At 42.3% G+C, this 72,089-nt stretch overlaps 1 protein-coding gene and 1 long non-coding RNA gene across 2 annotated transcripts; one reads left to right on the top strand and one right to left on the bottom strand.

Moving 5' to 3' along the window:
• The first annotated feature begins 34,309 nt into the window (after positions 1 to 34,309).
• MMP13 (matrix metallopeptidase 13) lies at positions 34,310 to 45,734 on the top strand. Its single transcript, XM_023592029.2, has 10 exons — positions 34,310 to 34,436; positions 34,525 to 34,766; positions 35,398 to 35,546; positions 35,750 to 35,875; positions 37,857 to 38,018; positions 39,563 to 39,680; positions 40,731 to 40,864; positions 41,813 to 41,972; positions 43,653 to 43,756; positions 44,393 to 45,734. Exons 1-10 carry the CDS (start codon positions 34,317 to 34,319, stop codon positions 44,491 to 44,493), a joined length of 1,416 nt encoding a protein of 471 aa, XP_023447797.1. The 5' UTR covers positions 34,310 to 34,316; the 3' UTR covers positions 44,494 to 45,734.
• Positions 38,000 to 40,807, bottom strand: LOC131276247 (uncharacterized). Its single transcript, XR_009183745.2, has 3 exons — positions 40,632 to 40,807; positions 40,044 to 40,155; positions 38,000 to 39,896 (listed from the first exon to the last, which is right to left on the bottom strand). It is a non-coding gene; the product is annotated as an uncharacterized lncRNA (long non-coding RNA).
• Positions 45,735 to 72,089: the final 26,355 nt, after the last annotated feature.

Genomic DNA, 72,089 nt, shown 5'->3' with positions numbered 1-72,089 from the left:
ATAAACCACACATTGGAAATTCCTGGCAGCTTACTTGCTTAGGGTTCCCTTTGTCTCCAGTCCGGTACCCTTGCATGCTGTCTCTCTTCATCCCCTCATCCCCACACCCCTTTCCCAGATTACACCCCTACCTGTGCTTGTGCAGCACACACATGCACACACATACGCACAAAAGCACGTGCACACACAAACACAATCCACCTGTGTACTCAAGCATTTTATGAACTTAGAAAGGTCTGAGTGGTTACTGGAAGTTTCACAGGTAACACCTACAGTCTTCTACCTTTGGTTTCCCTTTATCTCTTTCCTATTTCCCCATTCCAACCTTGATTCTGGGATCAACAAGAAGTTTTCTCCCTTGTTTGGCAAAGAGGAGCACTCCCCACCCTCAGGTCACAAAGTAGGTTCCACTTGGACCCCACGAGGAATGTTGGTGAACAGCATTTTCTCCCTCTTTCTACATTGAGAAGAATAATGTTCTCCCAAGGTTATTGTTTTGCAGGTGGATTTACAAGAGAGAAGCATAAGATTTTGATCTAAAATATAATCAGTTCCCCCATTCTGAGTGCCTTATCTTTAAGTCAGTTTATTTGTAAAGTTCAATGGAAGATATGCTAGGGAAGACAGCAATGAGAAAGTTCCTATTCTGCTCTTGAGGAGTTTAGTCTTGAGGAAGAGGCGCATGCTTTCATAGATAATAACACTACAGAGTGGTATGCTCTACCTTAGCAGCATGCAAAGAGGAGGTGCACGTGAGCTACCTTGTAAGATCAGCCTTCCCAGAAGAAATGGTACCCAAGTTGTGTTTGAAAAATACAGAGGAGTTAGCCAGACATAGAAAGGTGGGAAGTATGTTCCAGGCAGAGGGAATAGCATGAGCAGAGGTAAGGAGGCATGAAATAGACCAGGAAGACATGGCTGGAAAATTTGAAATGGGTCATGCTTGCCATGAAAAGAGCTTGGGCAATGTCCTAGAGATAACGGAGAGGCAGTGAAGGATTCTAAATAAGGGAATGACTCAGCCAGAGTCTTTGATAGGAAGGATTGATTTGAGAGAGGCAGGACTGGAGGAAGGCAGGTCTGTAGATTAGTGCATTAGGGCAGACTGAGAAATGACGGGCCTTGGTAATAGACTGAATGCGAGGTGTTACCAGATGGCCCTGGATTCTAGGTTTCTAGGTTCTTGGCTTAGGTTGCATAAAAGAATTTAAGGACATGCCATAGGGTAGGCAAGGGATAAAGGGTTTATTAAGAAACAAGAAAAAGAGAAAAGTATGTGGTCCATGCCTCGGCATGGACTGTGGGTGAACGCACGGTGAGTTGTGTGGGTGGGGTCCTAGGTCATGGCTTTTAAAAGTCTATTCTCCTCTCCTTTCATAACACCTGGGCGGGATCTCATGGCCACATGGTTTGTTGGCCGTGTTGTCTGTTGGCCGTGTTATCTGCGGCCCTTGTTGTCTGCTGGCCTCGGCTACCTTCCCCCTTTCACTACCCTAACCTTCCTCACCTTCCCCCTCATCAGGTTTATACCCTTATTCTGAAGGGGACACTGAAAGACATTCTTTTGTAACTACTTCCTGTTGGCAAGGGGGAGTAAGCTCTACCTAATGAGGTATAAAAACCCTCTTGCTCCTCTTTCACTTGGGGGAAGATGAGTTCCGGCACCCTGGTTGAGAGTGGATGAAATCCCCACATAACTAATAAGACATTGATTCTGTAAGAAATAAACTTGATTAGAATTTTAAAGAAATATGGTAACACTGAGAGGATAAAGAAGATGGTGGTAAGCAGACCCCAAAAGGGGGTCAGCTGTGACATGCTGGTCCATGAGTGTGAGAAACGCCAGGTACCTTCAGATGCTGCATCCACCCGAAGTTGTTGGGAAACAGCTTTCTTCCTTAAATTCTTTTATGTTGTTGGTTACCTCTAGGAGACTGTGGTAGATCTGCTGGGTTTGGTATAAATTACTAACCCCACTTCCCATAGTGGTGGTTATGCTTAGGACAACTAGGAGAGGTATGAATAGAGGTACTGCCCTAGATACAAACTCACAAAGACAGTATAGGCAATAAAAAGACAAGCATATGGCAAGCAAAATAAAGACAGTACTTAAGAGAGCCATTCCTTTCTCTTACAGGCACATTCATAAACTACATAGAAAATGAGTAAAATTTTCCAGGCCTTTAATATGTTCAATATCCCTCTGTATATGATCTAGAATAGAAATCATCATAATCATTAGGTATTAAGGTACAGAACTTAATACTAGTTAATACACAAATTCCTCTTTGAACTGCAGTTAATAGATCTCAGCTCCAGGTTTGCAATGTCATACAAGTTTTCTCTCCATGGTAAGCCATAACGTCAATTGTGTTTAAGTTCCACTCACATCACTCTATTAATCATTATTGCACTTGGTATGGCCTTCAACAGCCAGCATGCTGCACACTGTTGATCCTAGAGAGAGACTAGGAAGGTAAGGGTCCAGCATTTCACTGGCCCGGTGCAGAGTACCCTTGGTGCTATGAAACAGAGCCAGTCCAGAGGAAACGTCCGTTGTACATCTGGTCATATCAAGCCATTGCTGGCTGCTGCAGGCGTCTGAAACTGCAATGTACTCTCTCCATCCACTTCAGGAGCATGTTCAGAGATGTAGTGTGGGAGGAAGGGCGCCCGGCTTGCCACAGTAGCAAACGGTGCGGCAAGAAGTGATACCGCCTCTGCCCACTGGGCCTAGATAAGGTGACCACGCCTGACTAGGCCTTTGCTGCTAACGGCTGGCCGGCGCTGCCCTCCCCCTTTCTATCTCCCGCCTAGCCCAACATCCGGCCAGCTCTCACTCCCCCTTTCCCCTCCCCTATTCCAAACCTCTCAGCCAACCCTCCCTCCATCACGCCCCTCCCTCTACCCAACCCTATATAGCTAAGTGTACTTCCATAATAAAAGCAGACCTGTTCTTGCGCTCAAGCGGTCTCCGTGGTTTTTTCCCCAACCGCACGTCCCCCACGCCTGGAGAACCGGTGCTCCCCTCGGGAGTACCCCCCGCCGGCGGTTCGGCAGGAGCGAGCCCCCCCCCCCCCCCCGACTCTTGGGCCTGAGCGAGGCTAAGCCCTCCAGCCCGACGGCAATGTAGCAGACACTTTTATTGTTTTAGGGGTCAGTGACAAACCTAGCCAGTAACTCAAATGGAGAGGCACCATGCAGGGTATTTGGGACTGGCTTGAATGCACAGGAGAGTTTGACAATACTGAAGTAAAACTCTTAATTTTCATACACTTTCTAAATACTTGCAATGCAATGCATAGCATATTAAATGAACTTAACTATTTTAGTACTTTGCTTTTTACTTTTATACCTTTACCATAACTACATTAATTAACAGGTATTTTACTTTAGCAGCACAAGGAAAACTACTTTCTCCATTATTTTATGAAAAGCTAAGATTCCCAATGGAATCAAGATTATCTTTCCTCACCACCTCTTTAATATGCAGATTGAGGTGGCCTCTGACAGGTTTCCTTGTTATAAAGTTACTTTTTGTTATTAATATCAATTTAAAATTTTAATTAATAATGGCTTCCTGAAATTAGCCATTTAAATGATTCCATTTAGAAGATGCTGCTAAGTATGGAGCTAAGGGTTCCAGAGAAGCCCTGCTCTGGGGGTTGCAACCCATTAGTTACTTCCTGGCAGGTGTGAGGCTTTTTCGCTGGAAGGATTGGAATGTTACAAGGGAGTAGGTATGGAGCTAGGAATAGTTAGGAACCTCCTAATCTTAACTGATGGCATATGAGGAGGTTCTTTTTTCTACAGGGGAGAGGTCTAGTGAACGGCCTAGATCATGATTCCCCATTCACTCCCCTCATTAGCCAAAACCAAGGTTAGAGAGGTCCAGAATGCAGGTAGGACCTAGTAAGTGGCTCCCATTAAGAAATCAACAATCTTACTTGCCATGTCAAGCCTCCTGGTTGACGATGCGCGCCTGGTTTCAGGCCCCTTCTCTCATCCCCTGGGGCAAGGCCAGCGGGTCCACATGGTGAGGCAGCTCGGGGCCAGCTTCCTGCTGACGTGGGGCCTGGATTCCAGTAAGCCTGAGGTGACCAGTGCCTTTCACGGCAGCACTGAAGAGGCGAGCTTGTCCCAGACCCTGTGCCTGCCCCTTCTTACCGGCCCCATTCGGCCGCATGGTCTTAATTGTTGAAAACTGAGAAGGCTGTTTCTTAAAGGGAGTCAGTGGAAGTGTGAAGGCCCAGGAAAAGTTTCTGCAGCTTTCTACAGAGACCGGAGGCAGACCGGACTTCCTAGGCAGAACTGTGCTTCTCTAGAGTTAGGCTCTACCAAGAAGATATTTTTATTGCCTCTACAAGCTTTCTTTGAAAAAAGGCTAGTTTTCCAGCTTCTGCGTTTGAGTAACTTCCCTGAGCTTATTTACTGTTGGCCAGTCGGGCAGTGCATTTCCTCGTCCCCTCTGAGGGGACGTGAGCACGTGTTCTCTGGCCCTCAGCTCTGCCTGTCCTCGCCTTTCTTACAATGGCTTGATTGGAATTCAGGGTCCCATGCAGAGACCACTCTCAGCCCTACCGCGGCCACGTGGTGTGGCAGGAAAAGGTCAGCCTTTTCCTTTGTAGACCTTCAGTAGGCAGGTTGTCCCAATTTCTGACAAGACACCCCAATGGGGAGTCTGCGGGAATGCTGGAAGAGTCTCCCATTATCCTCGGGAAGGAAAAAATGTATTTGTCAGTCTGGCTGGTGTCCCACTGCTAGATCTGACTGACCGATTGCTTACTGAGCCAGCATCCTGGAGGTCTGGAGCCCTGCTCACTGTCCCCACATTCTGGGGATCAGGAGCCTTATGTCTCGGGGTATCCCCAGAGCCTTAGATGTCTTGGAGGTTTCTGGACCCTAGGAAAGGCGCTGACTAGGAGCCTTTCTTTTGCCTACCTTGCGGATGGCGGTGAGTGAGCAAGCTCACCTCATAGCCACTCCCAGGAACTGAGTTCTGCACTTAAACCCGACATTAAGAGGCAGAGGCTATTTGCAGCTTACATGCAAACAACTTCAGGGGCCCCAGAAGTAACAGATTAAGAGAAACTTCAGGGCCTCCCAGAGGCTGAGTAAGGAATGAACCTCCCAGCATGGTCCAGGGTGAGAATCTCAGGGTCTGGCTAATAAAACAAAAGAGGGCACAGACAGGCTTTAATTAAAACAGTCTTTGGCAGGGGTCAGGGAGGGCCACCTGCCTCTCTGTCTCCTGGCTGGCTCACCAAATAATGTTACTTGGATGGCTCTGGATTCTGGGCTTCTAGGTTCTTGGCTTATGTCACATAAAAGAATTTAAGGACATGCCATAGCATAGGCAAGGAATAAAGAGTTTATTAAGAAACAAGAAGACAAGAAAAGTACACAGTCCATGCCGAGGCATATTGCATGGGCGGGGCCCTAGGTCAGGGCTTTTAAAAGTCTTTCCTCCTCCCCCTTCATAACGTCTAGACAGGGTCTCATGGCCATGTGGTTTGTTGGCCATACTGTCTGTCGGCCATGTTGGCTGCCGGCCTCAGCCGCCTTCGCCCTTTCACTATACTAACCTGCCTCGGAGGGGTGCAGTCCTGAGGTGATCTGGACATCCAAATAGAGAGGCATTAATTGCTCACTTCTCACTTCCTGTAGGTCTTTACCCAGATGTCAACTTCTCTGTGAGGATTTAGCATGCTACTCTCACCCCCATCCCTTCCCATGCTGCTTCTCTCTAGCACTTATCACCATTTAACATACTTACAATTTTTTAATTATCTACTTCTTGTTATCTGTCTTTTCCCACCAAAATGTGAACTCCTTAGGTTAAGAGTTTTGCCTATTATGTTTACTACTATGTTCCCAGCACCTGGAAGAATGCCTGTGCATTGTGGGTGTTCGTAAATATTTGAGAAATGAAAGGAAGAATGAATGAATGAATGAATGAATGAACAAATGTCAACAGGCTTAGACAGTTGATCTTATGAGCTGTACAAAGGTAGCTGTACAATGATCTTCAGATACTGATTTCCTTAGGAGTAGCCACTTCTTGTCACCTTTAGTCCACTCTATGTGCTTCTTCCTTCCTTCCTTCCCTCTCAAAAAATCTTCTCATCTTGCTTTCCTGTTTAGTTGCAGTGACTGTGGTCCTGATTCCTGGCAAAATCCAAACCTCTGAGTATCTAACCTATAATTTTCTAAGTGTGCAAACAGACACCCTGGTCAACTCTCAGCTACTTTATTTTTCCAAAGCTGAGCCATATTGGGGTTAAATAAACAAAAACGTATGCTGTTTGTTTGGAATTTGAGTAATTGGTCTGAATACTTTCCATCACATCCAGTGAGAGAGATGAGCCTTTTGAGTCAAAATGTGAAAACAATTTTTAAATCATGCACATCTTTTCTTCCATCTTTAAATGCGTCTTTAAAGCCAATTCCTGAGACACTGGGGTTTCAAGGAGAATAAGAGTTTATTGGTTATGCAAGCAATGGAGCACAGTGGTCTTCTGGCCCAAAACTGCCTCCTCGATTTGCAGAATTTCTAGTATTATATAACATCGGGATGCTAATCAGTAATGGGAGCCGAGTTGCACGGGTTCTTTCATTAGTAGACATTAAGGGCTGAACCAGGATGGGGGTAGGTACCGATAGGGGGAGTGTGAGTTACCAAGTGACAAACATTATCAGAGATCAAGGCACCTGGGAGAGGAGGATACTGAAAACAAAGGTCAGCTACAAGGTTTTTCATGTGGATAGAAACAGAGGACAGTGGAGTGGTCACCCTTTCAACAGACATGTCCATATACAAAGGTCAGATCTCTCTGGAGTAATCACTGTAATAGCAGGTGTGAGGGTAAGATCCGCGTGGAATAAAGGGTAGGTTGTTAGTCAGAAATGGCCACATGGAAAAGATGAAGTTAATCTAGCCAGTCTCAGTAACTTCAGATATTAACCCTTTGGGCTAATTTTAAAAACATCTCTATAATTTTTCAGGAATCATAATTATTTGTTAATTCTTAACCTTTGGTTATAATATGTTTTGTTGTTGTTGCTGTTTTTATCTTTACCTGTTCTTGTTTCTCTCACCTGTTTCAGAAGTGAAACTGCTTTTTACCAAAAGGAGTGCTTCTGCCTGTGCCTTTGAGTCCATTCCCCCGTGACCACCCTGTGATCTTCCTGATCCCTTGCCTGGACTCCTACACTCCGGTTTATTGGACTTACCCCACTCAGCTAACATGGAGGTGGAGAAGGTCAACCACCACACCAGGGAGCCAAGAGTGCCTACAACTGAAAGCAGGAGAATTGCATCCATCATCCATGTGGAATCTAAGCCCCCTCTTGATATAGATGTGGAAGGACACGGCCATTCTAGGGTCCACAGGATGGAGGAATAGAGAATGGATTAGAGTGGACTTACTGATATTCTATTCATGAACTATTGTGATTAGTAAATTGAGGAAAATGTGGCATTGGTGTGGAAAAAGTGGCCATGGAGGCTGCTGGGGGTGGGGAATGGGAGGAAGAGATGTGATGTGGGGGCATTTTCAGGGGTTGGAGTTGTCCTGGGTGGTGCTGCAGGGACAGTTACCAGACATTGTATGTCCTCCCATGGCCCACTGGGTGGACTGTGGGAGAGTGTGGGCTATGGTGTGGACCATTGACCATGAGGTGCAGCGGTGCTCAGAGATGTATTCACCAAGTGCAATGAATGTCTCATGATGATGGAGGAGGTTGTTGTTATGGGGGGAGGAGTGGGGTGAGGGGGGTGGGGGGTATATGGGGCCTCATATTTTTTGAATGTAACATTAAAAAAATAAAGACAAAAAAAACACCCTGCTTTTGAACGGGGGTCCTCCAGTTGCTGTTCCGTCTCCAGCCAGTGCTCACAAAGTCGCCAGAGGCAGATTTCTGAAGCACGACTCTAATCACAGAGCCCTCTGCCTCCATTTACTTAGGTAGAAATGGTCTGTTTACATATTGGTCTCCTTGATTATTCAAACACTTTATCTTTCCCCCATTTTCTTTTGAACAAAGTACAAAATCACTTAAATTTTACTCTAAGTCCTTCAAAAAAAGCTGCTTTTCCCCCCTCAGCTCCATCTTCTACCTCGTGCCCTCCAAATGACTCCGCATAGGAAACAGGGTGTTCTGGGATGTGAGAGACATTTTGACAAATCTGTTTTCAAAATGGTTATGTCATAATTCCAAGTGCTGGCTTTTTTAATCACCAAGTGAACTGCACAGTGGCTATCCCTGCCCCGTTCCTGACACTCGTACCCCTGACTGAGTCCTCCAGTCTTTACCCCATCCTGAGCCAGGATGAAGCACATTTGCATGTTTCTTGATAATTCTAAAGCTGAAAGGTGTTTGCTTTCTAAACCAAGCTAAAAACCCTCCCCGCGAGATTGGTCACATAAAACGACCCGCGCACACTGCCGGCTCACCTTTGTACCTGCCGTACAGTTGCCTGTGCCTTGCATCCACCCCCTCCCCGTGATGCCCCCCAATTAGACCTGTCCAAATCTACTCGTCTGTTAAACCCCAATTAAAAGCGACCTGCACTAAACATCCTACTGCTCCCTCTAGATAGCATGAATGCCTTCCTCTTTTGGGTCCCCAAAGGGTGTCGTTCACACCAGGTGTCACAGGGTGTATACACCCCGTTAGGAGCAAATGCCTCTTTTCCACTCCCGGTTTCCCTGGGGAAGGATTTCCCCCCAGCATTGCCAGCCCCTTGCCCCTCCCTTCTCGCTTCGTGGAGAAACCACCTGGCTGATGACAGCCTCAGGCCCATGTTCCTCAACGGAGTGGGGTTAATTTACCACTGGTCCTGAGATGGGGTATTTGGTCTCTTCTCTCATTCCCCCCACTTGGATGAGGGGGGAGGCAGGTAGTACAGGGAAAGAGGGATGGCGAGTCACAGCGGGGACCCCGCAGAGAGCATGGCCAGGCGACCCGCCCCAACCCCCTAACCGGAGGCCACCCCTAAGAACCAAGCCGGAAAGCCCCTGCTGAGACCCTGGGCCCCTCCAGGGTCAAGAGGAAGCCCCGATAACGCCACACAGAGCGCCCCGAAACCAGAAAGGCCTCGTCCTTGTGCCCTGAGAACTAACAGGTGGGGCTGGAAAGGCAACCAGTCAGAATAGCCGCAGCTGCGCCCCAACACTGGGAAAGGGGAGGGGGGCTTTAATCAGGGCCCCCCACCCCGCCCCAGGCTGCCCCCTTGCCTGGAGGGGGCCCGTGTCCAGGTCTCGGGTGTACACTTTACTCTTGTTTCTCGGTAAACTCTTTTTCACTGGCTTAATTAAACCTGCTTGTTCTTAAATTCTTTTATGAGACGAAGCCAAGAACCTAGAGGATGCAGCCTCTTCCCGCAACAGGGGAGGCAATGACCTCCGAGGGGCTGCCCCAGGGTCCAGTCGGGGAGGCAGGGGAGAAACCTGCAGTCCACATTTGGCCTCACATGGAGCCTTGTCCTTCGCCCTGGCTTCATTAGTAATAAAGTGGGTATGGTATTTCTGACTTTTTAAAAATTGTATTTCTCAGTTTGTTCAGAATTCTGACAGGGAAGGAAGAGGCTATTTTTCTGGGTCCTTCAACCTTGCCCTCTCTACATTATTTATAACCTTTTAGGGCTGAGACATGTCACATTCCTCTTTGGGTCCCTTACACCTAGCACAGAGCCTAGTGCCTGGCAGCGCTCAACAGGGTTTCCTGGACTGAATTAAGCATATGTGACTCTCCTAAAGTAGAGAAAAGAGGGATTGTCCCGCTCAACATAAAGGACACCAGCAATCCCTCGTACAATTTCTGGTATGCTCTTAGCATTAATCAGCATTAATAAGCCAAAGAGAGTTACTCTGAAGCAGTCTCTGGGCGAAGCGGTGAATGCCGGGAGGCCCGGCTGACAGCTGATCTGTGGAGGTCTCTGGACCAGAGAATTAGACCAGATCTCACACAGTCCTGAAGGTCCCAGGTTTTGCCAACTTGGGAGAACGTAAGAGGCCTCATTAACCTTAGTTTTTGTGTTTTTTAAAAAGACTTATTTATTTATTTCTCTCCACCCCCCACCCCTCCACCCCGCCCCGGTTGTCTGCTCTCTCTGTCCATTCGCTGTGTGTTCTTCTGTGACCGCTTGTATCCTTATCAGCAGCACTGGGGATCTGTGTTTCTTTTTGTTGCGTCATCTTGTTGTGTCAGCTCTCCGTGTGTGCGGCACCATTCTTGGGCAGGCTGAACTTTCTTTCACGCTGGGCGGCTCTTCTTAAGGGGCACACTCCTTGCGCGTGGGCCAGCTCCACACAGGTCAAGGAGGTCCGGGGTTTGAACTGCGGACCTCCCATGTGGTAGATGGACGCCCTATCCATTGGGCCAAGTCCGCTTCCCTAACCTTAGTTTTTGAATCTTACCAGTACCTGATTCCCACCTGTCTAGGGATCCAGCCTGCTCACGTTATTTTGTGTCTTTTCCATGTGGCTGAGTATCACATGCAATTTGAGATAAGTCTACTTTTATTTTTTGTCACATTTATTTATTCATTTCTCCCCACCGCCTTGTTGTTTGCACTTGCTGTGTCTGTCTGTCTTCCTTGTTTCTTTAAAAGGCACAGGGGGGAAGCGGACTTGGCCCAATGGATAGGGCGTCCGCCTACCACATGGGAGGTCTGCGGTTCAAACCCCGGGCCTCCTTGACCCGTGTGCAGCTGGCCCATGCGCAGTGCTGATGTGCGCAAGGAGTACCGTGCCACGCAGGGGTGTCCCCGCGTAGGGGAGCCCCACGCGCAGGGGGTGCGCCCCATAAGAGAGCTGCCCAGAGCGAAAGAAAGTGCAGCCTGCCCAAGAGTGGTGCTGCACACCAAAAGAGGTGACACAGCAAGATATGCAACAAAAAGAAACATAGATTCCTAGTGCTGCTGTTAAGAATAGAAGCGGTCACAGAAGAACACACAGCGAATGGACACAGAGAGCAGACAACTGGGGGGGAGGGGGTGGGGAAGGGGAGAGAAATAAATAAAAAATAAATCTTAAAAAAAAATAAATAAAAGGCACAGGGAACTGAACCTGGGACCTCTGATATGGGAGGGAGGTGCCCACTTGCTTGAGTCACCTCCGTTCCATGCTTTGTTATGTCTCTCACTGTGTTTTTCTTCTTGTATCTCTTGCTGCACCATCTTGCTCATCGGCTCACCATGCCTGCCCATCATGCCAGCTCGCTGTCCAGCTTGTCCTCTTCAGGAGGCACCGGGAACCTCCACTCCCTGTTTTGTTGTATCTCTCACTGTGCTTTCCTTCTTGTGTCTCTTGTACCGTCAGCTTGCCACACCTGCCTGTTGCACCAGCTTGCTGTCTTCTTTAGAAGGCACTGGGAACTGAATCATGGACCTGCCAATCGCTTGAGCCACATCTGCTGCCCTCCTCTGTGTTCTTTTGGATTAGCCATCTCGACAGAATCTTAGCCACTTTCTCTGCTGCCGTCACCTTGCTTGCAATGCCTCAGCAGTGCTGAGGACGCTGATACCGGCCACTCCCCGAATCACTAATCCTCCCGTGGCTGGCGCAGTCCTGGGCTTCGTGCTGTCACCAGGGAGAGCACAGGGTGAAGGGCCAAGGCCAGAAGCCTATCTGCTCCTGGGAGAGCGGTCACACCTGCTGAAGGGGAAGGAAGGAGATGGCCAACTTGATGGCAATGTCTAGTGCTTGTGTGGCAGAGACAATCAAATACAGTCATTCTTCTAGCAAGTTGTTTTTCAGGGTATTATTAGAGGTCCTTATGCATATTTATGCTGATGGGTGTTTATTCCAACGTCATTTATGTCAGTCGCTGCCAGAGTGCAGTTTTGAGCAAATGCTAGAGGCAGAGGCCAGGCTGCAGTGATAAGAGGCCAGCAGGAAACGCAGGAAGAGAAATCAGGCAGAGAAATGCAACAGCATCTTGAGGAGAACAGCAAAGGTCCCTGGTCGTGAGGTCATGAGCAGAAGGGACACCCTGTGACTGAGGGGTGGCACGAGACCAGGGCAGAGGGAGGCGGGGCAGGGTTAGGTGGGGCTGCTGTGTGGGGGCGGGTTGGGTTTATTTCAGGTGAGATGGGAAATAACTGGAGGCTGTTAGCTGGGGATTGAGATGCTTTGACTTCTTGTTTTAAAAAACATTACTTGGGCTATTGTTCGAAGAAAAATTTTTAAGGGAGGGAAAAATGAAATCAGTGGAAAGCAGGTAGCAGGTTATAACAAAAGACTGAATAGCCAACAATCAACTTGGGTTTTACAACTTTTCCCCCCTTCCAATTATACTAAAACATTGCAGGAAACACGGATCTAGGTTTCCCCAGATTTACGTTTTTCCTTTCGAAGAGAATTCCTGAGCGAGAATAAATGAATAAAATATTTGCTTGTTTGCTTTCTTTTAAAAGTGGTCCATACAATTCTTAACTTTGAGAAACGTTCTTGGTAGTGCTTTGAATAGTGTTTTCCAAAAGGCTGTTAGCAATTTACCCTAGCGCCGTTAGTACAAGAGTCTGGTTTACCACATTCCAGCCGGCGTTATGTTTGCAAATAGCATGTCAGTTAAAAATTTGAATTTTTAAAATTATTTTTCAGCCACGTTTCCTCCTCAAAAAAGTTTTTCTTTTTGTCTTTTACTTATCCGTTGAGGTCTTACGCTTCTGTTATCATTTTACATATGCTCTCTAAAATAAGCATATCATCCCCTTTTCTGTTCTGTTTGCTGTTCATATTTTTCCTCAGTTTGTCTTTTTTGAATATGTATAATTATTTTGCACTTTTATTTATTCAAACCTGCTTATCCTTTTCCATTATGATTTCTTCTTTTGCTGCTAGGTTTAGAGATTCTTCCTTTTCAAGAGGTCTGACTAAATCTTCAATCGTATCTTTTTCTGGCTTTTCTGTGTTTTGATCCATCAGAAATTTCTTTTTAATGGTTCAAGATTCTTTATAAGATTCCTACAGGCAGATGAGACACTCTACTTTCTTGTTCTTACCAGAACAATATAATTTTGAGCACAGTTTCTGAAAATTGAGCAACATGCAACCACCTCTAAAAGAAAAACATTATCTTGGATTCTTAATGAGGACTTCAATTATTTTTATTGTTTCTTACATTTGTTCAGATTAACACTAGGTACACACTCTGTAAACCTACAGCTCTTTTACAGCTATAAAAGCAAAGCAAATTTACAAAAGAAATACATTCAAAAGTATAAACCCAACAAATTTTAAATGACTTAACATTAGATTACTGTGACAATCAGTGAAATTTTACTGCGACTAGATCACGGTGCCCCCTTCAGTGGGTGGGTGTGATGTAATTCTCCCGCTGCAGACCCTCCCTTCATCAGCCCTCAGCACATCAGCTAGTTTTTAGTTGGCATGTTCAGGTCTCCTCTGTTCTTTTCTCATCAATTGTCAATGATTTGTAAATGCAATTGCAAACATGGGCCTGAAATCATACCATAGTTCTTGGTTATAATGTGGTCATTCAAATAGTCCAGGGTAGGCTTTTGCTTTTCAGTGATAATTAAAATGAAATCGCAAAATGAAACATTCTCGTGGGAACTTCACAACCCCCTGAGGATATACACGCAGACTCCCAGCGGGCAGAGCCCTCAGGTGGCCCAGGGCAGTTCTCTGGCGGGCGGGGCTTGCCCTGGAAATGCCTCTCCTCAACCTTTCCCTTTAAGGTAATGAACTGGATAGTTGACACATATTTTCCTGGTGACCTCACGCTGGTTTCCTCTTCTGTTTTATGGTTGACTTCTTAATGTCTTCTCTCCATCTCAGAGAACCCTGAAGATGCTGAGATTGCTTGCCCAAAGCCAGCTTCCTAGCCACCACGGTCACTAAAAATGTACAAATGTGAGCTGTGAATAGGGTTTAATACAATGTTCTCATGACCTAGTGCAAAAGCATTTTTTTCCCCAATAACTTAAGTTCAGCCAAGGATGTGAGCTGAAAACAAACCAGTCAAAGACCAACAGGAAAGGATAGATTTGCATAAGCATTTACTGAAAAAAAGAATCCCCAACCATGTAAATCTAGACTGCTGTGGTCTTTCTTCCCAAAACACCCAGAGAAGGAACCGGAAAGCCAGCAAACCACTTCTCACGCTCTATAATTTGGAAGAGGAGAGAACTAGATTGCACAGTGTTTGGACACCTTTGCTCAACTGTATTATAAGCACATTTTTTTTTTTTCCTTTGAATTTCTGGGAAAACTAGCATTCCTCCAAAATAAATGCAAGATTTTGCCTGAACGTGGGCCAAAAAACAACTTGGAGAATTTACTCAAGGTTTCTTGTAGAAATCATACCACCGTCTTAGAAATACTTTAAATTAAATTCACCAATGTTCCCTAACGGGATGAGCAGACATCATCCATCCTGATTTTTTTAATACATTTTTAAAATTTTTAAAAAATACTTTAGATTACATAAATGTTACATAAAAAGTATAGGGTATTTCCATATGCTCCACTGCCTCCCCCTCCCACACTTTCCCACATCAGCAACACCCTTCATGAGTGTGGCACATTTGTTACAATTGATGAACACCTATTGGAGCACTGCCACTAACTGTGGATTAGAGTTTACATTATAGTTTACACTCTGTCACACACAATTTTGTAAATTATGACAAAATATATAATGGCTTGTATCCATCATTGCAACATTATTCAGGACAATTCCAATGTCGCCAAAATGCCCACATATTACACCTGCCTGTTTTTCCCTCTCCCTACCCTCAGAACCTCCAGTGGCCGCTACCTCCACATCAGTGATAAAAGCTCTTCCATTGCTAGAATAACAGCAAGTCTATAGTAGAATAATAGTAGGTCTACTCTAGTCCATCGTTCATTCCCCAGTCCTGAGGATTCTGGGATGGTGATGTCCACTCTGCCTCTAATGGAGAGGGGGCTTAGATCCCATGGGGCAGGTGGGTGGGACTCTCTTGCTAGCAGATGCAGACTCTCTCTGTTCCTTTGGATGGACGTTGTCCATCATCATCTCCTTGTTAGTTGTCCTGCGTGAGTCCAATGAGCTGGAGAGCAGACGCTGCAACTCTGCTGAGATTCAGGGCCCAACTAACCCATAAACTACACACTTTTATTTTGAGGTACCAGGGCTGGGGATTGAACCCAGGACTTTGTATGTGGAAAGCCGATGCGCAACCACTGAGCCACATCAGCTCCCCCTGTATTGACTTATTCCTTTGTGCAGTGCTTCATGCTGGGATACCCTGAGAAAAGAGAAGACAGCAACCTTGTGAACCCTCAGCTGGTCTCTTCCCAAGGTAACTTTGAAGTCAAGATAGTTCAGTTAATCAAATAGCCTCAGTAATGGGAGATGAGAGAGTATGGGCACAGGGAAAGAAATCTAAACTTGAATCCTGGAAGGTCTTCTTATATTTTCTTAGTATATTATACATAAATATACATTATTATCATATACATTATTATCATAAATGACTATTATAAATAAAATCTTATTGCATTTTCATAGTTCTTGTTTTTATATATATAACTTGAGGAAATTGATGGCTATCTTATAGGATTATTGTAAAATTAACTGAAATTATATAACATGCTGTCTGAGACACATACATTATATACTGCATATACATACAGGCAATTATTAGGTTGAACCTTTTAAGCCATCAATGTTAATCATGTTTGACCTTCAAAAAATGGCAATTTCTTATGGTTTGATCTGATATGTATATAAGGAATTATGGGCAGTGGCAAAAGAGTAAGAAGCACCCCTTCTTTGGTCTAAAGAAATCACATGTATATACTTTAAGGTATGCCAGAGGATACCTGATAAAAAATGACATACAATCTTTACCTGGGAAAAGAGGAAATGAAAGGGCACAATAATACCTCTTTGTCTGTCCCTAGCACATGTTCAAGAAAGGGCAGAACACAAGCACTGAGCTCGCCACTCAGCCCATTCTGTTGTATGATGCACTGCTAATATGAACGCTGAAAAAAAAAAGAATATGCCCAACTTTTCAAAGCAAGTCAAAAAATACCTTGATATCGTCTTGATATTTATTTTGAGTTTTCTTTCCTTAATTAGCTCTGGGGTGTTGTCTAAAGTTGATGCCAGGATGTGAGTCATAATATTTTGCTCATTAGCCTTTATTTGTTCTCATAATGGAATGGACTAGCCCCGAGACATGCAAGATTACAGATGTTTTTCAGCTTTTCAGACTTGCAGTGAGCAATGTTCTATCAATTTGCCACCCCCACGTTCAGTCTCCTGGAAATGACTTGCCAAACCCAGGTTTCATCTCCTGATTAATGGCTTGGATATTGACTCTTCAGCTAGGTGACTTTCCCACCCAGCGGCTGGGCGGTTCCATGTGGCTTTGTCCAGTGAGGAGACAAAGGTGACCACTAACAGGAACTGGGTCAGAATGGCCAGGAGTGGTTTGTTTATTGACCCACCATCACTAGAATGAGGTCAGGAGATCGGTTCAGTGGCTATATTGGATTCCTATCCTTTGGATTTAAAACAAAACAAAACAAAAAATATAGAAAACTCAAGAAAGGTAACTTCATGGTGGCTGGGGTGGGAATGGACTGTCAGAGAGGTGAACTCGGGGTGGTTTACACCTCTCTTCCATCAGCTTCCTGAGTTCTGGAATTATGAGTTCAGGGAAACCCAGCAAGTACACAAATTTCATCATGTTTCCTACCAGAGGAGCATAGACCCAAAGCATTGCTCAATGTCTCTATGGTAAGAATTATAAGTTGTGGTATATGTAAAAGAAGAAAAGCCATAAATGGGGCAGAATTGTGCCATTCTCAGTTGGTAGCATCTCTGTGGCTTCCAGTAACCTAAAGAAAAATATTATTTTAAACCAATTCCCCAATGCAATGCATTTTCTTCAAAACAGAAACAGTGAAATATTTAACTCAGTAAAAATATTCTAGATCTTGTAAGGGGATTTTGATGAACCTTTAATTATTTTTGCTTGTTTCCATCTCATGTTTTTCTCCTGGCTGGTTTGTTGTTGATTGTTTTTATAGAGAGAGCCCTCCATCTTTTGACATGGATTTTTTTCTGCCCAAGCTTTGAGAAACTCTGCCCCAGTAACTATTTAGGATGGGTTGGCCCCTGTATTACCTGTGTGCCAACTTCTCTGAATTTCAGTTTCCTCATGTATAAGAAGAGGGTGATAATAGCAACAACATCTACATCTAGTTAAATAGTATTACTGAACTAAATAAGATTATTTAATCCAGTAACTAAATGGATGTTGGCTATCACTACCATCACTCTTCTCATTTAACTTCTTGAATCAGTGGGTACAATGCAGCACAGTTGTACAGGGACAGATTAGCCAACAGAAAAGCTCTTAATAGAAAAGTGACTGATTTAAGTGATATTCTTTGGGGAATTGTTGCTTTGACTCTGCCTTTCCCTCTTTGTCTACCCTGTAGTATTTTTTATATTTGAACAAGAGGTTTAGCCAATCTTGGTGGAAACTGTGAAGGAGCCACAATATTCTAAGGCAGTTAATGCTTCCCTAAGTATATCCCAGGCCCATAGCCCCATGTTCAGAAGTGACTCCTTGCACATTGGTTACCTTACTTTATATTGGCCGATCTAGCTTCACCCTGGCCACCTAACAGGTCCCTTGAGTTATCTAGCTAAAGATTTACTAGTGGCCAAAGAGATGAGCTTTCTGGAAAACTTCATATAGAAGGAGCAAGTCTATAGTGGAGAGTATCTTACTGAAGCAATCAGATTCTCTTGCATATCTAATGGGGAGGGAGAGAGAGAGAGAGAGAGAGAGAGAAATGAATGTGGTAGAGAGAGAAAACGACACTATAGAGTAAAACCTAGAACTAAGAAGGTAATAAGCAGGCAGAATCCTGGGAGGAGAACCCAGGAATCAGGAGCTGGCACAGGCGGAAGAGAGGTAAGCAGGGGCAGAGACACCCATGAGGAGAAAAGAGGTGTGAGCACTGCCGTGCCCAGGCTAGGGCCTGGCTCAGGGGTGGGGGGGAAGGCAGTATCACCGGAAAGACTTGGGGCAGCTAGAATTCCCATTGAATTAGAAAAGAAGTTTCAGTTCTCCAGGAGGTCGGGCTAGATGACTGTAAATATGTTTACAGGCCCTGGGGACTCCATGGATCCCTTCAAGTCTACCCAGATAGTGACCACTAAGTCAATTTTTGGGTAACACTGGCCCCCATAGGTGACTGTGATGGTTCGAAGCTGTAAGCACCCCAGAAAAACATGGTCTTAAATTTATCCATTCCTGTGGTCTTAAACCCACTGTAAGTAGGGCCTTTAGATGAAGCTACTTCAGCTAAGGTGCAACCCATTTTAATCAGGTTCGGTTTTAAACCTACTACTGCAGTCCTTTATAAAAGAAGGAAATTCCTACAGAGAGAAAAAACCGTAGGAGCAAGAAACTAAAAACAAAACCCAAAAGAGAAGGGGGAGACCAGCAGCTGCTGCTATGTGCTTTGCCACATGACAGAGGGCCCAACGATCGCTGGCAGCAGGTCTTTGGGAAGAAACCAGTGCCTTGATGAAGCCTTGATTTGGACATTTTCCTGGCCTCACATATTTCCTGTGAGCGAATAAATTTCCATTTTTTAACCCAACACTTTTCATGGTGTTTGCTTTGAGCAGCCTCGGAAGTTAAAACAGTGACTCATACCCCAAGTTGGGACTTCGTCCACCCCGCTTTTTTTTTTTGGGTAGTAGATGGCCTGCCAACACTTGTAGGTCTCTATATGCTAGCATCCCAGCAGCACTTGTAGTTAACCATGGGTTTCACACCTTCAGACTTCTTTCAGGTTGCACTTTATTGCCTATGCAACCAAGGTTCAAGGCCAGTGAAGAGAAAGGCCAAAGAGAAGACTCCTTGAATGTGTCAAATAAGAAAGAATATGATTTTCAATGGAAAAACAGCTCATCTCTGCATCTGCCACATAACCTATTTCCTTTATTTAGCCAGAAGGCTCTTTGCCCTGTTCTCTGCCAGTCCAAGTCCCTCACCAAACCAAAATGGCTTGCCTCCAGGAAGTGTTTCCCAGTTGACAGACCTCCAGCTGATCTACCATGGGTCTTGATTATTTCTGTTGACTTAGATTAGAGTGTGGTGAAAGAAATGCTGCTTTCTGAAAAGGATTCTGGACATTTATATTTTCTCTTGTGTTGCATCTAAAAGATCATATCTTCTATTCCTTGCATGGTGCCTATAACTTTAAGTACAATGCTTCATGCATACTTATACTCAACAAATATTGACTAACCTTTATAGTAATAAATAACAAAAGCAATAACTGACATTGATAATACTAATCATTGAGAACCCATTTCTTTACTTATATTATCTCTAATCCTCATTGATATGAAAGGGGGAAATCTTTCAATCCCAGTTTACGGGTCAGGAAACTCAGAGAAGTTAGATAATTTTGCTGTCACACAACTTTTAAGTGGCACCATCAAGATTAAACTCAGCCTCATCTAACTCCAAAAGAAATTCTCCTTTCCATTGTACATTGATTGTTAAAATTTTCATGTACCATGTTAAACTGAGGAAACTAGACAGTGTATCTCTATTATACTACTGTTGTTTATAGCTTGAAATATGAGTTTTTACAATTATCCACTTTGTTTTAAAAATATTTTGCATTTTTGAACTAAGATTTATCTTCCTTAATTGACTTGAGGAAACAAAGAGCCATTTTTAAAACTTATCTCCAGTGCTCTTTTTTTGTGGTTGTGGAAAATCCAGTGATGATTCATAGGTACAAAATCATTTTCAAAGGTTTTACCAGAGGAACGCAGCACCCTCCTCCCTCTCCCAAGGGCACGGTTCATAAATTCTCCATATCATTTATATTTTCATTTGATATAAGCCTCAAATATTATCAAGAATTGAAGTCAGAGAACATGACTCACATTACTTAGTAACTACTTGCTCCTCAAAATTGTATCAATTGACAAAGAATTGTAAATAGCTTCTTTCAATAGTATATGCCAATGTTGAAAGTATAATAATAATATTTATATTATTAATGTTTTATTTAAATAAGGCTACTTAATTTTAAAGGGAATTTAGGTCTACATAATCTTTCTGTTTAATCTATCAGCCAAGAAATTTCTGAGTACTGACTCCATAAATTAAAAAATACTAATTAAAAAAGTAAATAATTTCAAATAATATGTAACCCACAGAAAGATGATTATGAATTACAAGGAGTTTAGATTCACAGAGAACTCTCTTAAGACAAAACAAATCTCTGAAGTCTCCTAATTAAATTCTGATCAGGATGTGACTTGTATCATATCTTGTTGTGCTTACATTTCTGAGACTTAAATTTGTGTACGCTAAAGAAAGCAACTGCATTTAAATTGCAGAGCAAAGAGCAGATCAATACTCCTTATAGCAGATAGTCTAGGTTACACCATCTGGGATGGGAGGGTAGTTACAAAACTTAGTTAGGGTTCTACCATTTACCTTCTAATCGTCTCTCTACTGCTCTAGCGTCCTGTACCCTAAATCTTTCTCAGATAATGGCAATTCAACATAGACCAGGCCTAGTCACCAGAAAATGCCAGGTTGGTGCTCCAAGGTTGATTTGGACAGAGAAGCACAACTGCTGGGGAGAGGGGATGATCATATCTAACAATGTGTGCATTCTCTTCCACTGAGAGACACCTATTTGAGAAATATAACCAAGACCAGAAGTTTTCTTAGTTACTTTGGAGACAAAGCAAAAGGCCTTGTGTGATCTTAAGGAAGGTTCCTCAAATTTCTGAAATGACAATACTGGTCTTCAATAATTATTTCATGAAATTCATAGAATTCTATGTTTATTACTGTATTTTGTTATTTTCAGTTTTTTCAACATACCTAAAGTAGGTAGAATTTATAAATTAAGAAAATCATTGAAACTAAATGCTTAATACATTTCGAACACAAACTTCATAAACATACTTTAGAATATCAAATTTATAAACATTTATAAAATACGTATAATCATTCTAATATAAATTATCAGATTAAATCATTAAAATAAGGTATTCTTAAGTAGGAAAGAAAACACTACAGAAAGTAAAGAAAATGTAATTTCTCCTGAAAATTAAAAATGAAATAGCATTGTTAGCATGTAAAATGTGTAATTTTGCTATCTGGAAGGATTGCTTTTGCAGATTGTATATTCACGTGTTAGGGAGTTTGGAGTCATGCTCAGTATCCTGGACTGTCCCAGACAGGAGGATGAGACTCTGTCCCCAGCACCAGTTCTATTCATGTGGTTTTAAGGAAGTTTCTCAATGTCTTTGAAACTGCTTTCCATCTGTAATAAAAAGAGATTGAGCTCGATGATCTCAGAGGTCCTTTTCAGGCCTAAAAGTCTATCTAATCCCCAAATCGTATTCTTGTGCACACCAAACCAATCCTTATCTCTGTTACTTGAAGTCCTGAGTTAGTAAATCTTTTCTAGGTGGCTTAAGTTATCTTGGGGGGGGGGGGGCGGGAAATATATATATATATATATGGAGAGAGAGAGAGAGAGAACAAACCCATGACCTTGTGCATGGGAAGCAGTCGCTCAATGACTGATCTCATCTCCTTCCCAGTGAGAATTGGTTATTTTGTTTGTTTATTCTTAGGAGTTACTGGGGATCAAACCTGGGACCTCATATGTGGCAAGCAGGTGTCCAACCACTTGGACTACCTCCGCTCCCCAAAAATAAATTTTTTAAAATTAGAAAATATGATAGTAAGCTAATGCTTCATTTTTTCCCTTGTATAATAATTTTCAATGAGAATTTATTTTTAAGGAGAAGCTAGAAACAGTTGTTGTCTCTTAATAGTGGTAGTCTGGTACAACAAATCATTTTCCTGCAAATTTGGAAAGTTCACAAATAAATAACAAATATTGGTCCATTGAGTAGAGCTGATGCTTTCTCAAGTGAGATTCTAAATTACCAATTTAAGTAAAGGGAAGAATTATTATATTAAATAGTTCCACTAAGAAATCTATAGACAATTGCTTCAAGTCTCTTCTTTATTTGTAGTCATTCATTTTATTTATTTGTTCAACTAGTCTACACATTTTGATTGAGTGCTTAATGTGCGCTAGGCTTGAGTCTAAACTCTGGAGATATAAAGATGAATAAGAAAAATTTTTGCTTTCAGTATATCAGAAAGGTGTTTCTCTACTAGCAAATGTGTTTTAAAGTAAAACCTCATTGATTTAAAGGCTACTAATACAGACTTTCAAATATTTTACATGGTTTCCATAAATCTTACTCAGCAAAATGTTGGCAAAATGTTTCTGTGCTAAAATTTAGTTTTACTGAAAGACAATCAAATTGGAGGGAGTGGCTAATTCATTCTGAGACTTTATGAACTTACTGATTGCTTGGTGTGCTCCGAGGTGATGCTGTCCTTGATAATAATGAACACTGGACAAATGATTCCAGGGGTAAAGGGGAATCGCCCTATCTCAGGAGGGAGCCGTTAGAATTGGCGTAATCACGAAAGTGGAAAAGTGGTCGTGTTGCAGACGCGAGAGGTCCAATCACTGCGTATGGAGAGGCCAGGACTCAGTAATAATTTTGGGAAGAAAAAAAAAACAACGAATTTATTTATGATGGGCTGGGCTCAGGAGCTTCTTTATCCAAAACCCAAGCCCCGAATAGAATTTCTGGGTCCTTTTTATACAGAGGATATAAGAGTAGGGAGTTAAACGGTGCTTATATGCAAAAGGACTTTTTCTTAGTCTCTTTAAATGTTCTATCTGAGTGTTAGAGAGGTTATTTCCTTCAGGTAAACTTGAATTAACACATATCCCCCACATTCCAGGTAAGCTTTTAACACATTTGGTTTGCATCCTTCCTGAATATTTAAAGTTTGTGGAGCCAACATTGCTTAATTGTTTTTCCAGGACCAGAGTCGAAGGGCAGGGCTGCAGCGTGCGCCGTCAGAGACACACAGCTTAGATTACCTAGGAAGGGATGCACAGCCCCCCACCAGTAGCTACATCAGTCGAAGGGACAGAAATCCCCATTCGGGAGAAAATTGCTTTGTGAACTTTATGTACACAGTGGTCAAAGCATTGGGTTTCCCACCTCATATCCCCAAATGGCAATTAAGGCAACAAAACAGGATCAACCAAAATGCATTTTGAGTTCTCAGGGGTTAAACTAACACCACAGGGATTGTGTGGTAACACAGTAGGGTTTGGCTTGACCCAGTTTTCTTCCCACAGGGACTGAGGAAAGTGTAACCTAGTTTACCAGTCGTTGAACATTTAAACTGCAGTGCAGTGAAAGTAATTCAGAGGGATTCAAAAGCAAAATGTACTGTCTTATATTCAGATCTACAACAATGATCTTTATTTCACGTTTTGCTGCTTTCTATTATATTCCTACACTTCACTGACATTTTGACTAAATATTATCCTGAGTTTGGGCAATGTAGGTATTAGATATCTAGCTACGACCTCTATACTTTTTGTTATTAGAAAAAGAATCTGTCACGTTGACCCTGAGCTGGCATAGAAAATATATCCCTCATGATAACCCTGTCAGCGTTAGAAAGGCTTGCTGGGGAAGCGGACTTGGCCCAGTGGTTAGGGCATCCGTCTACCACATGGGAGGTCTGCAGTTCAAACCCTGGGCCTCCTTGACCCGCGTGGAGCTGGCCCATGCACAGTGCTGATGCGCGCAGGGAGTGCCCTGCCATGCAGGGGTGTCCCCCATGTAGGGGAGCCCCACGCGCAAGGAGTGTGCCCCGCAAGGAGAGCGGCCTAGCGCGAAAGAAAGTGCAGCCTGCCCAGGAATGGCGCCACCCACATGGAGAGCTGACACAGCAAGATGACACAACAAAAAGAAACACAGTCTCGGTGCCACTGATAAGGACAGAAGTGGTCACAGAAGAACTCACAACGAATGGACACAGAGAGCAGACAACTGGAGGAGGAGGGGAAAGGGGAGAGAAATAAATTAAAAATTAAAAAATTAAAAAAAAAAGAAAAAAAAAAGAAAGGCTTGCTGTAGAAACTTCCCTAATTTGGGCAAATGTTGTGGAGTAGGCCAATGTGTGTGTGTGTGTGTGTGTATCAAAGACAGACTAATACTGATGTGAAGTTTTGCCAAAAGGCTTTGTCGGAAAAAAGGACTATAAATGGCCTGTTTATAATTTTATGTAAAGGTTGCTAGATTCTTTAAAACTGCCTGAAGCCTCTGATTTTAATTTCCCTCATGTGTGTCTCTTGCTTTAGACGCAGCATTGTTTTCATAATGCCCAAATAAATACTGGAACAATTGCATTATTATCGGTTCAGAATTTCATCTTTGTAGCTTCCATACATTAAACATTTACTATTTGCCACATGCTTCAGATAATAGTATAAGCAATAATAATAGCTAATTCTATTACATCTGTTGAGCTTTTACAATGTGCCAGGCACTTTATACCATCTAATTGAAAGGGTCCATCCCCACAGACGAGCTCAATCATTCTATTGCATTATTGACTTGATAGTCTTAGCATTTGTCACTATCCAAAATCACCTTTTCTCGAAGTCTGATTTCTCCTCCTGCCGGAATGTGCGCGGTTTGTCGGTCCTGCTCACCCCTCATCCGTTGGGCCTCGACCAGTGTCTGTAACAACAGTGACCCGTCGCTGGGTGCTTTCTATGCAGACTAGTTACTGTGAACTAATGAAATACACCAGGGGCTCACTACAGGCCAGGCACTGTGCAAAGTGCCCTTCAGTGGTTGTCACTTAGGCCTCAGAAGCTTTGAGGTTAGGTACGCGGACTGACCCCTTTCGTATATTTGCGATTTGTTACCTTCTCACTCTGCTCGAGCCCCCCCCCCCTCACTGTCTGCTTCCTGGAGTCTAAGCGCAGGGCCTGGCCTAGCAGCTCCCGCTCGCTGCCCTGCGATCCTGCTCCACCACGTGGCTGCGCGCCCACCGCCCCTCCCCGCGCCGCACTCCCCTTAGCTCTTTCCTCAAGCGCCACTTTCCTGGGGAGGCTTTCCCTGTTTCCCTGGCCACCTTATACACATCGCAACCTCAACCTGCCCTCCCCACAGCTGCGCCCTAGCTCACTTCCCTGCTCTATTTTACTCCTTGGGAAAACCGTGTGCATTTCTCAGATTACTATTTATATCTCACTACTAGAATGATAGCTCCATGAGCACCAGGATTTTTTTCCCTTATCTACTTTAAATAATTTCAAACTTACGGAACAATTACAAAGATAATACAAACCCATGCAGAGAACGCCAACATACACCCCGGGGACCCAGATCCACCAATTTTAACATTCTGCCACTCTTGCTGTATCAACCTATTTACCTATCCATCTATCCATCATCCACCATCCATCTATCTGTTTATCCACCTATCCACCATCCACCTATCTCTATTTTCTAAACATTTGAGAGTAGGTTGTATACATCATGCTCCTTGAACAAATAACTCTTCCATGACCGTTTCTTAAAAACAAGGGTATTTGCTTATGTAACTGCCTTTAGAACAGTTATCAAGTTCAAAAACCTTAACATTGATATAAAACTCCATTTGGGGAGCAGATGTGGCGCAAGTGGTTGAGTGCCTGCCTCCCACATGGGAGGCCCCAAGTGGCTCCTAAAAACAAAACAAAACCAAACAAACAACAAGCAAACAAACAAAAAACCAACTCAGGGGAGCCCATGTGGCTCAGTGGTTGAGAGCCAGCTTCCCGCATATGAGGTCCTGGGTTCAATCCCCAGTCCCCAATACTTCAAAACAAAACAAAACAAATGATAGCAACAAAACACAACTCCATTTCCCCCCCCATATATTCCAATAATGTGCTTTTGGTCATTTTCACCTCTGTTATTATATCCAGTCCAGGATCATGTATTGCATTTAATTATCATTGTCTCATTAGTTGCTCTTTTTCCTTAAATTGTGAAAACATTTATGCAACACAAACTTTCTCACCTCAACCACTTCCTAGCATACCCTTCAGTGGCATTAACCACATTCACAATGTTGTGCAACTTTCACCACTATCCATTACCAGAATTTCCCCATCACCCTGAAAAGAAAGCCTGCCCCGGTTAGGCATTGGCTCCCCCGCCGAGGACCAGGATTTCGACGTGTTTTACTCTCTGTGGTATCCCTAGTGCCTGGAACAGTTACAGGCATTCGCTTGGCTCTTAATACATATTCACTGGGTGAATGAATGAATGCCACTCTAACCGTAAGGGAACCCAGGTCTATATTATTCATTGACTGTTAACCAGGCCCCATTGTCAAGCCTAAACCCCAACAGGCCCCTCCCCTTACTACTGTCAACATTCTTTTCCTATGGCATTTTTATGCGCATTTCAAGAGACTGTAGAGAATTAAATTTATTTCTCCCTGTGGCAGGGCTTTGGGGTGGTGTCTCATCTTGGACTGATATGATCTAATGATGTGATCTTGCTTTGTTAAAATTAGATTTTTCTGGCATGAGTCTCCAGTTCCCCGAAGAAAAGTCCTCGCTTATCCATTCCTCTCAGTCTGATCTTCCCATCCAGACTGCACGGCTTACCAAGACCCCCTGAATGAGCCCCCATTCTTGTTCAGAGGCGACCGGTCCCAGTGACCCCTGTCAGAAAGCAAGGGTCCTCGGCCGCCGTCGCAGGCCTGTTCCCATGGGTCAGTGCCCGGCGCAGGGTCCCTGACTGCGGAGAGGGTCTTCAGCCCAGACGCCGCCTCCAGGTCAGCTGCCCTGGCTGGAGTTGCATCATGAGACGCAGGGCGCTTCCGGCCTGGGGGCTTGGCATCCTTCAGGGATTACACATTCTCAAGAAGAGCAAGGCCTCCTTTACTGTGTGTCACGGTTGACGGGGCTCTAGGGAAGTTGAGACAGACAAGGTTATAGTTCAGAAACAATGGGGAGGGGGGCGGGGGAGACAGTGCTCCAGAGGAGAGCCACAACCCAGCGGTGGTAGGTGGAATAAAAGAGGAGCTCGTCCTGCCCCACGCTAGAGCCTCCGCTCTTCAGGAGAAGGGATTTTTGTCTGCCTTGGTTACGGCTTTATCCCCAGAAACAAGAGCAGTACCCAATGCCGAATTAATGAGTCAATGAAGGAATGGGGAGTGAATGTAACAGCCTTGTTTGTAACATTTAGTACAATTTAGTGAATGGCATAATTAATAACAATTTATGGAGCTATAGAATGAGTTTTTTTTTTCAAATTAGAGAAGTTGTAGGCTTACAGAAAAACCATGCATAAAATAAAGAAATTCCCATGTACCACCCTGCATTGGTATGGTATACTTGTTCCAACTCATGAAAAACATTTCTGTCATTGTACTATTAGCTATAGTTCATGGTTTACAATAGGATTCACTGTGTTGTACAGGCCTATGATTTTTTATTCTGAAAACATATGTACAACCTAAAATTTCCTCTTTTAACCACATTTAAGTTTATTTTGGTGCTGTTAATTACATTCACAAGGTTGTGCTACAGTCACCACCATCCATTACCAAACCTTTTCCATCAACCCAAATAGTAATTCTGTACAATTTAAGCCTTCACTCCCTGTTCCCTACTCGCCCCGGCCCCTGGCGCCCTGTATCTAGTTTCTGCCTCTGTGCTTGCTTATTCTAATTATTTGTGTCAGTGAGATCATACAATATTTGGCCTTCTGTGGGTGGTTTAGTTCACTCAGCATGATGTCTTCCAGGTTCGTCTATGCTGACGGAGGCATCAGGGCGTCATTCCTTTCCGTAGTTGAAGAGGAATGCATGCTGCTGATGCAGTCATCAGCTGATGGACACCTGGCTTGCTTCCAGCTTTTGGCAATTGTGCGTGATGCCATGAACATTGGTATGCAAATATCTGTTTGAGTCCCGACTTCCAGTTCTATTGGGTATGTGCATCCTATGCTAATTCTATACTTAAATTTCTGAGGAATTGTCAAACTGTCTTCAACAGTAGATACATCGTCTTACATTCCCGCCAGCAGTGAATGAGTGTGCCTATTTCTCGACATCCTCTCCAACTCTTGTTGTTTTCTTTTTTTTAAATAGTAGCCATTCTAGGGCGTGTGAAATGGTATCTCATGGTTTTAACTTGCATTACCCTAGTGGCTAATGATGTTGACCATCTTTTCATGTGTTTTTGTTGTTTTTTTGACCATTTGAATATCTTCTTTGGGGAAAATTCTATTTGAGTCTTTTGCCCATTTTGTTATTGAGTTGTAGGATTTCTTATAACATTCTGGACATTTTAACCTTATCAGGTGTGTGAGTTCCAAATATTTTCTCCTATTGCATAGGCTGTTTTTTTACTTTCATGAAAGAGCCTTTTGGTGCACAAAAGTTTTAAATTTTGATACTTTCTTTTGTTGCTCATGCTTTTAGCATAAAATCTAATAAACCATTGTTTAGCATAAGGTACTGAAGATGCTTCCCTGTGTTTTCTTTTAGGAGTTTTATGTTTCTGGTTCTTATTCTTAGGTTTATTGATGTATTTTGAGTTGGTTTTTGTAATATTGTGAGAAAAGGATCCACCATTGTTCTTTTGCATATGGACAGTTTTCCTAGCACCATTTATTGAAAAGACTGTTCTTTCCCAAATGAGTGGTCTTTACTCCCTTGTCAAAAATCATTTGGCTATAAATATGAGGGTTGATTATGAGCTCTCAATTCAATTCCATTGGTCACCAAGTTTGTCCTTGTGCTTTTATCATGTTCTTTTGATTACTGTGGCTTTGTAATAAGTTGTAAAACTGGAACACTTGAGTCCCCCATTTCATTCTTTTTTCTCAAGATGGCTTTGGCTATTTGGGGCTCCTTACTCTTCCATACAAATTTGATGATCAGCTTTTTGATTTCTGCAAAGAAGGCTATTGGAATTTTGATTAGTATAACATTGAATCTGTAAATTGTTTTGGATGGAATTGGCATCTTAACAATATTTAGTCTTCCAATCCATGAACATGGAATGTCTTATTTATTTAGGTCTTTGATTTCTTTTAGCAATGTTTTGTAGTTTTCTGTGTATAAGTCCTTTACGTCTTTGGTTAAGTTTATTCCTAGATATTTGAGTTCTTTAGTTGTTATTGTAAATGAATATTGTTTTCTTGATTTCTTCTTCCAATTGCTCTTTACTAGCATAGTAGAAATATTACTGATTTTTATTTATTTATCTTGTACCCTGCCACGTTTCATTTATTAGTTCTGGTAGGTTTCTTGTGGACTTTTCAGGTTTTCTGTATGTAGGACCAAGTCATTTGTAAATAGGGAAAGTTTCACATCTTCCTTGCCAATTTGGAAACCTTTCATTTTTTTCTTTTGCCTAATTGCTCTACCTAGAACTTGTAGTATAATGTTGAATAACAGTGGTGATAGTGGGCATCCTTGTCTTGTTCCTAATCTTGGGAAGTTTTTGGTCTTTCACCATTGAATATAATGTTAGTGGTGGGTTTCTCATATATGCCCTTTATCACATGATGATGTTTCTTTCTGTTCCTAGTTTTCTAAGTGTCATTCTCAGGAAGGGTGCCAGATTTTATCAAATGCCTTTTCTGCATCAATTGAGATGATTATGTATTTTTTTCCTTCATTCTGTTAATATGGTGTGTTATGTTCATTAATTTCCTTGTGTTGAAACAACCTTGCATATCAGGGATAAATCCCACTTGATCATGTTGTATAATTCTTTTTATATGATGTTGGATTTGGTTTGCTGGTATTTTATTGAGAATTTTTGCATCTATATTCATAAGGGATATTGGTCTGTAATTTTCTTTTCTTGTATCTTTTTTTTTTCTTGTCGAGTAATGAGCATTTATTTAAAAGGCTTACTTGGGGCCCTCATCCTCAGTGGCAGGAGGATGAGATGGATCCGAGCCTAGCCATGGCTTCTTGTTGTATAATATCTTTATCTGGCTTTGGTTTGAGGGTCATGTTGGCCTCATAGAATGAGTCAGGGAGTTCTCCCTCCTTGTTTTAGTTTCCTTGGCTGCTCAAGCAAATACCATGCAATGGCTTGGTTTAAACAATGGTAATTTATTAGCTCATGGTTTTGAGGTTAAGAGGAAGTCCAAATCAAGGTGTCCTCAAGGTAGCACTTTCTTCTGGAAGGCTGGAATTGTGGGGCTGTCTGCCAGTGAATTGTAGGGCTGCCTGCCAGCGATCTTTGATCCTTGGCTCCTCCGTCATGTGGCACTGCCCAGGTGGCCTCTCCTGGTCTCTCTCTTCTTTTCCCGGTGCCCTTGAATTTTAGCTTCTTGCTTCCATGCCTTTTTCCTCTCTGTCTGAATTTCATTCTGCTTATAAAGGACTCCAGCAATAGGATTAAGGCCTGCCCTGACCGCATGGGGCCATACCTTCAGCACTGAAATGAATCCCTCTGGGCTGTGTACCAGACTGTGGATTATGCCACGATTTATTTTAAATAGGCGAGGTGGGGCATTCTTACGCTTTAGTCCACTGTGTAAACATGATTAAGTGATTAAACTGAAGTTTAGTTCTCCTTTTTCTTAAGAGCATGTAAGGACAGTTTCATAGAGGTATAGACAAAGAAAGAGAAGCTACAACAACCGCCATTACAGAGTGTTTACAAAATCATTGTTTTGTTCAATCGTACAAATTATAATCACGGATGTTTTAGAACAATAAAGGTAATACTGAGGGTCCTTGACAACATTAATAATGAAGATTCCTCGCATAAAAGGATTTAAGGACATGCCATAGGGTAGGCAAGCAAGTAAAGAGTTTATTGAGAATGGAGAAAAAGCAAGAGTACATGCTCTAGATTTGAGTCTGGGAGTGCTGCAGGGTGAAACCGTGTGTGGGCCCCCCAGGGCAGGCCTTTTCAAGGCCTCTCCTCCTCCCACACTGAGGAGGGGTCTCAGCTATTTGCTGTCCTGATTGGTTAGCTCTCAGGGGGCCAGTGGGGGTGCCTTTCTGTTCGGAGTTATCGGGGCTTCTTTAGAGTCCAGGAGTTTCAAACTAGACTCAGTGGTCAGGGTCTCAGCCAGTGGCCAGGGTCTTGGTGGGCTTTTCAGGTATAAGGGCTACGGCTCAAACAGCGGCCTCCGGTCAGGGGTTTCCAGTCAGGCTCTCAGCTGTGATGCTCGTGGCTCGTTCCACCAGCCGCCTTCCCTCAATTCCTGTGCTAACCTGCCTCAACTCTACATGAAGCCCAAATCCAGATTTAAAGGTTCTTTGATTTCCAGAATTTTAATTATTCCAGCCCAACTCGAAGGGTCCACTGTTTGTGCCACGTCTAACCTGGGACCTCCCCGTCCTTTTCTAAACGGCTCTTCACGAGCGTGTTGCTTCTCACTTGGGTGATGTTGTGAACTTAGGAACTGACGATGACACGTGTTTTCAAAAGCCCCGTATTGCCTATGTCTGAATCAGCAGGAGACACACATTCCTAATTCAGTCCCAACAGTTCTGTTGGCTCATTCTACAGGTTTTCATTTTTCCCATGATTCAATAGACTTGTCAGAATCATTTAAAACCACCTCAGCCCCATTGTGTTAAAGGTGACATCTGAAACCACAAACCATCTTACCAGTGGAAACCAGAAGGCCAGGTTTTCATTTTCACAGTTAACAGCCTGAGACAAGGACTTGTGTTGACAAGCAGTTTGCCAGCACATTAGGATGTCGGGCACGCCCTGGTCACCGTGATCAGCCGAGAGATCAGCAGTCGGATTATTTGCTTAAGGAACCAATGTCTGTTTTACTCTTCCATGGAATTTTTATTTATCCTTACTAAGAAAATTACAGACTATGTAGGCACATGTTCTGAATGACTATTCTGTTTTTTCCTTTCGCACTGTCTATGTCCTTAAATGGAATGAGAAACAAATAAAATACTAGGGCTCTTTGATAAGCATGGCTTTTAAAGTTGAAAAAAGCAGTGGTATTTATTTTCATTTCTCATTAAAGTATTTTTAATTGTCCTAAGGAAGAGGTTCACGTCTCATCCTTTTTTCTGTCCCCAGAGCAACTAGCACCATGTCCTGCATGGTTGATACTCAACCATATTCTTTGATTTGATCATTTAAAAGACCACTTCTAAAATGGTAACTTTTCTATAACTATATGAAAATCTATAAGTACAGTTAGCCTATTTGACTCTTGCCCCTCCTCGTTCAAACACTGAGTAAAGTGATATTTATTTTTAAGCTTCTTCAAGGACTTCTTGTTTATTATCTGAGATTTTAAAAGATGATCAAGGGGAGCGGATATAGTTCAATGGTTGAGCACCTGCCTCCCATGTATGAGTTCCCAGATCAATCCCTGGTACCTCCTGAAAATAAATAAATAAATAAAAGATAATCAAGATTTATTTGTAAAAAAGAAATGCATTTCCAGAGAGATTGAGAAGTGAAGAATTTTCTTGCTTGTATATTTGTTTTTGTTTATTGTTATTATTGAGATAATGAAAATGCTCTAATAATGATTGTAGTGATGCATGCACAACTACATGATTATACCAAATACCACTGGTTGTTCACTTTGGATGAATTGTATGCTTTATGAATATGTATCAATAAAAGTGACTGTAGAAGAAAAAATGCTTCTCAATGAACTAATTTCCTATAAACATACGTAGTTGAATCAAACTTCTGGATAATTTTTCACTTAATTTCAAAATTAAATATTATCTGTGGAAGAGGCTTACATAAATTATTGCTCTGCATTGTTGATTGAGCCTAAACGTAATCTTGAATTCATGGTAAATGATATGTATTATGGGCATAGTTGTTACTTTGGATAAAAGTATAATAAATTTCTCTCAAATGACTGCTTACATTTCATAGTCTTTTCTGTTTTGTTTTGTTTTGTTTTTGGTACTCAGTAATCTATATTATAACATCTTACCCACATGTTGGGATACCCCCTCTCCTTCCATCCTAAATCTCTATTAAACTCCTCTTTATCTTGATATGTTCCTGATCCCCCCCAAAAAAATCAAACAGGCTAATTGTACTTAATTTTCTTTCAGACTCTTAATCACTTCCATCATTTGTATTGTACGTCATTTTTTTATAAAAAGTCCAATACACCTGAAGATCGTGGCCTATAATATTGCTCTACCCATTTATAGCTGCAGGGAGCCAAAGACAACATTCTGATTTCATGGCATTAGAGGTATGAAGTTCTAAAAGGAATAATAGAGTAGAAACCCCTTGGACTATTTTCCTGAGTTCTTGGACCAAGGGTACTTCTATTGTTCGAACATAAAAATAAAAATTGAGAAACTTGGAATTGGAATGTGTCTACCTAGAATCCTTGTTTTCCTGGGCATTCCCAGAGGTGTGAGACCAAGCAGCTCTGTTTTTGAGAAACTCTCTGAGGATGGCGTGGGATAGTGGCCATGTTGGATGGTGGGTAAGAATATGGAATGTTGAGTCAACGGGCCTACGTTCAAGTCGTGGTTCTGCTATTTTTTAAAAATATATGACCTTAAGTTTTATGTTCTCTATGAATATTCATCTATAAAATGGAAAAGGTCTTATAAAAGTATCTCCTTTAGGGCTGTAGTAAGGATTAACTGAAGAAATGCCTTTTAAGCCCAGCATATATTGGCTTCTCTGAATGTGTTAGCCATTGGAGATTTTGGATTCCTATAGAATTCTTCTACTTCATCCCGAACCCACAGGGAATTTGCGCAGGACTTCCTATTAGTTCAAAGGTCAAAACAGTTCTGTTTACTTCCGACCTAGGAACTCAATCCTGTGGATGTGCTGTAGTGCCTCAGAGCCACCAAGCTTGGTTCTAGTCCAATTCCATGGCCCTCAGACAGACACACTATTTCCTTCTATGGTTGCTTTAGACAGAAAGCATCCAGTTAATAAACATCCTGGAAGTTTTTAGCAGAACTAGGTTTCTCTTTATGGGAGCAAGTACTCCATACTGATGTTCTTATTACTGGAAGAAATAAAAGTAGCTTTTTCCCTACAGGGGGAAAAAATGTGCCAAGTGAAGCGAAAATTTTCTTATTCTCTGCTGCTTCCCACAGGATCCATAAATATGCTGAGGCCACTTATTTTGCCAGATTGGGTTTTTTTTGAAACTGATGAAACTGGCGATGCCCTCATTTTATGTTTCCCACAAGGTCTACCACAAACCAACACTCCTTGGGAGAAAAAAAAAGTCACCACGTAAGCATGTTTACCTCCAGCCGAGTAGGAAGTTGAAGCGTATCCATAGTGATGACTCACTATCGAGGCCTATAAAAGCCGAGCTATTGGTCCAGGGAGAGGCAGCAGCCCCCGGGCACAACCATCGAGATGCATCCCGGTGTCCTGGCCGCCCTGCTCTCCCTGAGCTGGACTCGGTGCTGGTCCCTGCCCCTGCCCAATGAGGACGATTCGGACAACTTGTCTGAGGAAGACCTCCAGTTTGCAGAGGTACAAGGTCTTGCGGATCCCAATGATGTGGCACATTCCCTAAATGCCCTTCTCGTTTAAAAGCAGGTGATTTTGGTGTCTTTTCTAGCGCTACTTGAAATCCTATTACAATCCTCTGAATCCCGCTGGAATCCTTAAGAAAGCCGCAGCGAGCTCCATGGGTGACAGGCTCCGACAGATGCAGTCTTTTTTCGGCTTGAAGGTGACTGGCAAGCTTGACGATGACACCTTAGATGTCATGAGAAAACCAAGATGCGGGGTCCCTGACGTCGGGGAATACAATGTTTTCCCTCGGACTCTCAAATGGTCTAAACTGGATTTAACCTACAGGTAAAGCACAGGCTTCTTTACTGTGTACTAGTTTTTAAAATAGTATTGTCTCTAATTCATAGTTTAACTATCTAATATGTAAGGAGACCTTAGCTATTTAACTGGTAGTTAAGTCCAGGCTTAACTGTAATACTGTTGAGGAGAATGTCTCATCACATCTTTTGTTGTTAAGTTAACCCAGCAGTAATTTTCATTGGGACTCTCAAAGTTTTTCTTTTAGAAATGAAATCAGTGTAGACGAGCAGGCTTGAGAAACTTTGCAAATGTAGTACATTAGGAGTGTCTATTCAACGGTGTTAATGTTGGAGAGTCTCACTCCAGGAACTTTAGAAAGCTCTTTCATGTATTTGGCTATACCAATGTTAGGTTACACAATAAGTTCTATTAAACATCTGAATATTTTAAATTTAAGATACCAAATGGTCAGATATTTGGAGATAACAAACGTTTGATTAAACTGGTCATTTATCTGTATGGCATCATAAATAGTCGATTCTTCGAAACAGTGGATCTCTAGTACAACTTTTAAAAAAGACACTGCATTTTGAGTTTTAAAAAAACACAGTATTCCAAGAATGGAATATAACTTTCACCTTCGAAAAATTTAATTGAAACTCTTTCTACTAAACAGGATTGTGAATTATACCCCAGATTTGACTCATTCTGAAGTTGAGAAGGCATTCAAAAAAGCCTTCAAAGTTTGGTCAGATGTGACACCTCTGAATTTTACTAGACTTCACAATGGCACTGCTGATATCATGATTTCTTTTGGAACTAAAGGTAATAAAGCAGAAGCAGTTTTGAAGCATTTATCCATTAATCTCTCTATCTCTCTATCCACATTTGATCCTCAATTGGTCTCATTTTTTTATTCCTTCTTTCAATCACTCATTACTTTTTGCAGCATTCAATAAATCCACCAGGCACCTGCGCTAGGCACTGGCAGGTATAATTTAATTCCTAACTCTTGCTTTTGTTTGTAGAGCATGGCGACTTCTACCCATTTGATGGACCCTCTGGTCTGCTGGCTCATGCTTTCCCTCCTGGGCCAAATTATGGAGGAGATGCCCATTTTGATGATGATGAAACTTGGACAAGTAGTTCCAAAGGTAAAATTTCTTATAAAGCTTTAAAAAGGTAGTAATCCAACTCATGGATTGTTAGATTAGGTTAGCCAGTGAACCCTCTGCTAAGAAATTAAGAATGAATACAAATGAATTGTTCTTGGTTATAATTTCTTTAAAAATTAAGTTTATATCTTATAACTTATTTGTGTCTTTAAGTGGCATTTCTATAAACCAATGTGAAATTTATCAATGTCACTTGAGGACTACTTAACTAATTTCAAGGTAAAACCAAAATGTCTCATCTGTCAACCAAGGTGATGTTTCTATGGATTATCTTCTGGCATGTTGAAGGAATACTAATTATTACAAATCTGTATTTAAAGCTATTAAGATAGGATCTGTAGGCCATAGATGAGTAGGGTGTGAGGGGGCTGAAATAGTTTTTTCCTTGGTAGAAATAATAATGACATAAATTATGTCAACTTCTGACCTCTAGTATGTGAGTTAAATATTTCAGACTTGTCTCTATTATTCATTTTATAAATGGCAGTCTAAGAAATCTAGATGGTGTCTGACTCCAAGCAGTATGAAACAGACCCGATGAAGGTTGTATTTATAAGAGCAGAATGAGATCGAGTATTTAATGAACACAATTAGTAGTTGAATCTTCAAGGCTCAAAAGAATTAGGAATGTTGATTTAGGAAGAAGATCCAAATAGGTTGCTAAAATAGAACTTAACTTTGGAGCTATAATGAGACCTTAGGTGTGATAGTTACAGGTAGTCTTCATAGACAGTTGATTTTTATAATTAATTTAAATAAAAAGAATTATTTTTCCAAAGAGCAAAACTGAATAAATGATCAATGCCTCAAGTCTTGAGTTGATTCTGTCTATAGAGGGAGAGGTGAGAAGCTTACATATTTATGTTCTGAATGCTTCACAGTAAGGATGGTTTTAGGAAGAAGGTATAGCATCTGATATCGTAAGATGGAGTCACAGTAAGCCTCAGTTTTAGATTCCTGCATAAATTTTGGGTTTGAAATATTTAGTTTAAATGAATGAAAACACCCACAAATAAATTTGTATTATTTTTTTTTCAGCTGAAGGCCAAGAAGAGGGTCCATTGTTAGACATTTCAAAATTGAATTATTTTTCACTCAGATCATGTTAGCATTGCCCTCATTATCTGTACAAGTTAGTAAATTGGTTATACATTTTTTTAATACACCAGCTATGAGCACAAAAGTTATGCAAGGCAAAATTGAAGCCACTGGTTATAGCTTTGGTGTGTTGTAAGCAGAATAACAATTGCTATTGTCTTATTCTTTTAATCTTTTATTGTATTTTTTTCTAAGTTAAAATACCCTTATAAGGGGGTTCAAAACTTGGCAGAAAGAATGACTAGAGGAAACAAGGAAAATGCAGTAATACAGTGGTCTTCAGTAATAGAGCAAAGTTGACCAGTCATGTCCAGAGTTTCTGTTTCTCTGGAACCAGAGTCTAGAGCTGTTCTGGATGAACTGTGTTCCCAAGTGGATTCCCATGGGCCTTATTTGGTGCCTCCTCCTTCCTTGGCATCATCCCTGGGGAGGCTGCCTCCTGCTTGGCTGATGCTCTAGGCAGCATCCTAGCAATTGTACCCCCTCTGTGGCTTTCCCACTCCTTGTTTAGGGGCATCACTGTCCACTCTCCTCACCTGACCCGGAGACAAAAAACAAATCAGGATTATTGTCTTCACAGTAAATCCTTGCGGGTTATTAAGTATTTAAGAGCACTCTGCTGATATTCTAATTGTGTAGGCAGCTGCAACCAAAGAGAACACTAAATTTACCAGGATTTAAATCACGGCTTTGAATCTTCCCTTCAAGCAACTAAACGTTAATTAAAAAAAAAAAAAGAGCAAGGTAGTCAAGAAAGAGAAAGAGTGACGTCCCAAAGTGATAATGATAAAGAAAACAATATTTTTCAGGAACCGGTCAGTGGAAGACGCTGTTTTCTCATTGGTTCTCTGTTTCCTCCCAGGCTACAACTTGTTTCTCGTAGCTGCCCATGAGTTTGGCCACTCCTTGGGCCTCGACCACTCCCGGGACCCCGGAGCGCTCATGTTTCCCATCTACACCTACACTGGCAAGAGCCACTTCATGCTTCCCGATGATGACGTGCAAGGGATCCAGTTCCTCTATGGTAATTCCTAATCTGTTCTTTCAAAAGCATCAAAGATGCATCTGCTGACTTTCTAAGTTATGCATGAATTTGCTATTGTCAACACTGCTGTCCTGGTTTGCCCCTAAAAGCTGGGACAACACCCATTTTTTTTCTTTCCAAGTCAATCTACTCAAGTAGAAAATATTCTGTTCTCCAAGGTTTTTGCAGAATATAATTTCTTGCATTTGTCTATTATACATTGTAAGGTACATATGATGCCCTCAAAACACTTCTGAGAAAGGAAAATATTTTATTCCTCATCTAAATGATGAAGAAACCAATCCTTAGAGAGTTTTAAGAGTGTTCATATAGTCACACAGCTGAGGTAAAAGGGAGAGATTAACCAGCTTTTATAAATTCTGGCTATCTTCCAACCACTCCAATTGGACACAGTAAAAATGGCTTAAGTGGCCTGTGGTGGTTTTTAATTAGCATTTACAGTGACCAGAACTTCCTTTTCTCCTTCCAAATTTTCTAAAATATTTACAAAGTAATTAAATCACTACCCAACAAGCGACAGTATCCGCCAGGAATAGAGTTACAGCTGCAATGCCAAGTTCACCCGTGTGAGGCCCACTGGAGCATGTAGCTCAGAAAACACACTCATGCCACCCCAAGCCATTCTTTCTCCCTTTAGATGTAAATCTACTCTAGCAGCTCACGTAGGGGCTGCATGAACTTGAAGATGGCAAAGGGAATTTGCCCTTTTATTTTGCCATGCTTGGTATTTCTATGATGTTGTGGTTGAGTGACTGAAGATAAAACTAATATGAACCAGATAGAGAAAAAGCAGCATAGAATTGTGCACTGCACGCCCCTGCGCTCACGTGAGCTGGTGGAAACCTTACACACCCGTGGCAAGTCACATCAGAGCTGCTGCAGGCCTGGCTGGCCACTGTGCAAGCTGAGAGCGGTCGGCAGGTGCCGGCGCTGGTAGCAGGGGCAGGCGAGGAGCAGAGTGAGGGCTCCCGCAGGATCCACGTCCTTCAGAAATGGCCCAGGTGAATGTGCTTCTCCAGGGCAGTGTCTCAGTAGGTCATGCAGACAGTGGGGACGTTCCTTAATGTCCCCCGTTGCTGTCATCAGCCTCAAAAAAACTAAATCGGGGAAGTGGGTATAGCTCAGTTGGTTGAGCGCCTGCTTCCCAGTATGAGGTCCTGGGTTCAATCCCTGGTGCCTCTCTTAAAAAACAACAACAGAAACCTAAGTTTGTAGTTACAATGAAGCTCAAGGGGTCTCGAAGGATGAAAGGAGGAGGGGATGTCCAACCCGCAGGGCCTTAATCATCCTGGAGGGAGGGAGGAAGAGGGTGACCAGGAGTCGCACGTTGGTGGAGTCGGGGCCTCTGGACTTGCTGTGCTCCCTCCAAGGCACCGGCGCCTTCTCCCCGTCAGGTGGGCCAGCTTGCCGTGCTCCCAGGGCGCGTCCCCGAAGGTGAACCCTTCTTAGTTTTTGACTCAGTGTTGACTGTGCAGCAGGATCATTCACCTCAGGAACTTCCTTGGTTCGTTTCTTGGCCGCAGGTGCAGGAGATGAGGACCCCAACCCCAAGCACCCCAAAACTCCCGACAAATGTGATCCCTCCTTATCCCTTGACGCCATCACCACCCTCCGCGGAGAAATGATGATCTTCAAAGACAGGTACCCCCGGATCCTTTCATGAACCTTGCATGTTAAACACGCTTGCGAGGCCGTGTCTGCAGACTGCCACCGGTGAGGCTGACGGCGAAGATAGCGGGCCTGGGGCAGCTCATTTCCGAGGTTTAGATCAGGCATGAATGATGGAGGAAAGTTTTACTTTTCAGTGGATGATCATGGTCTTGTGCATTTATTTTAACATCTTTGGTTGTAGTCTTTCTTTAAAAAAAGAGATCAAGTATTTATGCAGTATTTTTCTGTAAACCTATTAACTCCTTTAATGAAAAAAAGAAGGAAATAAAGATAACCAAGTAAATCTAGAAATCTAAATTATGTAAGAGACAGACAAGTATTGAAAGTAGTTACCGTATCAGTAGACCATTACTCATAATGTCCACATGAATTCCCTTTGGTATGGAAAGACGTTGGTTCTAGATACATATGGAATGGGAGAGGAGATGCTTTCATAAACCTAAACCTGCAGATAATGAAAGATGTGACATTAATTTTTAATTCCTGCATTGTTCTAATATGCTTACTCATTCGTTCGTCCATTCGTTCCTTCAATTACTTGCTCTCAGCCGTGACCCAATAACATTCCCATCCCTTCGGTTACTGTTCCAGTGGCATTGCCCTGCAGGTGTCCTCTCATGGGCCAGTTTCCCCAGGCCATGAGGTCAGGGAAGACCTACTCCATGCCACTCGCAGTTTCCTTCCAGAGCCCCACAAGCAGGTGGCGCATGGTACTCACTACCGCCCTTAGCGAGTTGTCTTGTTCGGGTGCGCAAAAACTGAACAAGGCATGGTCCCAACCCACAAAAGACCAAGGCTGTGTGAGACTTGAAACCTCAATACCTTAGGCTGACGTCAGGACAGCAACCGCTTGTAACTGGCCCTTCAAGGGAAGTGGACCTGTCTCCCACTTCACGGGGGATAGGGAATGAGTAGGTCTACCTTTCTCTGCAGTGATGTGGAGACAGGTGACTGGAGGCATAGAAATATCCCACTTTATTTTTACTTCCAGTAAATTCTGTGTTTTCACTGTCACATTAGATTCTTCTGGCGCCTGCACCCTCAGCAAGTTGACGTGGAGCTGTTTTTAACAAAATCGTTTTGGCCAGAACTTCCCAACCACATTGACGCTGCATATGAGCATCCCTCTCGTGACCTCATCTTCATCTTTAGAGGTAAGACTTCCGCAGGCGAGGCCCTCACTCCAGAGCAGGCGGGGGTGACCCCAGGGCCGTCGCAGGCTTAGTAACATGACCGCTACTGAAAATATAACGGAATTAAGAATGAAGGATAACAGATAGAAACCAGAAAGCAACCGAAACCATTCTACCAAATGCCCCCCAAAGGTTTACATTCCTACATATCACATTCACTCTTTGGTTCATGTTAACTACAACAGTTTGTTTCTCTTATTTCCTCTTAAAAAGTAGTGTCTGAACAAACATCCTAACAATGTACATTTGGAAAATTTGAATAAGATATTTACCCTTGAGTCAACCCTTCTGAAAAATTAGTTCATTTTATTCTCCCACTTTCTTTTCTAGTCCTGCACCAGAGCTAATACAGGGTTTTTTAAAAAAGACAAAACATAATTATATTTGTAGTGTAGATACATTTTTGTATTCGACTTGTTCCCTTAACCTAAATTTATGGATGATTTTCCAAATTGCTACCTCATCTTCATGATTATGATTTATGATGACTACTTAACATTCTATTGATGTTAAGTTGTTTCCATTATTTGATTATTATGATTAATGCTACAATGAAGTTACCTTGCAGAAAAGAAATGCATTTGCTGCTGGTATAAAACTTGAGTTTCAAGCTGATGTACCAGTCTTACTGTGCTGTTTATTTACACAGAAATTTTCGTGTATTTTACCATCCAGCTCCAAACTAATACTCAGAGAAAATAAATTGCCAAATTAATTATGATATTTGGCTAACTGTACTCAATGTACTCAAACTAGGAAATTAGGATTTTAAAGAGATTTAAACTGTTGGGAGAATGCTCATATTTCTGTTTTAAGCATGTTTTATTTTTAATTGTGTAAATAAGTCTTTCTTTGTTAAAGTGTCTACATATGTAAGTCATAATAAAACTATCCTTTCTCTTATTCTAGGCAGAAAATTTTGGGCTCTTAATGGCTATGACATTCTAGAAGGCTATCCCAAAAAAATATCTGAACTGGGATTTCCGAAAGAGGTTAAAAAGATCAGTGCAGCTGTCCATTTTGAGGAAACAGGCAGAACTCTCTTCTTCTCAGGAAACCAGGTGTGGAGGTATGGCAGCCATATTTATTGACTCATGTTGTGTCGTGGTAAAACTCACTGCCAGAAAGTATTATCGCATGCATTATTTTTAAATGTCAAACCAGGTATTCATTTCTGTTCATGTCAGCTCCATCAGGAGCCCAGACAGGTATTTACAACTCTTGAATCCTCTTAAACACTCACTCTCATACACACACACACACACACACACACACACACATGCTCACCTCTTCTCAACCACTCTCTTGTTTTGAGCCATTTGATGTGTTTCAGCCATGGTAAAACCATCTCTTTTACTTTGGCATATTCATTCCTTCTAGTCTTTTCTCCTGGATTCTCCTTGTCATTTCCCAATTTGCACGTGGCAATATCCTCATTAGGACCTCAGTTTGGGATGTCCACCCCGTTCTGAAGGCAAATGGAATATTCAAAACAAATGTCCAGGTGAAGGCAGTATTGCCATCGGCAACACGTAGGAGCCCAGATGCCTGGAAATATTTGGGGGTGGGAATATCACCTAGTTATTTTGTTTATTTCTCTCCCTTGCCCCTCCGTTGTCTGCTCTCTGGGTCCATTTGCTGTGTGTTCTTCTGCATCTGCTTGCGTTATCCCGCGGCGCTGGGAAACTGCATCTCCTTTTGTTGCGTCATCTTGCTGCGTCAGCTCTCTGTGTGTGCTGCGCCATTCGTGGCGGGCTGCGCTTTTTTCATGGGGGCGGGGGGGGGGGTGGCTCTCCTTGCATCTTTGCCTTTTGACGCCTTTATTTCTGAAAATGACACTCATGACTAAAAATCACTGCCAAACTGTCGTTCCAGTCTCTACACCCCTATTTGAAGTCCGGGGTTCAGCCAAGATGGATATCTCAAATACGTTGTGCTTTTACGGCACCTAAACCTTCCTTTATGCAACTACCTTTGCTTAGAAAGGCTTTCCTACATCTCCCCCTCTTCACTGTGTAAAGTCCGCCTGATATACTCTTTCCACCCCCTTCCCCTGTCCTCCCTGCGTATTTCCTGGTAACTCTCTCGAGCTTGGCTTCTGTGGCTGGGTGGAGCAGTTTTGTCCACACGTGTCTTAGCTTCCCTGACAGTGCAGTACTTTTTATGACTGGAACATACCTCATGGGTATAAAATAATCCCATCAGTAGTAGAAGCATGTTAGAGCAGCCTGCTCACCCAGGTTATTTCAGAATGTGTTGAGTGGGCTGGCAGGTGGGAGTGGCAGAGGGGGAGGCATATGGGCTTTGGCGTTTGGGAAACCTGCACTCTCTTTTCTTCCCTTAGTACCATTGTTCTCCGTTAAAACTCTTAAGTACAAAAACTGAAATATATTTTCTCATCCACTACTGCACTTAGCAAGTTGCTTACACATAGTGGGTGATCAATCGATGACTATTCAATGAATTAATATATATTTATTTCACTCTAAGCCCACTTGGTGGCATGCTTTCATAATAGATACATAATCTGTGAAATGGAAATGAACTTGTAACTAACTTTGCAAAGATGGTCTTGAGGTAACTCAACAAACACTTACCAAGCATCAAATATATACTCAGTATTATAATTCATAATTTTAAAAAGGAATCAAGTTTCTAAAATGGACTTACGGTCTTCAAACTCTTGTCAGTTTTGGGAAGTACCATATTATGTTCCCTGTATTTATAGGATTTCTTTTTTATTAAATAGATATGATGATATTAACCATGTTATGGATAAAGACTACCCCAGACTAATAGAAGAGGACTTCCCAGGAATTGGTGATAAAGTGGATGCTGTCTACGAGAAAAATGGTACCAGTTCCATTGCATTGACCTTAATGGAGGGTTTTGGTAACCCCTCAAACACTTTCTCATATAAAGAATTTTTACACAGGACTTCCGTGCATTAATAAATGTATGGCATTTAAGGAATTAACTTTTGTATGATTACTTACATAGACAATAAAGAAAATAACATGCTTAGAATAAGTGAGAATTTTACTTAATGATTGCTATTTGTACCAAAGAAAGAATGCCAAAACTTAAACACTACCTTAAATTATGCTTAAAGATACCTAAGAAGTGAAAAGTATTGACAGAATTCAAATTGGAGGTGGAGTGGGGAATGCTTTGCATGTGAAAACATGTAACTATTCTGACCATACAATGATTTTTTTGCTTTATGAAAAGATAAATTATCCCTAACCTACAGCAAAATACATTCACATCAGAAATTCAAGCATCAAAACTACAACTCATGGCAAGACAAGTAGTTCTAGGTGACAGCTTAAGGGAGCTGGGACTTCGACATCTTTCTTTTTAAAGCCATAGTAATACCTTCAAGTATTAGGAAGACTTAAAAACATAAAGTTTGGGAAGTTGATGTTATCTGGAGTAAACCTTGTTCTTTTCCAGCTCTGACGTGTTTTTTATGGTCCTTTCTCCTAGGTTATATCTATTTCTTCAGTGGAGCCATACAGTTTGAATACAGCATCTGGAGTAACCGCGTTGTTCGTGTCATGCCAACAAATTCCCTATTGTTGTGTTGAGTCAGTGTCCTTTAAATTTTATTTAAATCCTGGAGAGCATTTGGGAAAATACTTGCAGGGGCATGGGGGGCGGGGGGCAGGGATCAGGGATAAGCTTAGTTCTGTGAACAAGCGTCAGTAAGTTATCTTTGAATACGTAGTACCTAAATGGTTATGCGTGGCTGGAACCACACTGAAGAATTTTAAAGTCATGAAACTCAGTCTCTCTAAGGATCACCTGATTCTTGTGTACTGTACAGAAGTGACAGTTGACGATGTTTCCCACACCAAAAATGGAACCTGTGGCCTGTCAAAATGAGTTAAGATAATTTTAAATATATTTATAGGGAAACTTTTCAAGGCAGAAAAGTAAATCATATTTATATAATTAACAAATCATCTAGACTTAAAAGACTAGAATAGTATGAAAATAGAAATGTTTTGGAACATATGGTAGTCATACATGAAAGAAGATAAACCAAGCATTGCAAATATCTTTCCAAAGAAATAAATTATTTGTATCTTGCACCAAGAATAGTTGGACAGGGAGTGGGTGTAGCTCAAGCGGCTGAGCTCCTGCTTCCCATGTTCGAGATCCTGGGTTTAATCCCCAGAACCTTCCAGAAAAAAAAAAAAGAGAATAGTTGGATGTTCATGTCCCTCTCCACACAGATACGCAAGGAAATAGCAAAGGCACTAGGAATAAAAGAAAGACTATTGGTGAGGAGAGTGGACTTAGCCATTGGATTCTGTTTAATTTTCACTTTTGAGAGTGACTCAAGGGCTACTCTTAAATAAGACAAGTAGCTCTTTGCGTATTTATAGAAGATAAAGCAAGATATCTCTTATTAATATATTTCAGACCTTTTGATAGACATGATGGAAAGAATTAAAGTTGTTATCAAAATAATCCAAGGTCACAAGTATGCCCCCCCTTTTTTAAAGAAATCATTTGGTTATGTAAGAGTAAATAATATTTTAATCCTATTTTATCTAGATAATTATTTTAATAGTCCAGCTTATCCTGGATACATAAAGTATTTTTTGAATAAAATGTATCTTTAAATTGGAAGTATGTGTGTTAAAACAGAGACATCCAAAATAAAGAGAACAGTTTACCGGACTGTGATTTCCTCGAGGGGTTATGGTTGTGCGCGTTTTTTTCTCTCTGATTTTTTATGCACGTTTCACAGCATATAATATTTGCAAAACGTAGTACCAAGTGTTTATATTGTTTATAATAAAAAGATATTTTCAAAAGACATTGTTATAACGTGTATTTTATCTTGAGGTGTAATTTTAAGCTTTTTCGACAAAGTTCATTCAAATTTTTCCTTTTCATTGCCAATACTTCTTGGTGAATGTTTTTCTTTTTGTAAGAATACTAAATCAAAAATAGGGAATGGGAAGTTAGGGTTAAAATATACAGGGTTCCAAGGACAAATACTACATGACCTCAATGATATGAAATAAACAAGCTGCCCTAGATAGCAAGAGACTGAACGATAGGCTTACAGGAAATCGGAGGGTGGAGGAAGGATATGAGCCGATGTCTGCAGGGGTGGAACTTAAGACGAGATGGTGGTAAGTATGAACACAAAGAAGAGATAAAATGGGGGCAAGGGGTTGCCTTTGGTTGGGGCTTTACGGGTTTGAGGGTGGCTGGGGAGGGACGGTTGGGTAATGTTGCCCAAAAGTGGGGGGAGGGAGGGGTAGTATACGAACACAGGAGAGGGTTAGGAGGTGGTGGAGAGTAAAATGCCGAGAAAATAATATCAAAATATAATAAAGAGGGTTACCTGTTTAGAATGCTCGGAGGGGAGGGTCTGATGCAGGACGGGCTCCTGGGGAATGTCTAAATGCTCATTCTGCCAGAGTGGGTGACACCATGGGGTAGAATCCCAAGTAGTGAGAGTGGGGGTGGACCCACATCCTGGGGAGGACTAATGCCACCAAATAGAGGGAACTCTATCCCTCGAGAGAAAGGGTGGCTCCCAGGGCATTGGGGCAGATGAGCAAGTTAGGCCCTAAACACTATTCCATCTATCTCTGGAAGTGGCTCCTCAGGAAACGGAGGTTGACTGTCACTGTGGGCACCAAGGTGGAAGGGAAAATGGACGTTAAATGTGTGGAACCAAAGTAAATGGGGGGCAAGGGAGGAGTTTCTTGAGAGTACACAAGGATGGATATAAAACATGTAATATTACACCATAACATATAGGAGACGACAGACTGATAATGTAAACCATAATGTAAAACATAGGAGAACTAAAAATGTAAAGAACTGTGTATCCTAAAGTATGCACCATAATGTAAGCACAGATATTACCATGTTAGAAAGCTAATATCTCAGACTCTGTACATCACCTTAAGTAAATATGATGTGAATAGGGTGTAAGAGTATCGCTGTGGAAGGAAAAAGGTGTTGTGGTGAATGTATGGGAGTGCTGTATATTATATATATGCAATGCTGTGGTCTAGGACTCCTACGAAGAAACGTTGAATAATTAGGGGGGGGGGGGGGAAAAAAAGGATAGGATATGGAATTTTTTCAAGTCAACATTCTTTATCTAAGTTCTTTATCTAACTTTATCCAAGTTCTTTATCTATCCTTTAAACTATGCTTGTGAGCTGATAAAACTAAAATAAGAACAAGGCCTAGAGCAACATTGTGCCTGGGAATTTCCTCCTGTCAGCCTTCATGTTACTCAAATGTGGCCAGTCTCGAAGCCAAACTCAGCATGTAAATGCAATGCCTTCCCTCCAGCGTGGGACATGACACCCGGGGATGAGCCTCCCGGCAACGAGGGACCACTATCAAATACCAACTGATGATGCAACTGGAAAAGGACCTTATATGGAAGGTTCAATGCGGATCAGCAGAATATCCATGTCTACATAAAACAACATGACTTTAAAATGCTGTTTGACCTAAAGTAAGGGGGAAATGGAAAGGAGAAATGAGTTTATATGGCTACGAGTTTCTAAAAAAGAGTCTGGAGGCTGGCCGAAGGATTGCCCTCATGCACAACTGAGCAGAGTCAGAGAGACAGATAAAGCAGATACAACCCCCAGATATTGGTTCCTATGAAGGCTAAAGAGACCCATGAGAGTTATGGTCATGGCCGATGGGGTTTACTACCAGGGCAGATGGCCCATCTCTGGAAATGGTGTTTATGTGTGATGAATCTGGACTCAGATGGGATCTCCCTTCATAAGACTTTCATACTAATCTGCTGGAGGTGCAGTTAACGTTGGGGTTTAAGATATAGTTAGGGGATTTGAATCTCTGGACTGATAATGTGATAGCCAGGTCCTGAGCCTCAACAGACTCCAGCACCTACAATATGATTTATTGGACTTACCACACTCAGCTAAGATGGAGTTGAAGAAGGACAATCACCACACCATGGAGCCTAGAGTGATTACAACTGAAAATGGGAGGATGGCAGCCAGCATCCATGTGGAATCTGAGCCTCCTCTTGACATAGAGGTGCAATGGACACAACCAATCCAATGTCCACAGAGAAGAGGTGGCATTGGATTGGGAAAAGTGGACATGGTGGACGATGGGTATGGGGAAGGGCAGGAAGAGATGAGAGGTGGGGGCGTATTTGGGACGTGGAGCTGCCCTGAATGGCGCCTCGGGTGTGATCACCGGACATCGTGGATCCTCACAGGGCCCACTGGATGGAATGGAGGAGAGTATGGGCCATGATGTGGACCATTGTCTATGAGGTGCAGAGGTGCCCAAAGATGTACTTACCAAATCCAATGGATGTGTCATGATGATGGGAACGAGTGTTGTTGGGGGGGGAGAGGGGGGGGTGGGGGGGTGGGGTTGAATGGGACCTCACATATATATTTTTAATGTAATATTATTACAAAGTCAATAAAAAAAAAAAGAAAAAAAAAATACAGGGTTCCTATTTGGAATGATGGAAATGCTTTGGTAATGGGTGGTGGTGATGGCAGCACAACATTGCGAACACACATAACAGCACTGACGCACATATCTGAACGTGGTTAAAAGGGGAAGTGTTAGGTAGTGTGTATAGCAATAGAATAAACTTTTTTGAAAATCCATGGAAAGGGGAGCGGGTGTAGCTCGGTGGTTGAGCGCCGGCCCAGGGTTCAATCCCTGGCACGGGACCTCAAAAAAATAACCACAAAAAACAAACAAAAAAAATTTTTTTAATCCATGGAAAAATTTAGTATTATTAGTCTATTATTGTTATTATGATTATTATATTAGCGACAGCGTGGGTGGAGTTTGGTCAGCTCGTAACGACGACCCCTCCTTCGCCGGCCTGCCTCTGCAGAGCAGCCCCCTCTCTCAGACCCTTCCCTGCTGAGAGGATTTTGACAAGGACGTGGAGAGAGCAGTACATCTGGAGCCAGGAAAACTCACATATTACACATCGTACTAGGCCTCACAGGAAGACAGCGGCCATCCCTACCTCACAAAATTAAGACCTTTACCGCAGAAAACACCTTGATTTGAAAGACTCAGCATGAGGCTTGAGATTTACAAGAGCCCCACTAGGTGGCGCCAGCAATGCCCCTTTTTAAATGTTCAAAACGTTCCGATAATTCGAATAAATCACAAAACTAGGGCTTTGCTCTTTAACGTACAGATGAGGAACTTGGCTGAATCGCTGATGGGTTGACTCCTGACTTTACGCCTTCCAGAGGAGGAGCTCAAGCAGCCTGCTGGGCCCCGGAGGCACGTGTGTGTCCCTCACTCTCCTCTTCACTATGAACCCGCCTCCTCGGCCGTGAACCCGCCTCCTCGGCCGTGACTCACCTCCTCAGCTTGAAGCCCACTTCCTCGGCCGTGAACTCACCTCCTCAGCTGTGAACGCACCTCCTCGGCCGTGAACCCCCCTCCTCGGCCGTGAACCCCCCTCCTCGGCCGTGACTCACCTCCTCAGCTTGAACCCCCCTCCTCAGCTTGAACCCACCTCCTCGGCCGTGAACCCGCCTCCTCAGCTTGAACCCACCTCCTCAGCCGTGAACCCCCTCCTCGGCCGTGAACCCACCTCCTCGGCCGTGACTCACCTCCTCAGCTTGAACCCCCCTCCTCAGCTTGAACCCACCTCCTCGGCCGTGACTCACCTCCTCAGCTGTGAACCCACCTCCTCGGCCGTGACTCACCTCCTCAGCTGTGAACCCGCCTCCTCGGCCGTGAACTCACCTCCTCAGCTTGAAGCCCACTTCCTCCGCCGTGAACCCGCCTCCTCGGCCGTGAACCCCCCTCCTCGGCCGTGAACCCGCCTCCTCGGCCGTGAACCCCCCTCCTCGGCCGTGAATCCGCCTCCTCGGCCGTGAATCCGCCTCCTTGGCTGTGAACCCCCCTCCTCGGCCGGCCGTGAACCCGCCTCCTCGGCCGTGAACCCGCCTCCTCGGCCGTGAACTTCCGTTCCAGAGGTGCGCGTCCGCGGTGTGGTGGCCGCCACGCCACCGTGGAGCTGGGACTGAGTCACCACAGGTCTCTGGGTGACAGCCCCCCGTGTGACTCACGGAATGCTCACTACGAACAGCAAACCACAGCAGCCTTCCAGAGGGGACCCCAGTTGGCACAGTTCAGGAAGCAAGACAGAAGGAAACCCCAAGCCATGGGGCTTGGAAAATCGTGTTTTCCAAATTTAAAAAATGGGTAATTACCCCTTACCTGGGACAACGTCAAGTTTAGAGGGAGAGGATGCTTAAGACAGTCAAAGTCCCTTTCTCACATGGTTCAGTTTTTCTAATTTTTGGACTTCTGTGGTTACCAGATATTCTAGAATGTGTAAAATGTTGATTTAGGGTTTCTTGGTTTTGTCCTACCTCACCTCTTACAGAGCACTCAAATTGAACTGCAGCTAGAAATGACATTTGAAAAAATTTTTAAATGTGCTAAGTTTGCAACAAGACCATATCTATAAGAGTTCATCGTGGTGGCTTACATGATATCAAAATCATACCCTAAAATTATGTGGTAAGAGAAGGGAACTTCCTCCTTCACAGATGAGCCTGAACAGTTCAAATTTTATCGTATTAATGCTATGCTATTTCAATTATATATATGTATGTGTGTGTACATATATTTATGTGTGTGTATGTGTATAATATATGTATTCAAAATTCTTTATAATTTAACTCTAGAATCAATCATTCAAGAACGTTGCCACACATCAGCTGGAATTGGGCAAGAAACTATCAAAAATACTTGCTATCCCATGATTTCTGAAAGTCTCGTAGTCTTGGTTACAACGCACATTATTCAAAATCTTTACCAGTGAAGATATCCCTTTGCCATAGCTTTAAGCTGAAGTAAAGGACGCCATCCAAGCACCTTTAGCCATGGCCCATGCCTGCTGCACCAGAGGTTTAAAATCAGTAACTAGAGGTGTTCTTTTGTTTGTTTGTGCTTTCACTTTCTTTTTCTTGACAACATTCCCTTTTCTTTAACCGACTGGGCACTAAAGGGAGTCTAGAACAGGTCACGAGCAAATCAGTTCAAGGTCCTTCTCACTCTCTGAAAAGCAGTGCTCCTGGTGGGTAAAGGCATGGCTTCTCTGGGTCGTACACTTTAACCGGCCTGTGCCTTGGCTTAGTGGGTGCCCGGGGCCTCTTGGCTTTGCTTCCAAACAACACAAAGAAAAAGGAGTTCGGTGAGCAGTGAGCGACTCTGAGAACATGGGGTATGTGCTATGCTTGTTCTGGCTCCATTTCCGGTAAACACTGGGTTGCAGCATTTTGAGCTGAGCAGCGGGTCTGAGCTACAGCCATACTTCCCTCCATGCCCACTTTTCCAAGTCCACTTGCCAGGTCTTTTCCCTTAAAAAGCAAGATACCTCCTAAATAGTTGTATTTACAATTTCATAGGGAACATTTAAGCTGATTTATGGTTTGAGTAATGGAAAGAAAAAATAAAGGCCAAAGTAGCAGGGTAATGTGGAAGTGAAATAATGGACAATATTAGGGTATATTTTGCAGTATTGGAAGTAGAATGATTGGACAGTAAAACCATGCAGGGATTATATGGGATTAACCAGGATATGAGGTAAGAAATCAGACTTATTTTACTAGAACTGCATTATACATCCTGCATATGTAATATGCTTTTGCATGATTTTTACATATAAATTCAACATGTTTCCTGAAATCTTTCAGTATAGTAGATTTGAGGATGAAGTTATGGCAATAGTCTATGTCCTTTGTTCACTGAAGATTTAAGAAAATAGAAGTAGAAGGAATGAATGGAAATAATTCAAGTAAAGCACTTAAATCAGCCTGTCACATAAGTGCTCAATCAATAATAGGTGCTACTTCAACCATCCTGAAGATGGCGATAGAGGTCATGGGTGGAAGAGGCAATGGGGTGATAGGTCTAAGTCAGAGACAAGGAGCATGCCTTCCACCCAAGCTGTGAAATTATTCTTTCAGGTTATAGCTGTGGGCATCAAGCACTTCTTCTGTCCACAAAACAGAGTCGCTTCTCTTCAGTTTGTGTAAAATGGCTGTTTATCTTCTTTGCTTCCTGAGGCTCTGGAATTCTATTTTTAATAGCCCAGGAAGAAGCTTTCTGGAATTAAAAGAACAGCGGCAGCTACAACAAAACATTGACCATCCGTTTCTTTGCACCTAGTAAGTCCTGTGTCCCTCTGGTTCTGGGCAAATAGAGGATTCTTCTTCCATGGGTGGTGACATCTGTGAAGACCACCGAGTCAGGTATTGAACTACCTAGGCTAGTAAAGAGGAATGTGATAGCTCAGAAAATAAAGCGTACCTCATCAATGATAAATTATTTGTCCTTGGAATACATTCTAAGGGCTGTTGAGGGAATTGATTTTCTTTACTAAATGTCTTGCTGTTATAGATGTCAAGAGAGGTTCAATCATTTGTGTATAGAAAGGCCAGGACTCAGGAATAATTTGGGGAAGGAAAATGGGTTTATTTATGACCGGCTCAGCTCAGAGCTTCTCATTCAAAATCTGAGCCCCAAACAAGATTTTTGAGCTCTTTTTATACAGAGGAAGGGCCAAGTGGTTCTTTGTTTCTGTGCTCAATAGGCTTGAATTAGCATATATCTTCCACATCCTAGGTAAGCTTTTAGCATGGACTTCATACATTCTAGATAAGCTTTTAGCACATTTGGTTTGCATTTTCCCTGAATATTTAAAGTTTATAGAGTTTGCATTGCTAAACTGTTTCTCCAGGACTGGAGTTGTTGTCATGGTTACCAAGGGCAGGGCTGCAGTTCTCACTGTCCCAAACGCACAGCTCAGGACACATACAGCTCAGGTTATCTACGAAGAGATGAACAGCCCCCCACCCATAACCGACATCATTTCCCCCCTTTATGCCAGCTTATGCTGCTAAGCTTTGGCAGAATTATTGTCGGAGTTATGAGGTGGGTGGCTGTTCGTTATTTTCATTGCTTATCCCTCTTATCAGTTTCCCAGTGAGGGCCCAAAGAGAAGGTTCCTGGGTAACATTTGGGGTTTATCCTGTTTTCAGAAGAAGTTCTCATCCTGGACAGTAGAATCCTGGGGGTGGGGCCCCCCAGCAGTCATCCTGGGGCTTATTGGTGCTCATGTGGATTTCTTGTTAATCTCCAGATCCATTTATTAATTTTATTTTACCCTTAGAGAGTTTACACCTTTAATCTTAAAGGGGTGCTGAAGGGAGATGATCTCTTTTCTGTAGCTACTTCCTGCTGGTCATGGGTTGTAGTTCTTCCCTAACAAGGTGTAAAAACTGTTAACTTTATTTTGACTGGAGGAAGATGGATCTGGCATTCTGTATGAAGCTGGATGAAGTTTTCATATGTTTAATAAGATGTTCATTCCTAAAGAAACAAACTTAATTAAAAATTTGGAACACCTGTTTTTAAAAGCGGTCATTGGATTCCAGAGGTAGACAAGTTTAGGTACCTATAAAGATGGCACCCCTTTTAAAAGTTAGTGGAGAATAGTATATATATATATATATATATTTTAAGATATTTATTTTCAGAGGGAAATTGTAATAGATAACAGTATTAGGCACTTAGCTTTGTTTTGAAAATGCATTTCAGGCCGTTTAATGGTTGGCACTCATGTGCTCTATCAGGTGCTTCTGGTGAATTGGCATCTTTTGGGCAGTTGGTTTCGTTCAGGATTAGTGCACCAAGTTGGAAATTTCCTTAGGTTTTTTTAGCTGTGGGAGTGCTCAGAGCTACAGAATAAAGTTGTTGTTTTTTTCATTTTGGTTTTAATTGAATAGTTTTTGGTAATTTTGACTGTTCAATAGGTGACCCATCACTAGCAAGCAAGCCTCGTTTCTGCTACACAGTAGAGTACAGTGGAGTAGTAGGGTGGCTGAGCCTGGCACCAATTAGCCAGCTACCTGCAAGCCACTGGTGGCCCCATTGTTTCCAGCTAAGACCGCCACCTTATTTTATAGACATGTTTAACTATTTAGTAAATGAAGTTACCAGGAATTTAACATGTCTAATGTACTTTTGTACCTGATCCAGAATAGAAAAGATAACATTATAATTATTAGGCATATATTTAGACCAGGATAAAAGTATGGCACTTAATGTTAATGTATTACTTAACGCATAAGGATTCTGAGTTGCAATTAATAGTTTTAAGTTTCAGGTTTGTAATACTTTACATGTTCTCTCTCCATGGGAGCAGGCTGTAAGGCCAATTGTGTTTAAGTTTTACTTACATGGCTCCACTTAGCATGTTCTTCGCACTGTGAGCAAGTCACAGCATCACTGATCCTAGAGAGAAGCCAAGAAGGCAGTTTGCAGCATTTTACCGGCCTGGAGCATAGTGCTCTCTGGCACTATGGAACAGTGCCAGTCTGGAGGTGATATCTATTGTACATTGGCTGTACTGAGCCATCATTGGCTACTTGCAGGAGCTTGAAACTGCACCGTAGTTTCCCTCAACTTCAGGAGCATACCCACAGGTTGATATAGTAAACATTTTTATTTGAAGGGTCCGTGACCAGCCTAGCCAATTACTCACATGGAGAGGCACCCTGCAATGTATTCAAGGCCTGGTTTGACAAGACAGTTTAACAATGTTAAAGTTTACCCCTTGATTTTATATATTTTTAAACATTTTTAGTGCAACACATTATATATCAAATGACTTTGTTTATATGTATTTTTTATACTTTGCCATGAGTTTTACCTTAGTAGTAGAAGGAAAAACTATTTTTCATTGTTAAAATGAAAATGGAAGATTCCCGTAGAATTAAGTTAACTTTTCATTGCCATTTACTTAAATATGCTCCTTTCAGTGACCTTCAGACAGGTTTTATTATCACGAAGTTATTCTTCGCCATCAGTACCAATCCAGGTTTTTAGTTAACAATGGCTTCTAGAACTGTATAAATGTTTCAGTTTGGAAGATGCTTTTACACACTCTTTATAATTGACCACAACCACATACACTAGCTCCCTTACATTTAAATAAACTTATTAAATTACAATTACCAACCAAAGAAATTTACATTATTCATTTAAGAGAGGATATCTGCAATTTTTTCTTTAGCTTAATTTCATTAAAATGAACTTAGAATTTTCATTACTCCAAAGATTTTGTACATACAATGTTAATTTATTTAATAGGCAATTTATAAACTAAGGGAGATTACACCCAAGCTAAATAAAACTGAAACCATTGTAGTCTATGCAAGGAACGCCCTCCCCCCTTTCCCTGCAGGAAGCCAAAACCTCTTTTCTTTGTTTAAGTTCTGAAACTGTGAATAATTTTAAAAACATACTGACTACCAGGTTCCAAAACACATTACAAATGCATAATTTTTAAAATCATAATCCAGGAAAGCTTTTATGGACCTTCTTTTATTTACTGAAATTTGGCAACAGAACCACTAACCACCCTTATTTTAAGGCTGACAAAAGGTTTAAACTGGGGAATTACAGGGCAAACTGCTTCTTAATTCCCAGCCTAGTAGACAGGTTTAATCCGCCACACCTAGTCCCGCCCTCAAAACTCTTGCAATAGTTCCTATAATCAGATTTCTATATGACCTTTCCATCCTGCTTAGTCTAATTTGGGCTCCAGGAATATTTATTCACATATATAACTGCATATTTAATTTTTGACAATTTGAATAGAGCTCTTTTAAGAATTTTCATTTGTTAATTTGATATTATTATCCTGGTGCATGAAAACATACACTGAGCAAATAGGCAGGCACAAATAGAGTTAGACAGAGAAACACAACTCATTGATGTTACTTATAATTTGCATTATTTTATATACCGTTTAGTTTAATTTGGGTTTAAGAAATATATATATTACTTATATAACTGCATATTTAACTCCAACAATTTGAGCAAATAGGCAGACATGAATAGTTTGACACAGAAACATAACTTAGTTACTTAAAATTTTCATTTTTTTTTTACAAAATAAGTGTGATTACAAAACAATTCAAAGACTCCTGAAAGGTTTTTTCTTAATTTGCACTATGACCATGCAGTTTTGCACAAGAATTTTGTTTCTTAACTAATGGCTTGTAACCAAAATGTTCCCAATGCTTCAATACAATTTTCTTTTGTTTCAGAACTTTATATTTTACTTTAACTTTAGCAGACTTTGGATGAGCAAGACTAATTCTATGTTTATTTACCAAGGCTATTGAAGCCTCAGGGAGACTGGTTTCTCTCATGCATTGCCACTCTTAGGAACCCTGACAGTCAGGGCAGGTGATCTCCTTTATTTTCCAGTCCTTGGAGATAATAAAACTCCAGGGGACGTTCAACCCCGAGGGTTAAGAATTCCACCAGGCAGCAATTCAGTCCACACTCGGAATCATGAGAGAAAGCAGGGTCACTAGTACCAGTAGGACAGGAGACAGGGATGTCTCACATGTGCTTTTCCCTGGCTATCGGGGCAGAAACTTACGAAATAACCATAAGCAAAGGCAGGGGTGAGGTTAGGCTTGAAGTGACCATAAATAAAGGTAAGGTTAGTTTAGAATTTGTACTGACAATAATAGGTTCAGGTTAGATCCACCCTGTTATAATTTCAGTTATTATCTTTCTGCTATTTTATAATGTAAATGCATCTATAAATTATCTTAACTTAGTTACAATTTTCATTAAGTTTTTTTTTAAAGACTTATTTTTTTATTTCTCTCCCCTTTCCCCCCAACCCAGTTGTCTGCTCTCTGTCTCCATTCGCTGTGTGTTCTTCTGTGTCTGCTTCTATTGTTGTATTGTTGTCAGCGGCACCTGGAACCTGTGTCTATTCTCGTTGCGTCATCTTGTGTCAGCTCTCCGTGTGTGCAGCCACCACTCCTGGGCAGGCTGAACTTTCTTTCGCACTGGGTGGCTCTCCTTATGGGGCACACTCCTTGCGCGTGGGGCTCCCCTATGCGGGGGACACCCCTGCGTGGCAGGGCACTTCTTGCGTGCATCAGCACTGCGCATGGGCCAGCTCTACACGGGTCAAGGAGGCCCAGGGTTTGAACTGCGGACCTCCATTGGGCCAAGTCTGCTTCCCTCGTTAAGTTTTAACCTTAAGGTGAATTGGATACCTTTATTAATTAAGTTACAAGACTTTTATTAGTAACAATTCTGTGAAGTTCTGCCTTTTCCTAGTAAGGGAACAAATTCTCAAAGGCGAGTTGTGCATTTAATTCACCAGCAAGAGAGTATTGGCCTCTAAAGATTCATTTTTAAACTACCCTTTACTCTGAATTCTTAGGCACAAGTGACTGACAAAGCCAAACACAGATTTTAAAATTGAGGTTTATCCCCCCCTTTTTCCTGCAGTTTTACGACCCTTACTGGTGAGGTCTCCAGCCAGACAATTAAAAGGGCTCTCAAGTGATTAGAGGTCTATTGTTTTCAAGCAATAGCCTCTTTCCTTAGACCAAGGTATTTTACCAATTTACAGCTTTAAACTTTTCAAAGCGTTGACTTATAAAGAGAGAGGTTTCCCTTACCGCCCCTCTTCCAGGATCAGTGATTTGATAGGAATGTTGCTTAAGAATAGAAGGTGTGGACTGACTGGGAAGGGGCAAGCCGCTCCCCCTTCCCAGCTTTCTGCTTTTATCACGCATCCTCCTAAAGGGAGGAGGGGAGGAAGATAATGGTGGCGAGGTCCAGGCTGCTAAAATTAGCCCGCAAGAACCCTCCAAATTTGGCGCTTTTCCTGGGGACCCCCTATCCTGGCAGGGCTATGATTCAAGTCACTGGCTCCACCAGCCACCCTGACTGGGCCAGCTCCAACAAACTCAGGGGCATGACGCTGACACAGACACAGACAATCCCTGAGTTCCCGCAAACCGGCCGGCCCAGAGAGGCAAGATAGCAGAGCATGCGCACACACACTCACTCTGCGGTTTTGTTTTATAGACTACAATCAACTCACTTCTTCACCAGTGGCAAGGAAGGGTTCCAGCTGAACCAAATTCTACCACTTTACATAACCACACAACTCCAACATAGCATTGAACTGACACAGACAGAAGCACAAAACTCATTAATCTGACCTACAAGTTTTATGCATATCTTCTTCAGCACGGCTGCCCCCACAGCCATTACAAACTTTAGAAAGAGAGAACACTTAACATTAACAACTGATATGAAGCGAATGCGTTCGCAATTGCATTCGCAATTCAGCGCCATAACAAAAAATTCCAGCTAGACCTTTTTCCCTGTTTAACTTTATACCCGGACCAAGCTTCACTAGAAAAGCCGATTCATTTTCCTGTGACCAAGTTTTTCAAAATCCGGACCAATTTCCAGGACGTTAGGGACCAAGCTTCACTAGAAAAGCCGATTCATTTTCCTGTAACCAAGTTTTTCAAAATCCGGACCAATTTCCAGGACGTTAGGACTCAAACCTATAAACATCCCTTCCTATTGTAATTAAGCCTTTATAATCTCAGTGGCGACAAGACCAGTACCAAACTCTAACATGCAGTTAGACAAACCCCAAACACCAGGCTTTTTCCCTTTTTTTTTCTCCTTTTTTTCAGACCTAGAGAGAATGGCTTCCCCCCAAATTTCTGGAGGTACTGGGGTTCTCTTGGGAGGTGATCGGCCTCTCCCCTAGCAATTAAAGCTAGGGCTTTCCAGACTCTGCTCCCCCAGGCAGTCTTACCTGCTTCCATGTTTGGAGTTCTTTTCTTTCCCAGAATTTTTCTTCAGAACTTCCATTGCCCTCAATTTTCTCCGGGAACCTTCTGGTGGAGCCCACATCTTTTCTGGATTAAATGTAATCCTGGGGCACCCAGGTTGGGGTTCGCCTGAGTCCTCCTGGCTTCCTCAGGGATCTGGAAGGGGCAGCAAAATGCTACCATCTCTGGCCTTCACCTACAAATCCTGGGAGAGCCCCCAAAATGTTGTAGAAGTTGAAAGGTTCAATTATTTGCATATAGAAAGGCCAGGACTCAGGAATAATTTGGGGAAGGAAAATGGGTTTATTTATGACCGGCTCAGCTCGGAGCTTCTCATTCAAAATCTGAACCCTGAACAAGATTTTTTTTTAAAAAGATTTATTTTTTATATATTTCTCTCTTCCCCGCCCCCCCCCCCCCAGTTGTCTGCTCTCTGTGTCCATTTGCTTTTGGCTGTGTGTTCTTCTGTGACCACGTCTATCCTTATCAGTGGCACTGGAAATCTGTGTTTCTTTTTGTTGCATCATCTTGTTGTGTCAGCTCTCCATGTGTGTGGCGCCACTCCTGGGCAGGCTTCACTTTCTTTCGCGCTGGGTGGCTCTCCTTATGGGGTGCACTCCTTGTGCGTGGGGCTCCCCTATGCGGGGACACCCCTGTGTGGCACAGCACTCCTTGCGCGCATCAGTACTGCGCGTGGGCCAGCTCCACACGGGTCAAGGAGGCCCGGGGTTTGAACCGCGGACCTCCCATGTGGTAGACGGACTCCCTACCCATTGGGCCAAGTCAGCTTCCCCTGAACAAGATTTTTTAGTTCTTTTTATACAGAGGAAGGGCCAAATGGTTCTTTGTTTCCATGCTCAATAGGCTTGAATTAACATATGTCTTCCACATCCTAGGTAAGTTTTTAGCATGGACTGCATACATTCTAGATAAGCTTTTAGCAACTTTGGTTTGCATTTTCCCTGAATACGTAAAGTCCATGGAATTTGCATTGCTAAACTGTTTCTCCAGGACTGGAGTTGTTGTCATGGTTACCAAGGGCAGGGCTGCAGTTCTCACTGTCCCAGATGCACAACTCAGTCAGGTTACCTATGAAGAGACGAACAGCCCACCCACCCACTGCCTATATCAATCAATGATAAATTATTTGTCCTTGGAATACATTCTAAGGGCTGTTGGAGAAAACAGATTTTCTTTACTGAATGTCTTATGTGGGTGGGTTTTTAAGTTTCTGCGTATATCCTGAGCACATAGGAAGCCAAGGGGAACTGCCCGGCAACTTCCAAGTTGCAAAGAAGAGTAGCCAGTCCCCAAGGACTCCTCCCGAGGAAAGGTAAGAGCCAGATGGGATGACCAGGCTCCATGCTCTGGAGTATGGCCCCTCTGAGATTAAAATCCTGCTGGATCCTCAGGAAAGCCATGGAAAGAAACTGTCAGTGCAGTCCTTTCACATCTATTTCTTTCCCGACTTAATGCAACTTGACTGCCTTGTCTGATACAGGCAGCTGAAGCACAAGGGAATCATTTTTTCCCAACCAAGTTGCTGACTTTATTTCTGCATTGAATCAACTCTGGGATGCACAGCGTAGCTGAAAACACCAAATCCTCCCGATCTTAGCCCATTGTTTCAAAACCATCTGGAGGAGATAGAGTCATTCATAGATGTCCTTCCACATGGCCACACCTGAGGGTACAGCACGAGCTCAGCTCACCCTACCTGGAGACTATCAGGAGTCCAACACCAGCTGATGGTTGATGCTATCAGTTTCCTATTCACCCTCCTTGGGAGAAGGAAGAACACAATTTAAGGTGTTCCCTTTGGTCATATAATTATCGATGATTCTTTCCTTTGTGAAGGTGAGTTAAGGCTCTAGACTCAGAGGGTAAAAACACACCCTGCAGAAGCATAGTATTATGCCAGTGAGTGCCTGCTACTGAACGTGAAATCCTGGTCATCAGAACTGAGTCACGCCTGAGAAGGCTCTGAGCATATGCCCCCAGGAATAGTTCTCAGAGCTGGAGCCTCAAACAGGCTGACAACCTACCGTGGGTAAAATTGTCTTCCAGATGTCTTAGACTAAAACTGAACTCTGGGCTTCAGTTCATCACGTCACCATTCACTGTAGGAACACTGAGTACATAAGAGACTAATTCTGCTTACCAGAGTTGTTCATGCAGCTCTCATTAAGGAAGCAAAATCAGGTGTAGTTCAAAAAGGGTCCAAGCCCACCTAAGCCAAAAGTTTAGGTAAAAAGTGCCAGTTCAAATTTGGCCATCATGTGAACTGATTTGCAGGTTAGCGTTACAAAATGGCAGGTGATATTGTTGTAGAAATCCAGAGAGGTTCAATTATTTGTGTATAGAAAGGCCAGAACTCAGGAATAATTTGGGGAAGGAAAATGGATTTATTTATCCCCAGCCGTGCTCGGAGCTTCTCATTCAAAATCCAAGCCCTGAACAAGATTTTTGAGCTCTTTTGATACAGAGGAAGGGCCAAATGGTTCTTTGTTTCCATGCTCAATAGGCTTGAATTAACATATGTCTTCCACTTCCTAGGTAAGCTTTTAGCATGGACTTCATACATTCTAGATAAGCTTTTAGCACATTTGGTTTGCATTTTCCCTGAATATTTAAAGTCCATAGAGTTTGCATTGCTAAACTGTTTCTCTGGGACTGCAGTTGTTGTCATGGTTACCAAGGGCAGGGCTGCAGTTCTCACTGTCCCAAACGCACAGGTCAGGACACAGACAGTTCAGGTTATCTACGAAGAGATGAACAGCCCCCCACCCATGACTGACATCATTTCCCCCCTTTATGCCAGCTTATCCTGCTAAGCTTTGGCAGAATTATTGTCGGAGTTATGAGGTGGGTGGCTGTTCTTTGTTTTCATTGATTATCCCTCTTATCAATTTCCCAGTGAGGGCCCAAAGAGAAGGTTCCTGGGTAACATTTGGGGTTTATCCTGTTTTCAGAAGTTGTTCTCGTCCTGGACAGTAGAATCCTGGGGGTGGGGCCCCCCAGCAGTCATCCTGGGGCTTATTGGTGCTCATGTGGATTTCTTGTTAAGCTCCAGATCCATTTATTACTTTTATTTTACCCTTAGAGAGTTTACGCCTTTAATCTTAAAGGGGTGCTGAAGGGAGATGATCTCTCTTCTGTAACTACTTCCTGCTGGCCATGGGTTATAGTCCTTACCTAACAAAAACTTTGTTTTTTTAATTTTGACTGGAGGAAGATGGATCTGGCATTCTGTATGAAGCTGGATGAAGTTTTCATATGGTTAATAAGATGTTCGTTCTGAAAGAAACAAACTTAATTAAAATTTTGAAATACCTGTTTTCTGAAAGAGGATGTTGGATTACAGAGGTAGACAAGGTTGGGTGTCTATAAAGATGGCACTCTTTTGTAAAAGTTGGTGGGGAACAGTATATATCTATATATATATTTATATGTATATTTTTAAGTTATTTATTGTCAAAGAGAAATTGTAATAGATAACAGTATTAGGCACTTAGCTTTGTTTTGAAAATGCATTTCAGGCCGTTTAATGGTTGGCACTCATGTGCTCCATCAGGTGCTTCTGGTGAATTGGCACCTTTTGGGCAGTTGGTTTCATTCAGGATTAGTGCACCAGGTTGGAAATTTCCTTAGTTTTAGCTGTGGGAGTGCTCAGAACTACAGAATAAAATTTTTTTACATTTTGGTTTTAATTGAATAGTTATGGTAATTTTGACTGTTCGATAGCTGACCTATCACTAGCAAGCAAGCCTCGTTTCTGCTACACAGAAGAGTACAGTCGAGTAGCAGGGTGGCTGAGCCTGGCACCAGTTAACCAGCTACCTGCAAGCCACTGGTGGCTCCATTGTGTTTAGCTAAGACCGTCATCTTATTTCATAGACATGCTTATTAACTATTTAGGAAATGAAGTTACCAGGAATGTAACATGTCTAATGTACTTTTGTACCTGATCCAGAATAGAAAAGATAACATTATAATTATTAGGCATATATTTAAAACAGGATGAAAGTAGAGCACTTAATATTAATTATTGTATTCCTTAATGCATAAGGATTCTGAGTTGCAATTAATAGTTTTAAGTTTCAGGTTTGTAATAATTTACATGTTATCTCTCCATGGGAGCAGGCCATAATGCCAATTGTGTTTAAGTTTTACTTACAGTATCCTGGTAATCATGGCTCCACTTTGCATGTTCTTCACACAGTGAGCAAGTCATAGCATTGCTGATCCTAGAGAGTTTCCAGTATTTTACTGGCCTGGTGCACAGTGCTCTCTGGCACTATGGAACAGTGCCAGTCTGGAGGCAATATCCATTGTACACTTGGCTGTACCAAGCCATCATTGGCTGCTGCAGGAGCTTGAATCTGCAATGTGGTTTCCGTCAACTTCAGGAGCACAACCAGGAGTGTGATATAGGAAATATTTCTGATTGAGGGGCCTGTGACCAGCCTAGACAATAACTCACAAGGAGAGGCATGCAATGTAGTCAAGGCCTGGTTTGAATGCACAAGAGAGTTCGACAATGTTAAAGTTTATCCCTTGTTTTTATGTATTTTTAAACATTTTTAATGCAACACATTATGTATCAAATGACTGGTTTTTTTTTACACTTTTACCATGAAGATACTAGCAGGCATTTTACCTTTGTAGTAGAAGAAAACTGTTTTGTTAAAATGAATGGAAGATTCCTATTGGAATCAAGATAACTTTCCATTACCATTTACTTAAATATGCACCTTCAGGTGAACTTCAGACAGGTTTTATTATCACAAACTTATTCTTTGCCATCAATACCAATCCAGGTTTTTAGTTAACAATGGCTTCTAGAACTAGAACTGTTTAAATGTTTCAGTTTGGAAGATGCTTTTACAAACTCTTTATCATTGACCACAACCACATAGACTAGTTACCTTACATTTAAATAAACTTATTAAATTACAATTACCAACCAAAGAAGTTTACTTTATTCATTTAAGAGAGCATATCTATAATTTTTTCTTTAGCTTAATTTCATTAACATGAACTTTTAATTTCTATTACTCCAAAGATTTTGTACATAAAATGTTAATTTATTTAATGGGTATTTTATAAACCAAGGGAGATTACACCCAAGCTAAATAAAATTGAAACCATTATAGTTTATGCAAGAAATGTTCTCTTTCCTTTTTTTACAGGAGGCTAAAACCTCTTTCTTTGTTTAAGTTCTGAAACTGTGAATAATTTTAAAAGCATACTGACTACTAGGTTCCAAAATATATTATAGTTGTATAATTTGTTTAATCATAATTTAGGAAAGATCTTTTCATAACTTTATGGACTTTCTTTTACTTACTGAAATTTGGTAATAGAATTATTAAACACCTTTATTTTAAAGCTGTTAAGAGGTTTAAACTGGGGGATTACAGGGCAAACTGATTCTTAATTTCCCAGCCTAGAAGATAGTTTTAATTTGCCACACCTAGCCTCTCCCTCAAAGCTCTTGCAAAGAGAAGGCCTTTTCCCAATAGTTCCCATAATCAGATTTCTATATGACCTTTCCATCCTGCTTAGTCTAATTTGGGCTCCAGGAATATTTAGTCACATATGTAACTGCATATTTAACCCCAACAATTTTAGCAAACAGGCAGACATGAATAATTTGACACAGAAACACAACTTAGTTACTTAAAACTTTAATTTTTTTACAAAATAAGTGTGACTACAAAACATTTGAAAGATCTTCTTAAAGTTTTTTTGGATTTCCCCCCCCTTAATCTGTGCTATGAGCATGCGGTTTTGCACAAGAATTTTGTTTCTTAACTAATGGCTTGTAACCAAAATGTTCCCAATTCTTTAATACAAATTTCTTTTGCTTCAGAACTTTATATGTTACTTTGACCTTAGCAGACTTTGGATGAGCAAGACTAATTCTATGTATATTTACCAAGGCTATTGAAGCCTCAGGGAGACTGGTTTCTCTCATGCATTGCCACTCTTAGGAACCCTGACAGTCAGGGCAGGAGATCTCGTTTATTTTCCAGTCCTTGGAGATAATAAAACTCCAGTGGATGTTCAACCCCAAGGGTTAAGAATTCCACCAGGCAGCAATTCAGTCCACACTTGGAATCATGAGAGAAAGCAGGGCCACTAGTACTGATGTGGGCTATGGGTGGCAGGCTCTTTGTCTCTTCAGAGATAACCTAAACTGTGACTTGTGGGTGTGGGATGATGAAAGGTTGCAGTCCTGCCCTTGGTGAGCAGGAGACAGTTTAACAATGCAAGGTCTATAAACTTTAAGTATTCAGGGGAAATGCAAAGAAAATATGCTAAAAGCTTATCGAATGCCTGAGGTCCATGCTAAAAGCTTACTAAGATGTGGAAATATATGCTAATTCAAGTCTATTGAGAACTGAAACAAAAGGACCATTTGGCCTTTCCTCTCTGTATAAAAGGGGCTAAAAAATCTTGTTTGGGGCTCGGGATTCAAACAGAAAGTTCCTGAGTCCGGCCGGCCGTCAATAAACCATTTTTCCTTCTCAAAATCATTCCTGAGTCCTGGCCTCTCCATACTCAAGTAATTGAACTTCTCTCAAATTCTACAACAGTACCAGTAGGACAGGAGACAGGGATGTCTCACATATGCTTTTCCCTGGGCTATAGGGGCAGAAGATGTTATGAAATAACCATAAGCAAAGGCAAGGGGTGAGGCTAGGCTTGAAGTGACCATAAACAAAGAAAAGGTTAGTTTAGAATTTACACTTAAAATAATAGGTTCAGGCTAAATCCACCCAGTTATAATTTCAGTTATTATCCTTCTGCTGTTTTATAATATAAATGCATCTATAATTGATCCTAACTCTTAGTTACAGTTTCTAGTAAGTTTTACTTTAAGATGAATTGGGTACCCACATCAATCAAGTTACAATAATCTTATCAGCAACAACCCTGGGAAGCTTCCCTGTTTTTTGTTTTTATTTTTTTTTCCTGCAGTATCTCAGCACCCTTACTGCTGATTGCTCCCAGACAAACCATTAAAAGGGCTATCAAGTGATTAGAGGTTTATTGTTTTCCAGCAATAGCCTCCTTCCTTTAGACAAGTTTATAACTTTAAAACATCTCAAAGCATTTCTACATAGACTCACAGAGAGAGAGATTCGGAAAAGCAGAACCTGAGCAGAATGTAAATTTATTTTGACCTTTGACACCTTAGGGAGGAAACTTTACTGCATTTATTTTGATCCTGCTCTGCATCACCTTCACCTCCCCCCTTCCAGGCAGTCAGGTGCATAGCGATTAAGTAGGAATGTGGCTTATGAATAGAAGGCGTGGACTCATTGGAAAAGGGCAAGCTGCTCCCCCTTCCCAGCTTTCTGATTTTATCATGCATCCTCCTAAAGGGAGGAGGGGAGAGAAGAGAATGGCGGTGAGGTCCAGGCTGCTAAAATTAGCCCGCAAGAACCCTCCAAATTCGGCGCTTTTCCTGGGGACCCCCTATTCTGGCAGGGCTATGATTCAAGTCACTGGCTCCACCAGCCACCCTGACTGGGCCAGCTCCAACAAACTCAGGGGCATGACGCTGACACAGACACAGACAATCCCTGAGTTCCCGCAAACGGGCCGGCCCAGAGAGGCAAGATAGCAGAGCATGCGCACACACACTCACTCTGCGGTTTTGTTTTATAAACTACAATCAACTCACTTCTTCACCAGTGGCAAGGAAGGGTTCCAGCTGAACCACATTTTACTACTTTATGTTACTACACAATTCTAACACGAGCATTGAGCTGACACAGACAGAAGCACAAAAGTTATTAATCTGACTTACAAGTTCTATATATCTTTTCTTCGGCATGGCTGCCTCTGCAGCCATTACAAACCTTAGAAAGAGAGAACACTTAATATTAACATCTGATATAAAGTGAATTAATTTGCAATTCAGCACCATAACAAAAGATTTCGGCTAGACCTTTTCACTGTTTACCTTTATACTCAGACCAAGCTTCATTAGAAAAGTTGATTCATTTTCCTGTAACCAAGTTTTTCAAATTTCAGACCAATTTCCAGGATGTTAGGACTTGAACCTATAAACATCCTTTATTATTATAATCAAGCCTTCACTATTTTAGTGGAGGCAAGACCAGAAACCAGAAACTAACATGCAGTTAGACAAACCCAAAAGACTAGACTTTTTCCCTTTTTTTTTCTTTCCTTTCAGACCTGGAGGAGACAGCTTCCCCCCAAATTTCTGGAGGTAATGGGGTCTCCTGGGAGGTGATCAGGCTCCCTCCCTAGCAATTAAAGCTAGGGTTTTCCTGACTGTGCTCCCTGGGGAGTCACCTTCTTCCATGTTTGGAGTCTTTTTCGTTCCCAGAATTTTTTTTCATACCTTCCATTGCCCTTGATTTTCATCGGGAAGATTCTGGTGGAGCCCACATCTTTTCTGGATTAAATGTAACCCAGGGGCACCCAGATTGGGATTCACCTGAGTCCTCCTGGCTTCCTCGGGGATCCAGAAGGGTTAGCAAACTGCTACCTTCTCTGGCCTTCATTTGCAAATCCCGGGAGAGCCCCCAAAAATGTACAAGTCAGAAGAGGTTCAATTATTTGCACATAGAAAGGCCAGGACTCAGGAATATTTTGGAAAGGAAAATGGATTTATTTACAATCGGCTGGGCTTGGAGCTTCTCATTCAAAATCTGAGCCCTGTACAAGATTTTTGAGCTCTTTTTATATGGAGGAAGGACCAAATGGTTCTTTGGTTCAGTGCTCAATAAGCTTGAATTAAGATATATCTTCCACATCCTAGGTAAGCTTTTAGCATGGACTTCATACATTCTAGATAAGCTTTTAGCACATTTGGTTTGCATTTTTCCTGAGTATTTAAAGTTCATAGAGTTTGCATTGCTAAACTGTTCTGCAGGACTGGAGATGTTGTCGTGGTTACCAAGGGCAGGACTGCCGTTCTCACTGTCCCAAACGCACAGCTCAGGGCACATACAGCTCAGGTTATCTACGAAGAGATGAACAACCCCCCACCCACCCATAACCTACATCAGTATGGACTGTGCAGTTTTACAAATCAGGGTTAAACACCTTTCCCATAGCAGAGAAGGTAAAGGCTCACAGCTCCTGACCACTGGGAAAATAATTGCTTGGTGGGAGTGGGTGGCGAAGGAATTACAGATCCTCGATCTAGGTGCACCCTCTCTCCAACCCTCAATGAATGTGCAAATATTCCAGTGATTTCCTGGGTGCTGCTCTCTGGAAGAGTACAGTTCTACTATAATTCCCAGATAATCACTGAGTCAAGGGAAGGAAAGTTTCAATCTTTGCCCGGGGCACAGGATAGCGGACCTCAGTAAGCCGTCCCATGGGTGGTGGTCCCCATGGGTGGTGAGAAGGGGACTGTGATCACATCACTCACAGGCAAGAGCCAGTTGGATGACCTTGAATGAATCTTGTAGTCACTCTGCTCCAGCGTTAGTCACGCTGGCTGCAAGCCTTCCCAGATTCACGATCTTAATCTGACTCAGAAAAAAAAAACCCTTGTAGGAAAAGCTACGCAGTGGTCTGGAGAGTTTGCCCAGCATGAGCTGGGAGCTATAACGGTCAGGGAGAAAGGGAAGGGGCTTTGGGAGGGAATGAGGGGCCTTGGATGGAGCAAGAGTATAGAAGACTATCCTAGGCCGCTGTTAGCCTCCTACAAAATCTACTGCCAAAGGGCATTTGGGTAACTTGCCCACCCAAATTAGGGCATAAATTAAATGTAGAGAAGTGGAATAGCCATCAGCAGGGTGTCGGTGCATGTGTGGGCTGGGGGTGCTGTAACCCCTGTTGTACTGGCCCGCGGCGTGGCCCCCGCTGGGCACACGGCTGAGGACACAGCCAAGCCACGGTGGTTCAGAGCCTCTGCGGCCCCACAGGTCTGCGCTGAAACCCCCTCTTTGGAGATGCCCAGATTTCTCTGTCTTTTAGTCACTGCAGCGCAGCAGTGCAGGATCCTCAAGGTGCCATTAACCACGTAGTATTGACAGACTTAGCAACAACGAAAGACCAGGCTGTGAACTCGCACTCCCTCATGTTGAAGGTGGGCTAGAAACTCCGTGTTTCACGTTCCTTTGCAATAAAATGAAGATGGTAAAATCTGCCTCGCCTGCCTCACAGGGTTGCTGTAAGGATCACGTGAAACAGCAGCCTTGAAATAGGATGTGTAAGTAAAGTCATTTATCCTTAATGTAGGTAAATGATAAACTGATGTATAAATACAAGGCATGGGCCAAGTCCCCTCCATCCCTTCACCCCCCCTTCCATTTGCCCTCCCTTCCTTCCTTCCAACATTCCTTGCAAGCCTCTAAGACAAGTTTGGTACCCTTCACTGGAAATGACTGCTTAAATCATTTTGCTCTGAATGAATTAACGTATACTTTCCCACACTTAAAACCAAGAGTTCATCAAATAATGCATACTAATAGATAGAAAGGAATGGAAGTACAGGTTCACATATTGAATTTAGACTGATGTATTGTAAATAGAAAGCTGCCTTTCATATTTTCCAGACTCAGAAATATTTTGCACAGCCTTTATTTATGTTTAAAGATTTATTATTTATTTATACTCCACCCCACCCCCCGCCCATTGTTTGGACTCTGTCTGCTCGCTGTGTACTCTCTGGTCTGCTCGTCTTTTTTTTTTTAGGCAGCACCGGGAACCAAACCCGGGACATCCCATGTGGGAGGGAGGTGCCCAGTTGTTTGAGCCATATCCGCTCTCTGCTTGTATCTCTCATTGTGTTTTCTCATTGTGGCTCCTCACTGCATTATCTTGTGTCAGCTCGCTGCGCAAGCACATCCCATCAGCTCACTGTCTTGCTCATCTTTAGGAGTCACCGGGAACTGAACCCAGGACCTCCCATGTAGCAGGCAGGCACCCAACTGCTTGAGCCATATCTGCTTCCCTGTACAGTCTTTAGTCCCCAGTAGTCCTTTAAAACCTTTTTCCTATTATTGACTTTTGAATTGGGATCTTCTAGGTGCAGTGGTTTTTAGACAAAAAGTTCTGTCATTATGTAACGGCTAAGCCGGAACAAACTTCACAGAAAAACCACACCTTGGAACAAGCTGTATCCTTTATTTTATTTGTTTTTTTAAAAATGACTGATTTATGGGAAAAGGACTGCTGATTATATTATAAATACAGTTTATTAAGGAGAAGAGCTTTAAAACACACAGCTTTATTAGTAACCAGACATTATTGCTCCACTCACACATTTTATTTTTTTCCTTTTTCTGGTGGGGTGTTTTATTTATTCATTACCCTGGAACATCTGTTTTGCCGTTAAGTTCAAGTTCCAGTCAATGTCATCTTAATAGGATCCAGAAGATTCAGAGGAAGATGCTAATGAGGCATATATACCCTAGTCTAGTATCACTAGACTGTGCTATTCCGGTGGAGAAACATTTATTGAGTGTCCCCTAGTTCTTCCCTAAGCTTACTTAACTATGTAAGTGAATCGTGAGGGCGGGCAGCTCTCCAGCCTGCTCCCAACTGTGAAGGCAGGCCATGTTGGTTTCAATGACTGAACAAGAGGCTTAGCTAAGGCCCCCGACTTTCTAAGTGCAGAGGAGACGCCAGGGCTCCGTGAACTCCTCTTCAGCTAGAACGGGGCTCTCCCTCTTCTGAACTCGCCCAGCACCTTGCTTGTATGTTTCTTGTGGCGTTTGTGTCCTCACTAGCTCATAGCCGGGTTGAGCATCGAGGTCATGCCCTGGGCTCAGGGCTGTGCCCTTTTCGCGGAAGTTTCTGAATAAATACTAGCCAAATTGAATTGAAGGCTAGCACAGATGTGGAACCACAGGGGCCGGCATCACATTCAAGCGCCATGATTCATGATTGCACCAAGGTTTCTGAATGAGTGCCTCCTGGGACAGAAATGGCATCCTTTTATTATTGCCACATTTGGCACGACTGCCACATGACCAACACTTCTGGCATGATCCACAGTGAGTGCATCCGATTCTCAGGCTCCCTCCCGCTGTCCCCATTATTCCACTCCTCATTTCTTCTACTAAACATTAAACTCCTTGAGGGCAGGGCATCCCTCTTTCACTTCTTATGGTTGATGATTCTTCTCTTATTTCTCTAATGCCGGTACCCAGTGTGGCCACAGCACATGTGAGGGCTCAGAGTATTATTTCTCATCTGCACTTTCGGATTCATGATTCACCCCTCAAATCATTATTACCCTATGGAGAGGGTAGTTTCAAGTCCTCTTGGACAGTTGTGCTTGTTTGTATTCTTTTATTTCAGGCACAAGACTTTACTTCTCTTATTTTTGACTGTTGTTGTTTTAGGGTGGGTTCTCGACTCCCTTGATGCTCGCTTCCTCTGCATTTTGAAGGTCAAGCCTCCATGGCTTCTGGGAGGCTGCACTTCCCTGGTGCTTCTTTAGTTCTGCTCTGATCTTTCTTTTCTTCTTTCACCTAAATTGTTCCTAAGGTTCTCTCTTCTGCCCCTTTTTCTTCTCCTTCCACTCTCGCTCTTAAACCTGTACATCTAGCCTGATCAGGATCTGAACTTCCTGTGCCTTTTGCACCTCTCCATTCAAATGTCTTGCTGTGGGTATAGCTGATGAGGAAACGCTTTGGAAAAGTTAACCAAAATCACCATATGACACGCCAATCCCGCTTCTAGGTACACACTCAAAGAATTGAAAGCAGGGACTCGTTTCTACACCAGTGTTCACAACACCATTATTCATAGCAGTTGAAAGGCAGAAGCATCCCAAGTGTCTTCCAAAGAATGGATGGATAAACAAACTGTGGTGTATACGTACAGTGGACTATTATTCGGGTTAAAGATGAATGAAGTTCGGATACATGCAACTACATGAATAAAACTTGATGACATCCTGTTGAGTGAAATAAGCAAGACAGAAAAGGACAGATATTGTAATCTCACTGATATCAAATAACCATCATATGCAAATTCATAGAGATGGAAAGCAGGTTCCTGGTTACGAAGGGTGGGAGTGGGGACTGAGACTAGGGAGTTACCGCTTAATGTATACAGAGCTTCGGTCTGGGGTGATGGAAACGTTTTGCTAATGGATGTTGCTGGTGGTGCCACAAAATTGCAGACAATTAATGCCACTGAATTGTAAGTTTTAAAGTGGTTAAAATGGGGAAGTTCATGTTGTAGATGTTGCTATGGGCTGTGTGTGGGAGGGGGCTGTGTATTTCTTCATAAATAATCTGGGCTGTGTGTGTAAGCTAAATGTGTTAATTCAAGCCTACCTGGAGAGTATGTGTTAATTCAAAACCTATCTAATACTCAGATAAAACACCTGAAACTCTAAGAAACTAACAAAAAGTCCTTTTGCATATAAGCACCATTTGACTCCTCACTCCTATGTCCTCTATGTAAAAGGAACCTAAAAATCCTATTTGGGGCTCAGTTTTTATTAGGACAGGAGTCCA

Source organism: Dasypus novemcinctus, chromosome 27 (genome assembly GCF_030445035.2).
Source record: "Dasypus novemcinctus isolate mDasNov1 chromosome 27, mDasNov1.1.hap2, whole genome shotgun sequence".
NCBI lineage: Eukaryota > Metazoa > Chordata > Mammalia > Cingulata > Dasypodidae > Dasypus > Dasypus novemcinctus.
This window is presented reverse-complemented; position numbering and strand designations above follow the sequence as displayed.

Excerpts from the sequence above, each read along its gene's own strand:
- MMP13 (XM_023592029.2), top strand. The coding sequence starts at position 34,317 with ATGCATCCCGGTGTCCTGGCCGCCCTGCTCTCCCTGAGCTGGACTCGG. Across the intron at positions 35,876-37,856 it reads TTGGACAAGTAGTTCCAAAG|GCTACAACTTGTTTCTCGTA; the intron begins GTAAAATTTCTT and ends GTTTCCTCCCAG. Across the intron at positions 38,019-39,562 it reads AGGGATCCAGTTCCTCTATG|GTGCAGGAGATGAGGACCCC; the intron begins GTAATTCCTAAT and ends TCTTGGCCGCAG.